The 72,089-nt window shown below is 39.2% G+C and overlaps 1 protein-coding gene across 2 annotated transcripts; it reads right to left on the bottom strand.

Moving 5' to 3' along the window:
• Positions 1-766: 766 nt before the first annotated feature.
• si:ch211-253b8.5 (dysbindin) lies at positions 767-51,695 on the bottom strand. 2 transcript variants are annotated; one of them, XM_028811806.2, is made up of 4 exons: positions 51,376-51,695; positions 8,463-8,612; positions 4,828-4,971; positions 767-1,285 (listed from the first exon to the last, which is right to left on the bottom strand). In XM_028811806.2, the coding sequence occupies exons 1-4, from the start codon at positions 51,416-51,418 to the stop codon at positions 1,041-1,043; spliced, it is 582 nt and encodes a 193-aa protein (XP_028667639.1). In that variant the 5' UTR covers positions 51,419-51,695; the 3' UTR covers positions 767-1,040. The 2 variants fall into 2 exon arrangements, with proteins under 2 accessions (XP_028667639.1, XP_028667640.1); XM_028811807.2 differs by lacking the exon at positions 51,376-51,695 and adding an exon at positions 50,877-50,901.
• Positions 51,696-72,089: the final 20,394 nt, after the last annotated feature.

The following is a 72,089-nucleotide window of genomic DNA, read 5'->3' on the forward strand; positions in this document are numbered from 1 at the left end:
TGATGCAGGGGTGCACAGTAACATAAGCAAGCACCACAGGAGCCACTGCACTTATCTTTGTAGCTCATGGTTGCCACCTAGTGTCCATTTGGAGGTGCAGCCGCACACACTTGACATTTCTTCTATATCTTCACTCTATGCACTAAGAGGTTTTAAAGTTTGTCAGGAAGCACATGCAGTAGTTCCAGTAAGCCTAATAATATAAGATGGCTCAGGCTTACGTCAGCCATTTGACATTCAAAAAACAGATACCTAAAGCAGAGAAACCCACTTTTAGATCAGCACATCCACTCCAGCCTTTAATATTGCAAGTTTTCTGTCAGTAGGCTTTTCTTCAATACCCAATCTTAGCAAATAATAAAAGGTGAGAAGCCATTTCATGACACTTTTTTTCAACCTGAACTGTTTAATATTACACATTTTGTCCCAGTTTCACTTAGCAGTGTGAGTAATTTTCCTATAAAGGACAACTTTAATAAAATTATGTGCTATCAAAAGAAATATTCTTATGATCAGTTACATTATGTTTCATCTTATTTTCTAAAATGTCATCTTTTATATAAGTAAGGCTGCTTTAATTCTGCATGTGTACTTTTGTCCACTTTTAAAATTTTAAACCCATATATGGTATTTTGCCCTGTTTCGGGATTGTATTTCAGTGTGTTTTTTATTTAGTTTATTCAGAATAATAAGAAAATGAGAGAAAAAACACCAGTCAAACGAGTTTTACCATTGGAGGACATGAAAATTTGCATCATAGGAAGCGTTATTAATGATCACAGGCATTTAATGATTTACTGCTGCACAGGCGCAAGAGTGGGGTATAATTCCATAAGGTAGAAAGATAAACATATGAAATACTTTCATCTTGTATGAACTGCCCAGGACTGAATCCAGCAAAGCTCTCCGCAGTGCAGCCAAGCCAGCATTACTGCTCAAATTGCAGCCCAATTCCAAGTACAACAATAATATTCTTGCATATAAAGGCTGTTGGACAATGTGGCTAGCATACTGATGCCGCAGGATTTCGGGAGATCCTGCTATGTTTCATTTGCTGGTGAACTGTTCTCCTGAGCTTTTGCTTGACCACTCTGCAGGTCAGTGTCCTCCTGTGCATCCTCTTCATCTGACTGGACAGTAGGAGTCTCTACCCCATCCTCATTTGTTTCCAGGCTATATGGGTCTGTGGAGGCTGATGAAGTGGAAGACATGCGTGACTTGATCTCATGGGGGCTTGGGACCTGCAGTGTGAGTTCATCTTTGTACACATCATCATCTTCATCATCTGGAAGGGAGACATAACATGCGTGAAAAAAAGAAATACATGCAAAATTTGACAAAATACAGGCCCATTCAGGAGTAATATGTTCTCATAGTTATAATTTATTGATGGGCTGCTATATTTGTCACACTACAGTTATTACAATTACTTGAAGTATTGAAGTATTCTAGCCAGTTGTTATGCTGGTGAAGGGAGGTAGAAGGAACACATCTGAAGAGAATGGCACAATAAAGGGACATGATGCATATAAAGAGCTAAATACTAGAGAAAGGAAAACCAATTCTGAAAAATAAATATTTGATAGGGTGATAGTGGTGAGCTGAAATTCCAATGTGTATAGTTTGGTCCCATAAGGAGATTCTATGCAGCAGCAGACTAAGGGAATTACCTAAGGAGCCTGACCTGGTGCCAGCTATTCTGCTGCAAGCCCCTAGATGGTCAGTTGGTGAAGCACTAAGATGCTCTTCTCTGTGGTGAAAAACAAACCTCCCTTAGACATGAATGGCAAGTTGAATGTTTAAATACAAAACCATTCTCTGTGGTGCATTAGAACCAGGGTCAAAAAGAGAGCAGTATGTTCTGATAGCTCAAGATCTTCACAGAACTTCTCCCAATCCGCAGACTGGCTCCAAAGTTGCTTTACTCGTTATCGCAAGATAGGAAATGTATGGATGCCTCCTGCCAGGACTCTCTGAATAAGGGGGTGAGAAGGAGTGAAGGCAAAAATGGAAGCACGATGAAGTGGTCAGAGAGTTCACAAGGTGAATATGCAGACCCATCATTTTAAATGAAAAACTAAGCTGTATCAAGGCCACAGGTGAACTAGGCTTTGTTTAAACATTTATTTTAGAGCAGAGCAGAGCAGAATCTTCCACAATTAACAAATTGCTTTTGCTCTCACACGGAAATGAGTGTAAAATAGGTTCTTCTCTTAATTCTTGGGAACAGAATAACATCTGCTGGTAAATTTGGATGTTCACATAACAGTTTTAGTAAGGTGAGGAGATCTAGTTCCTGTCTCCCTGACTGGAAAGTCAAGTATTGGGTTGTCAAGGCAGGCAGCACCATCAATGACAACCAGGATGTGCATCAAATTCCTGGTATTTGTTGTTCACTGTAACTCTTGTATAGGCCACTGAGCAATAAGCACCCCAGAAAAGATGCCTATTATATCACTTTCATAAGCTACAGAGACATTTTATTCTCTAGACCAATGGCTTTCAAAGATAGTGATGCCAGGAGGCACTTGGATGTCCACAGCATTCCAGACAAGGTTGACTTCCTTAAAAAAATCAAATAAAATGTTCAAGTTTCTCTTCAAATTACCTCATGCAGTTATTAAATAAACATAACACAAAATGTTATTCAATTGTTGCATAAAAGTAGATGTATATTAATGTAATTACATCCTTGATCAGTGTATACAACATAAGCAGCTGCCATTTGGTACATATGTGGTACATGCTCTACTCTTTATGTCCCCACCCATGCCAATTTGAAGTCTCCCACTACTCACATACTGTAGGGTCCGAGGCAACAGCTCCCTTCCAACCTCTTTAATCCAAGCCATGTGGGGATTGTGACTTACGGATTTTTGCAAAAGAGAGCAAAAATGAAGTTCTACTTTCTTCACCCTATACACCTCCCAATAGTAAGTGGGCTGCACATCGTGCATCTCTCTCTCTGTCTACTAGGAGACTTATAAGACTGGAGATACAACGGGTTACATTTCTTTTGTTTTTCCAATTGAAGCACAGGCAGGTGAAGTGACTTGCTCATGGTCACACAGTGTCAATAGTGGGATTTGAACACTCACCCTCAGGGTTTGAATTCTTAGGTGCAAAGCCCTGACCACTATACACCACATGTGACTGAAAATAATTATAAAATGGCAGCAAAATCCCTACGTCACTAAAGATAAAGCTACAGCAAGAGCACCAAACTTCTCGTTTTAAAGCAGATAACACTTTACAAGCATTTGATAAGGTGCCACATGAGACGTTGGCGCCAAACTAAATGAAGTGCGAGTTCAGGGTGATGTTTTTAGATGGGTGCAGAATTGGCTCAGACACAGGAAGCAGAAGGTGATGGTGCAAGGAACCTCATCAGAACTGGCTGATGTTAAGAGTGGTGTTCCACAGGGGTTAGCGCTAGAGTTGCTGCTATTTTTAATATACAGTGTATAAATGATTTAGATAGGAATGTAAGTAACAAGCTGGATAAGTTTGAAGATGATACTAAGATAGGTGGATTAGCAGATAATTTGGAATCCGTTATATAATTACAGAAGGACTTGGATAGCATACAGACTTGGGCAAATTTGTGGCAGATGAAATTGAATGTCAGTAGATGTAAAGTATTACACATAGGAAGTAAAAATGTTAGGTTTGAATACACAATGGGTGGTCGGAAAATCGAGAGTACACCTTATGTGAAAGATTTAGGAGTCATAGTGGACAATAAGCTATCAACTTCCAGCCATTAAGAAGGCAAACAGAATATTAGGTTATATAGGTCTCTTGATATGTACAGTACAAATCCAAAAAGCTGAGCCTATACAGTTTAAGCAAAAGAAGATTAAGAGGTGACATGACTGAAGTGTAAAGGAAATTAGTCCAGTGGATCGAGACTGTTATTTTAAAATGAGTTCATCAAGAACAAGTGGACACAAACTTGTTACAGGTAAGTTTCACACAAACATTAGGAAGTTTTCCTTTACACAAAGAATGATAGACACTTGGAATAAGCTACCAAGTAGTGTGGTAGACAGTAAGACTTTAGGGACTTTCAAAACTTGACTTGATGTTTTTTTTGGAAGAAATAAGTGGATAGGACTGGCGAGCTTTGTTGGGCTGAATGGCCTGTTCTCCTCTAGAGTGTTCTAATGTTCTTATGTTCCTTAAAAAATGCTAACTTGTTTTACATCATGATTAAGAAATTCAAGCACTACTAAAATATTTTTACTTCACAAAAACATACAATGCTGTTTTTAAAATGGCATCTTAATGTTATGTTATGCTTTAAAAAATACCAGCAGTGTAAAGCTCTGGCAGCAAAAATTATTTCTTTAATAATTAAGTTAAAAAACAAGCACCTCTGTCAAGACTGCAGAAAATGTACAGGAGGGTAAAGAACATGGACTGTGGAGGGGTTCCTTTATATATTCACATAGTGGGAAACCTTTCCCCTAGAGATATCACATGACATTTGATCACATACTGTATATGTTAATAGTCTGCCATAGTTAAGCATTTGCTTGGATTAATGAGTCTACTACTATCCAAAATCATGCTATGTGACAGAAATTAGCAATAACCAAGATCCAAGTTCATGCTCTGGTTTGCAGCATTGTGTTTATACAAATGATGCATCTTCACCAGATGATACAACATTTTTGAGGAGGACTTACCTTAAACTTTTGAAACCCCTTTTCTAGACTCGAGCCACAAATTAGTTTAAAATGTGTATCTGGACAACACCAGATTTTCTTTTTTTACCACGATTTTCATATTGTGAGGTGTTATATTTTTGACAGTCTGAGTTACCTGTAAGTAGAGAACCGATGCCTCCTTCATCTGCACTGGAGCTGAGGAACACATCTAGAGCCTCCTGGTCTGAAATGTCCATCAGCTCCATCTGCTCGAGCATGTCCACGTTGACTTCCATGGAGGATATACTGCCAATAGGAGCTACAAAAAAGACCAAACAAGTGTTCTACAGGGAAAAGGTAGTTCTGTTTTTTTTTCCACACTCTGTTGGACAAACTTAAGAAACCCCCTGTCAGACTGACACTGAACAAGTTAAAATACAATCTGTACATTTAAAAGTCATTTTAGCCCTTTATATTGGTCTTTGTATTTTTCTTCCACTTCCCAAAGATCTGCAGATTAGGATAATTGGGAACTCTAAACTGGCCACCGTGTGTGTGTGTGTGTGTGTGTGTGTGTGTGTGACTGTGGGTGTGTGTGTGTGTGTGTGACTGTGGGTGTATCCATGAGTGGGTCTTGCAATGGACTGGCATCTTATTCAGAGGTGGTCATTATCTTCTGCCCAGTGCTGCCATAGTAAGTAAGCTCCAACCCTATGACCCTGAACTGGATTTTACAAAACAAGAAGCAGGCTAGATGTGTTTGCACCTGTCCAGCAAAAGAAAGTACAGCCACTGCATGGCAGCAGATTACCACTGGTGACAAGAAAAAAGAGTGCACAGGCAGACTTGTGACTGTGTAAAGAAGCTTAGCAGGCTTGGAATAGAGATAAACCCTCTTGTATGGCATGACGCAAACTGAAAAAGCAAAAAAGCTGTGGGATGAGATCACTTCATTTGTAAAGCCACACGATGTGAATGTTAAACTTCAGTTTTGTTCAAAGTTTATTGCAGAAGTTTGTTTTCACCGATCACTGTCAGCAAATGGGGGTGTTTTTCTGAATATGTCTGGACAACAACTGACAAGTGTTTGTTTTAAAATTGGGATACAATCTGCCAGCTTATGGCATTGTGTTTTTATTAATTACTTAAAAAATGACTCCCTATAAAAGGGTGCAAGTTCAAGTTTTAAAACAAGGTTGTGTAATAAAGCAAGGCAGCCTGATTTGCAACAGTGCTAGACAGTGGCTACTTGATATAGTAATATTTCAGGTTTTGCTCCTTTATTGTTATAACAACCTCACCACTTTCCTGCCTAACTTGATACAATTAACCAGCACTAGGTCTGATTACACAGTAAGCACACTATCAGGATTTGTCTTTCCCAGCAGAACACACCCATTCTCTTCAAGCTTTTATATTGTGGGATCAAATGTCTTTGCTCATCACTCTTTCCATGTGCCTGGAGGAACTGTGAAGTCAGGAAAGACAAGGTGGTGTGTGATCATGTACTGTGAGGACTACCACCCATCAAGGGTTCATATTTGCCCTGCATCAAATGCTGCCATGACAGGCGTAAGCTCCCCACAACCCTGATTTGAAATATGAGGGCTCATGAAATAGACAGATGAATAGATTGCTAATGTATGCATCTGGTTATTGTACGTCTATTTTTCTCATTGCTTTAGATAACTACTTTTACATTTTGTGGCAAAACAGTAGCAAAAGCTGCATGGATATCAGCAGGACCAAATATGCAAATATTTCTTGACAAGATGAAACAACTGAACAATTTAGTGAGTTTAACAGGTGACTCTTCATTCATTAATCCTGGCGAACTGTCCAAGATGTTACAGCACATGTCTGTAATAATGTGACTTTGGTACAATACTGGGATCAATGATTAGGGGAAGGATCTTGTAGGCTGAGGAACAATACCCAGAAGACTGGCAGATCATGCAATAGGCCTTCAAGCCACCACCTGCAGAGATGGTGCTTTTTTCATGAACCAAAGGGAAGTAGTGGGGAGACTCCATTTGTGGCATTTGTTACAACATCTGTACTTTCTGATGTGTATCCCGTATTCTGTATGTTAGCTTTTATGAACACTTCTGTTTGCAACTAATATTTTGTTGCAGTGCACTTCATACTATTTTTAACTTAAATCTAACATACTTGTGACAGAAAGTCAAGAAAATTATATGAAATCTTGCATGGAGTTTAAATCGCATGTAAGTGTAAAAATGAAAAGACACAATTAAGGTGAGCAATATTGGAGGTGGGACTGTCCAGGTGTATCATTCTTAGAAAACAGCAAAAGTTAACTATTTATCCATTTTCTTAATCTGCTTATTCAGAGCTGTATCACAGAGAAGCTGAAGCCTATCCCAGCAAGCAATGGGTGCAAGGCAGGAACAACCTCTGGACAGGGTGCCAACAAATAACAAGGTAAAGGTGCACGTACAAACACAGTCAGGGCCAATTTAGCATTGCCAAGCCAACTAAACAGCATGTCTTTGAACTATAAGAATAAACCAGAGCAAATCCATAAAAACACGGGAAGAAACCCAAACTCCTCCCAGGAAGCACCCTTGACGTGAACCCCAGTCTCCTTTTTGTGAGGCAGCAGCCCTACCACTCTGCCGCCATGCTGCATAAAATCAAATATATTCTGTTAATATACCTAAAGTAAGTATAGGCAGAGGAAGCTGGAACAGATGAGAGTGGGTGAGAGTGATCCCTCTTGCACATTATACAATCTGAAAAATATGCACATGGGTGGTATGAAAGTGTGCAAGTGTCTAGATATAAATATAATAGCATAAAACAGATAATTGATATGTAATTTTATTTTTTATTCTTCATTGTGAATGATGCAGATACCAGTGTGCCAAGTGTTCAGCATCCGTCTGTTCCCTTCAAAATCCTATTGGCCAGCTTTTCTGTACCAAGCTCCAGTACTCCTTTATTCTGTTACTCATTGCTTTGTGCAGTGATGACGGGGGTGCAGGAAGACAGTTTTTCAAGCAATCATTCCAATTTTGACATGTTATACTTTGCATGGAAGAAACCATTTGTGTCAATCATGTCATTTTTGAGTACACTAGGCTGTTAAAAAGAGCAGTTTGGTTCAGTAACAGAATGGCCAGCAGATGGAAGTAAAGTGCTTCTAGGACCTCATGCCTTCATGTACCTGTGCCATTCACCTTTGCATGTCCTTCACTGAATCCCTTCAGGAGTTACATGCCTGCTTGGGAATTTGCCTGAACAATGACAGACGGGTGTCCAATTCATAATGAAGCTTTACCGTGTTTTATACATTTTCTGGGACATCCAGAGGCTCTCAGGTAACTTAGCAAATGATAAATGGTTGACAAATAGAGTGTATGTGATCTTTTTTTAATGCAAGGACACTTATTTGAAACAATTTACTTTTTTGTGCATTAGAGATCACAATGGCACTGTATTTAATAATGAATGTGTAGAAGAGAAGGACACTACCTTGTAAAAAATGTTTATTTAATCAGGCCAAAAATATATTTCACACATCAGTGCAGCCTTATGGCAAAGGCAGTTGCTCCAGAAATTGTCAAGGCTGAAATTTAAGTTTACTGCCCTGACTCAATGTGAGTCACTTAACCTCTCCATCAAGTGTGTATGTAACTATGTGCCCCTGTCAATGTGTGCTGTATTGCACCATGTAAAGCCGCAAAAAGTATCATAGAAAAATAAAACTTGACCAACCTGTCACCACAGGATCTGAATATATAACTGATGCTGGGACATGTATGAAGAAATGCATTCATTACTCACGTCTCCTGTGCTCAATCTGCAAATGCGCGGCTGACAAGTAGATATCCATATCATGCTGGAAAACCTCCTCGAAGAATCGTTGCCTCTCACGGAACTTCAGTGGCTGTGTGGTCTCAATGTCTAGTGCCCGCTGCCCATGCTCATTTTCAGCTGGAGATCAATATATGAAAAGGAACAGTCAGATTGAGAATGCTGGGAGACATCTGTAACTCTGCTAGGCTACATATTGGAATTCAAATGATGCACTGCAACTTTCAGTCACCACCACCACCTGACTGTACAGTTAGCATTCTGGTTAAGGAGCTCGGCAGAAATCCAAAAGATTACCGGTTTCAGTCCCTGCTAGCTTGTCACCACATGCAGGGACTGAAACTGGTAATCTGTAGTCTGTAGTCTGACCATGTTTCATACTGTAGAATCATAAGATAAACCCATGTGCAAAGTGTATATAAAATAAAAGTCTTATTGAATTGTGCAAAATGCCATAAGGACAGTGGAAAGTAGGCCCTACCAATACATGAATGAGGTAAACCTCAAATCATCAATATTTCAGTACTTCCAGTTTAATAATTGGGCAGTTACTTTGTTCCAAAAGAGGATCAAGGACCCCGTCTTGTGCCAGCAAATGGTTTTCAGCTCCTTCTCCAACTTCAGCAGTACACAGTGTTTCATCCCAGAGGAATGTGTGTACATTCATTGGCCAAATTAGGACATTTTCCCAGAAAGCCCAGCTGCTTAGCAGCGGAGGAGGATTTGGCACAGTAGGCAGGAAAGAGAAGCTGCCACACACTCACACATTCACACTCAATTTATGGACACACTCACATGAACACACAGACACAGGTACTCCTATACTAACACTCAAAGGCTAGCAGACTCTCACACTTAGGGGCAGTCTTCCTCACACACACACACATGCATTTTCACTCCCACTTACTCTCCACTCCATAGTCACACCCTTTGGTCCGTTTCTCACACTGACACACACAGTCATTCAGCATAGCTTCTTGCACACTGCCTCTTTTTATACTTTTAACTCATGCATTTACTCGTGACTTAATATTAGTACCCCTCAAATGTCACCCAGCTCATCTTTTCTCTTTTCATTGCACAAAAACACTGACTGTGATCACTCCTCCACTGTTTTCTTTTATCTACTCCTTCACTCCATCACACTTGTTGATTCCTACAGTATATTCATACTTTCCTTCATGTGTACTAACACAAGTACTGCTCCCACCAACATTCGTATGCACTTCATTCACACAGGCACCTCAGCTTATTGTCGGCAGCGTCCACCACATCCAATAAACAGACAGAATGCATGTTGGGATGTAGCTACATTGGATAGAGAAGAGCTCATGTTTCTGCAAGGAGAGCTTATTCGAAACAGATTAGGGCCTTATGATGGGCTAAATTAGGAAAGATTACCTGAGGGAGTATTGACTTATGATCATGTACACAACTAATATTTCCTCTAACATAATCAGTCTCTTTATTGTACTGTGGTAAAAAAAAATATATTTTGTCTGTGCAAAAGAAGAACTTCTTTCTCCTGAAATACAAAAAGTAATTGAATGCTCAAAGTGACATGACAGCTCTGATATCTACTCAGAACTCACAACCCTTACACCAATCTGGGACAGAAGAACAAAATACAGTATGGGAAGTGTAATTGATGCCCTCCAGTTAAGGCAAATAACATTATCTAGCAGTGTGTCATTGACATTCCCTTAAGGACCTACACCTTTTTCAAAGGGGTGTGAAGGTTCAATGGCTTTCACATTATGCTCTTCTATTTTTAGCCAGTACAATTGTATGTGCCCTGTTGCCCAAGCTCCTGTCAAAGAATAAATGTGCAAGGATAGCAAAAACTGGGAGGCTAGCTTCCAATTAAATTAAGGTACTGAGATGAAACTGTACCTTCAGGGAAGAGACAGCAGGAAGAATGGAACTTATGTAAGAGCCTCCGGCCGATATGATGCTGTGACTAATGGCAGTTGTCTGCTTACGTTATAGTCAGGGTAACTTAAAAGCCACTTACTGTTCTGTGTCCAAAAAAGAAATAAGAACGGTACCTATTCCTTATCTACAGTTTCCAAATAAAATAAAAATAGTATCTTTATACTAATGATAAATCCAAATAAACTCTATAGTCTTAATAATAAACTCTAAAAATGATTCCTAAAGCAAACAAAACAAGATTTTGACCAAAAATAGTCTGGTGTTGGTTGTTTACACTGTGGAAGGGAAATTTAATCTGTATTTGGTTGAACAACTAACCTCTTGACAATGTCTGCATCCCATATCTTGTATATAATGAGTTTGGAAGAGTAGTTTACTGGCATTAAGAAGCATACGCATTTCATAAAATGTTCACTGTGTGCATACAATGTATACCACAACTCTTAACTGGATTACGTACTGTAGGCATGGCAAATGATGGATATACATACAGTGAACATGATGTGCACTTGATTATATTGTATATGTGTATGTATGCACATTTGACACTGTATAAATATTGGCTGGTCCCTGACTCAAAGTAAGCAGGTTGGAGATTATATATACACATGTACAGTTTCTCTAAAACAACTCAATTGCTAATATCTAAATTTGCCCTTACTATGTTAGAATTCTGTACCCCTCTCTCATACTTTCTACAAATTAAGTTCACAACTGCCACCTGCAGCCTACTCTCCATATCACTACATCATTCATTGGATTTCTACAAATACTTCTACTCTATATACCTCATGGCCATGCATCCACTTCTTCTATGCTCTCTGCCTCTTTACTCCCATCCACTTGATCTTTCCTGGATTTACATTGAGTCTTCAGTTTCACGTTTTGTCATCATTATCTGCATGCATGAGTTCCCATGGTAATACAATTATTTGGTATCCACCTCCACCACTAGTACAAAAAGCTAAGAATGGATCCCCAGTGCAGCCCCACAAAAACCTGCAGTATCCCCAACTACTGTTCTGGCTTCCCTGTACACTGACAACACAACAGACACTAACAATCCACACATATCTTCCCTACCGTACACCCACTTCCTCATGTTGCACCATGTTAAATGCCTTCTCAAGATGAACAAATGCACCATATTTCCTATCAAATTATACCTATTCAACATTTGCCTGACAACAAAGATTACATCTGTTATTTCCGTCCTATCCACGAAAAAGAAAACTGCACTCTCACCCACCAATGGCATCATTAGTAGACTAAAATCAAAATGTGGACATCACCGGCCACTGAATGACTTTTTGCAGATAAAACAATGAAAGGACTGTATTTATATACTGAAAAATTCAAAGTTGGGAGTCATTACAACCTAAGTTTATTGGCTGAATGGCTTGGTGTTGTGATTTAAGAAATACCTACAAACGCCTTCTCATAAATGTATAATGCATGCAATTTCAATAGACATGCAAATGCAAATAGAAGTTATCCATCCATCTGTATCCTTAACCTTTTTTTTTCCATTTCAGAGATGTTGGCTACAAGAGTATATTCAGGGTGCCTTGGGGGAAATCAGCCTGAAAACCAAGCCTGGATGGGTGCCACTATTTCACAGGGCATGCTTGCATACACACATTCATTTCACCATGACAAGCATTTACTGTCAGGAGAGTGGGGGGTCTCAGCAGGTCTCGAGAGGTAGGGGAAGGCTTGGCTCACAACTCTGTATTACAGGAGACAGCAGAAGAGCGGGATTGGGTAATGTTATAAATATGGCTCAAAGCTGATTTAAAATTGCTCCATGTAGACATCATAGCCTAAAATTACAACTCCTTCATCAAAAAACTGAGATGAATAAATGTCTACCAGCAACAAAAAGTAAAGTTACTAATTACGTCATTTGCTTTAACAAATAAATGTATTGTAATAAGTTCATTTCAGACTTTTCATCACGGTGTACACACTACAGTGAAGTAACTTTTTGCACGCTTGACCCGTACACACCACACCGACACCTAAAGTGGCCAGAATCACATTCCATAGGTTATGTGCAATGTAACATCACAAAATATAATAATTTGTAATGAGTGAAACAGCCAAGTTTTCTTTTGCATTAAAGTTTTGCAAAATTGTTTAGTGTGTGATTTCACAATAGTGAAAATCACTAAAAAGGTTTTGTGGAATGTAACGCTTTTTGAAATATCGAAAGAAATAAACATTGCTCCTTAAAGGATTGGCAGCACTCTACTTTCCTACCAAACCCCTGTATTTTTCAGGAAAGGGTCCTTATGAAAATACATAACAGAAATATTTCTTTTGGAAATGGAACATGTCTAAACACAATCACAATGAGACAGAAGGATATACTCTTAGGGAAAAGCTGTAACTGAGGCAATGAAATTGTTATTAAAAAGTGAAAAGCTGTAACTGAGGCAATGAAATTGTTATTAAAAAGTGAAAAGCTGTAACTGAGGCAATGAAATTGTTATTAAAAAGTGATTGAGAAAAAAAACACTGCAGCTAGACTCTTTTGGCAGTCTTACGTAAGATCTTGATTTACTGGGGCTACTATTTAAATACTGTGTGCACTCTTTCTGTCTTCACCTAATGGGAATTGTGTCCTCACCCTGGTACTGTCACAAGAGATGAAGATATAGGTCCGGGGGTTAGGGAAGATTTTTATGAATACTAATCACCTTTCTTACACTGCTCATGAAACGGCATGGCAGCACTTTTCATTTTGTGAAGTGAAAAACTAAGTTTCACTGGAATCATCACCAACAATTGGCTAAAAGCAGCCCAAGCCCAGGTGATCCCCAGGTTTTGCAGTCTATGTACATTCTAATACTCACTAATGGAAGGCTAATTTAATGTCTTTCATTACCCCACAAAATATACACAGTCATTAAAATGTTAGCATCAGAGGGACTTGCATTTGTTGCACTGGTGTGTATTGGATATCAGTAAGATGAAAATGAAAAAGATTTGAAAACAGAATGAATAAGTAAACGAATAAAAGAATCCAGCATTCAAAAGATTGTGCTTCTTTGTATCTTTCTAGATTTATTTCTGCTTAGCCACACATGCAACAAACTGAATCAGAGCTGGATATGAGCATTTCTACAAAAGCCCAAATGTTTCTAATTTAAGGACAGCCACTGCTATCTTGATGCTCTGCTGAACATGAGAATAAGCCATATTGACATGTATTGCATTTCATTCAAGCCCATTCAGATAAGTGTTATCAGGAGCACCAAGGCAAGATCACTAGGGATTAAGATGGTTTAGCAGGAGCCCCTGCCTTCATCTATTTCAATGACTTTTCTTTAAAATATGAGTATTTAAGAGGTAACACACTGAATAAAAATTAAAAGAAAGCATACACATATTAATTCCATCTGATATCTAAAATGAGTCATGCAGGATTTTAACACTTACATCTTCATTTTTTGTAGTTTGTCTGCTGTTGGCAGACAAGCAGGTGTTAATTTCATTTTGATGCTGTTTTTATAGATTTCATGGATTTGTTTGCCTAGTTTTATCTCCATTCCAATTCATGTTAAAAATCCATCATTTCACATATGCATCATAAGATGGCTTTTGTTAACTTTGTGCTGCTGTTCATGAGATAATTCCACCTTAATAAATGGATAAAGGTCTATGTTGATTACGTAGAGTTCAACCCCTCTTAGATGGGTAGCACTGCTAGTTGTTAAAGGAAAGTACAATCCAAGATGGGAGTCCTTCAACTACCTGGCCAAATCTCCACCTTTATTATAACAAACAGATTTGGAAAATGAATGAATAAGCAATTATTGTAAGATGTTTTAATCTGAAGTTGAGGCTAAACAGTTTTTCTGCAGTTTTGAGAGTTAAAATGCTAGTATCAATTCCAGTATGTACAGAAATGTGCCGACAGTACTCCATCATTAGAGACAGAACTGAAATATGGTGTCCCGCAGAGCTCAGTATTGGGATCTTTACTGTTTTCACTTTACATTAGAAAACATAACCTTAATTTTCACTCGTATGCAGATGACACCCAGTTATACCTTTCTTTTAGACCAAATGAAGTTTCTCCAGTGTTGTCTTTAATTAGTTGTGTTAGTGAATTAAAGGAGTGGATGGATAAGAATTACTTGTCTTTAAACACAGATAAAACAGAGATGTTAATTGTTGGAGGGAATGACACTGATCACAACAATATTTTGTCATCATTTAACTCAGTTAGAATCATCATACATTTTACTGAATCAGCCCACAATCTAAGAGTTATCTTTGACTGTTGAATTTCATTTAAAGTGCACATTACAAAGTTGTCTAAATCATATTTATTCCATTTAAAAAATCTTGGGAAATTAAGGCGTTTTCTAAATAAGCAGGATTCCGAGAAATGAATTCATGCATTTATTTCTAGTAGGATTGACTACTGCAATTCAGTGTTCACTGGATGTTCAAACTGTTCTCTATACAGCCTCCAGTTAATCCAAAATGCTGCTTCAAGAATTATTATAAGAACAAGAAAATACAAACACATAACTCCAGTTGTTAAATACTCACACTGGATACCAGTTAAGTTTAGGGCAGATTTCAAAATCATCCTTTTAACATATAACGCCTTAAATGGCCACAGTCAGGCTTACTTATCTGAAACATATCATGACTTACAAACCAGAGTGCACATTAAGATCTCAAGATGCCAGTTGGCTTATGATTCTAAGGATTGATAAAATAACAGTGGGAGGTCAAGTTTTTAGTTACAGGGTCCCTAAACTGTGGAATGGTCTGCCTGCTACTATAAGAGATGCCCCTTCGGTCTCAGCCTTCAAATCCATAGCTGAAGACTCACTACTTCAGTTTAGCATATCCTGACTAGAGCTGCTGATTAACTGTAGAGATTGCATCTCTGTTGTTAGTCATTAGCACTAAAACATAAGTAATATGATATTTATAATTTGTTACTAACTCTCACCTATTCTGTTTCTCTTCTCGGTACTCAAATGTGGCACTTGGTGCCACAGCCCACCTGCCAAGTTGTTTTGCCTGCCTAAGGTAAAGTCATCTCTGATGGAAGATCACAGGAATCGTTGGGTAGAGGGGTCCTTTCATCGGATTGGCTGGCCCAGCGCTGTCTCAGCTGTGAAATGGCCAATTGGGGGAGGCAGCTTGATGGCCGAGGTCTCCAGGACTCTGAACAAATCCAAATCGTATTATGTAATATCATCTACTGTTGAATTCCGTTCTGTACTTGTAATATTTCATCATATTCTATTGAGGATTACTCGTGTTCTGTTCTGTGTATTGTATTGTATTTACCCCCCTTTGTTTTGACACACACTGCACACCCAGCCTACCTGGAAAGAGGTCTCTCTTTGAACTGCCTTTCCCAAGGTTTCTTCCATTAATTCTCTACAAGGGTTTTTTAGGAAGTTTTTCCTTCTCTTCTTAGAGAGTCAAGGCTGGGGGGCTGTCAAAATGAATGGCCTGTGAAAGCCCATTGCAGCACTCCTTGTGTGATTTTGGGATATACAAAAATAAATTGCATTGTATTGTATTGTATAGTATGAGTCATAAATATTACAAGTAGTGCACAGTACATTGGCTTGAATGATCATTACAAATAGACAAAAAGTCAATGTTTATCAATAGATTAAACATTATTTTGAGTAGTAAGGGGTAGCACCTTAACACGTTTCCAACCATGTCCCAGTATTGTGGTTGAAGAGATTACATCAAAGTAACACCTAAGATACACTGTACTAACTCTTTCTTGAATTTTAAACACTTCAATCATGTCACTTCCATTTATTTAAACTGAAAAAGCTCAATTTTTTCAATCTGTCGTAGGTCATACTGTACCTTTCAGTTCTGAAATCTGTCTAGCCGCTCTTCTCTGAACTTTCCCTAGCACAGTTATGTATTTTATGCAATAAATATGGCTTTGACTCCAGATACTCTAGTTCCTCCTACATTCCAAAGATGTGCATTGTCAGGTTAACTGCGGACCCGAAATATGCCCAGTTTAAATTAATATGGGTGTACCATGCAAACAACTGACATCCCACTCAGAGCTGGTTTAGGCCTTATAACTGATAGTGATAGAATAGGCTTCAACAACCCCCAATCCTGCAATGAAGTATTTTTGAAAAATAATGGCTGGATGAATATTTTATGAATATACAGTATTCAAAATAATAATTAGCATGGTAATTTAATAATTTCCTCCATTTTTCATTAAATTGCTTACTGTACAGAACAATGATAATTCCCTGAAATTCCTTGCAAAGTAGCAGAGCAAATGGATTTTCTTTTCACTTCATTGCATATCCGCAAACCCTGTGCAGTCTTTTGAAGAGCTCTTTCAAAACAAATGACCTTTGCAATGCTTCAGGCTTCTTGAAACACACAGAGGGACAGACTAAATTACAATTCATTTCCACAGTTGACGCTTAAACTGCACACTGCCAACAGTGGAAAAAAATTACCCTCTCTGTTCTGTTCAAAATTGTTTTATCTCTTACTACTGAATGCTGAACAGACACTGTGGCCAGCTCTGTCAGGTATGCTGAAGCAGACAAACTCCGAGAGCAGTCGTTTAAGTGCTGCGATGATTAGATCAGAACAATTCTATCCCCTCTTTGTTTATGTGAACACTATGAAACAGATAGCACACCATTTCTGCCTGGCCTTGGGCTTGTGGATGAAACAGAAGTGGACAATGTATGAACTAGCACAATATAATTTTATATTTTATGGTTTGCTTTGAAAACCAAACAAAAATAAACTGACGCAGGCAAGAATGTGGAAATTTGCATAAAGATCATCATAGTGCTACTGGATAAAGGCTTCTGCCTGACATTTCAATGGCCAAAGACAGTTACGTCTATGGCCAAATAATTTTTTTTTATCTTTTGGTAGTCCTACCAGAACTTCATGGTCTGCTTTTTTTTTTTTTTTTTTTAACCCAGCTCTATATTTTCCCTTTTGTATTCTTCTAGTGCAGGGCTCTCCAACTCCAGTCCTGGAGAGCTACCGTGGCTGCAGGTTTTCATTGTAACCTTTTTCTTAATTAGTGACCAGATTTTGCTGCTAATTAACGCTTTGTCTTAATTTTAATTGATGCACAACTTAAGACTCAGGCCCCTTAATTATTTCTTTTTTCTTTAATTAGCAACCAAACAATATTAAGACACAAAATAAACTAACACATAAACAACAACCTGCGTCCATCACACAATAACTGAAAATAAAGAACGGTGAAGGCATCAGTAATGTTGATCTGCTCAGGTCCACAAAACATTTTGACAGCGCCCTTAAAAAAGAAAATCAACACTTTTGGAAATGTCTGCCATGGCAGAATGAGCGCCATGGAATTAAATATCGGGTTTAAATAGCAATGAGAATTGGCTTCTAGTTAAGAAACTGAATGAAATGAAGTTGGTTGGAGTTTGAGGCCCCAACTTAGTTGGTCATCTGTTGGCTCACTTCACATCAAATTTATGTTTAGGTGCCGTTTAAGAAAAAAAAGAATCAATTCAGCGGTCAGAGTCTCAAGAAATGTCAATTAAAATAAAGGGAAATAGTTAATTAGCACTAAAAACTGGTCACTAATTAAGAAAAGAGTTAGAATGAAACCTTGCAGCCACTGTAGCTCTCCAGGACTGGAGTTGGAGATCCCTGTCTAGTGTATATTGTGAGCAGCATGGAGGTATAGTGGTTAGCTTAAGCAATAATGTTTCAATCCTGTGTGGAACTTGTATGCTCTATTTCCACATGGGATTTCTCCTGGTACTTACATTAGATGTCCTCACACATTCGAGATGTGTGCAGGTTAGGTGCACTGGTAGAACTGGCCCAGGGTGTGTAAAGCACTAATTCTTGCAAAGAACTAATATTCTAGCAGATGATCCCAGTCTTGTGCCAGATGCTACTGTGATCCAGCCCTGCAGCCAATGTATAATGGAGTAAGTAAGGTTCAGAGAATGACCTAGTGGATAAGATGTGGCTGGCTCTGCTGTCTAACATCTCCATGAAACGAGAAAGCCCATCCACTTTCACATTTGCTCTGTGACCATATTTCACAAATGTGCATGTTAGATTATTTGTAACATTAAATTGGTCCAGTGGAAGTGTGTCCTTTAATGGACTGGTATACTGTCCTTACAAAACAGACTGGATTCCACAGCACAATAGTGGAAATTGTGGGTTGGATTGCATATGCTATATGGTTTACTATATAACTTTATTTACTTCATTAAAATTGTTGGACTTTTTAAATCTATTTTTGATAATGTTTAGTAGAAAAAGCAGGATATAGAGTTAACCATTATCCCACACACCATTTTCTTAACTCTTACCTCCACATGGTGGAGCCCGACTAGCTTCACCTTCTCTAAGCTAAGGTTATGCCACACTACTACGCGTTTTCACATCATTTATGAAACTATCTCTGCCCACACTAAAAGACCCAAAGCTACATACATCTGACATAGATGTTCACCTGGGTGTGCACACATCAGTGGGAAAAATCCATGAAGGTATGGTAACACTGCCAGCCATGGGATTCATCATCAAACTTTAGCGACAAGTAAATTATTTGTCTTTTGCTCATGTATGCAACATTCAAACTATGCAAAACACAATTTATAGGTAAGCAGCAAAACAAATGCCATGCAAAACAACTCCGTTAGGTACATCATGTTGGAATATGTTCTTCTTCCATGTAGGGTGACCAACCAGGGAATAATATGCTGTAATGAGCTGGAATCAATTAGGGAATGATTATGTAATAAGCACAAGTAAATCAGAGCAAAAGTAAAGTCTACGTTTTCAAAACTGTCTATTTTCACCTGTCCACAAGGCAATTCTGAGTCGGCGTATTCAGATCTGGAGTGCATTTCAAGTGTTTCTATTTTTGGGGGTCAAAACACCAGGCTTGTGCGGATGAAAGGCAGAAACAAAAATTAATGTCTGTGTTTTTAAATTCAAACGAGTAGTATGGATGTAGCCTGATAGAACCAACTCATAACTAAATTACATTTAGGCTTATATACAATAACACACAACTGATTATGGGAGGCATGGTGGCACAGTAAGGAGACTAGGGTTCATGTCTGCATGGGTTTTCTCCAGGTACTCCAGTTTCCTAACTCTGTCAAAAGATGCAGGTTAGATGAACTGGTGACTCTAAATTGGCCCTAGTGTGTGTGTGTGTGCGTGTGCGTGTGTGTGTGTTCACCCTGTGACAGACTGGTGTGCTGCCCTGAGTATGTTCCTACCTTGCACCCTATGCTAGCTGGGAGAGGCTCCAACACCCCCTGCAAACCTGGTCTGGGATAAATGGTTTAGAAAATGACAAAACATGACAACTGATTATCTCCAAGCACTGCATAGATTTCACCTGGAATTTAAACAGAAAGGGAACATGAAATCTTAAATATCAAGGGACAGTTATTAATGGGCCTAAAAGTATCCCTCCAAAATTATCAAAATTGTGAAGTGACTCAATCATTCTAACATCTTTAATAATGAATGAGAGTACATAGATAAGATGGACCAACATAAAGACCAGCTGGTAGAAAACAAATGAGCTGGCTAGAAAGAAAGAAAGAAAGAAAGAAAGAAAGAAAGAAAGATAGATAGATAGATAGATAGATAGATAGATAGATAGATAGATAGATAGATAGATAGATAGATAGATAGATAGATAGATAGATAGATAGATAGTGTGGAATATGGCGGGCAGTTTCTCCCGGCCAATACCCCCAAGCCACCAGATGGAGCCCTCCCTGCAATATGGCGGTGCCCTGAATGCCAGCAGGGCATCATGGACATTGGAGTCTTTATTCACAGCCCTGCTGGATACCATGGGGGCCACCTGAGAACGCCGCAGGGAGGCCCAAAGACTTGTATTTTCCCTATAATCTGGAAGTACGTCCTAGTCACAGCGACAGAGGAAATGACGTACTTCCGGGATGAAGAAAAAGAGTTTTCACCTGACCCGGAAGTGTTAAGAGTCACATGGACTAAGGGACAGAAACACTTCTGGGTCAAGAAGTATAAAAGGACGATGGGAAACCCCAGCAGATTGAGCCGAGTTGGGAGGAAGGGTGACTGAGCTGCTGGCAGTGGAGGATTGTGTATTGTGATTATTGATTATTGGAGTATTGTGGAGTAGAGGGTGCTTTGTGCACTTTATTATTAAAATAAATAATATTTGGACTTTTACCTGGTGTCTGACGCATTGTCTGAGGGTTCAAGGGGACGACAGCCCCCCTATCTGTCACAATAGATAGATATTTGCATTGTTCATCTCCAAGGTTGTAGGTGCCTATCTATCTATCTCATCATCACTAGGAACAAGGTAGGAGTACAAGGTGTAGTACCTGTCCATTACTGCTCTTACCTATGTTAAGACAATGTCAGTAACATGCATCTTTGGAATGTGACAAAAATACTCAAAGATAAAGCAAAAACAGACACAAAGAGAATGTGCAAATTCCGAAGAGATAAAAATTTGGGAGTGCACTGTAGCACTACCTGTTGCCCCAATATTACCATAAAAATAAGCTTAAATATTCAAATACATTTTCTCACATACGAATTTATTAAAAATAACAGTGGTAAAATATTGTGTTATGGACAAATGAGTAATGATATATCAGTGTCTACTGGAGACTGATTACTTTAAGACAGTTTTTTACTGCAGAGATGAAAAAAATAAAAAAAGGTTAATCAATAGTAATCAGAATCATAACAGCAGGGAACACTATGCTCAAAATAAATAAATTTGAAAGAAATGGAAAAATGTTATAGTGGGCTTTTTGATCTTACACAGTAGGTGGGAGAAAAGGAAGAGCTTTGATGAGAACTGTTTGTCTATACAGTCCAAAGAAAGAAAGAAAGGACGTCATTCACTGAAGGCCACATCAATTAGCAGGTTTAGTGCCCGGTGGATTAGCGTTCTCTAAATTCCCACCGCTGACTATGGGGAGCTGATTCAGGAGGAGGCCGCTTGGTTTGAGTGGGGGGATGGGGTGTTGCCAAGAAAAATAGGACAGGCCTGCTCCAGGCTGAGTGTATGGGGCAGCCCAGTGCTTTCATGGGAGTATAAAGACAGAGGTTAGGAGGTTTACACAGTCCTTGGGAGAGCGGTTGTATAGGAAACATGTTTGGAAGTTTTTTGTTCAGCAGGCCCGGCTCACAGTTTCTCATGCTGTTTGAATATAAAGGGAGTGCTTGTCTGCTTTTTTTTGTTCCTTTTTAACAAAGCAGGAGGTCCTCATAAAAGGGAGAGTTACACACATTCAGAACTACGAATTTCTACATCCTAACTAAAGTGGCTAAGATTTAATGTAACCTATCTAAAGGACTCAATAGCTTTCACAAAGGCGGCTTCTTGATATTTAACAGTGGGAAAGCTGAATGGAGCCTCTCTAAAATAAATCTTTCCTTAAAGGTTAATGCTAAAAGTTTCTTTTTTCACAATTTTAGAATTTGCAATGAGAGAATTCGGTGGGGCAGTGGGTAGCGCTGCTGCCTCACAGTTAGGAGACCTGGGTTCGCTTAAGTGTGCATGTTCTCCTCGTGTCTGTGTGGGTTTCCTCCAAGTACTCCAGTTTCCTCCCATAGTCCAAAGACATGCAGGTTAGGTGCATTGGCGATTCTAAATTGTCCCTAGTGTGTGCTTGGTGTGTGTGTGCCCTGCGGTGGGCTGGTGCCCTGACCAGAGATTTATTCTTGCCTTGCGCCCTGTGTTGGCTGGGATTGGCTCCAGCAGAACCCCGTGACCCTGTAGTTAGGATATAGCGGGTTGGATAATGGATGGATGGATGAATGATGGAATTGGAAGTTCTAGTGCAGCCCAAGATAAGGTTGGCAGTTTGAAGTTTCACAAGGGGCTCTGCTCTGTCCACCAAAAGTGAATGGCCATGCAATACTCTTGAAGCAAATACTAAACCTTTCATTAAACAAGAGTTAATCAAATAAATTAGCTTTACTTTGACCATTTATTAAGATCAATTGCTATTTCTACAAATGTAGGTGTTGATTGAATTAAAAGGGCAAACACTATCTTAATTAAGAGACACTGCATTTCTTATGACATTAGAGAAAATGAGAGTGTGTACAGTTGATCTATTAAGCACTTTGAGCTACTTTTTGTATGAAAATGTGCTATATAAATAAATGTTGTTGTTGTTGTTGTTAAAAAAAACACCAATCTGTAATGTATGCATCTTGGTTGGTAAATTACTGAGAAAGATAAGAGAAAGGATCTCGCTGTACACCTAAGAAGCCTCTGCAAGTCATCAGTAAATAGCAGGGAGTTCATATCTCATCCTTTTGATTAACAACATCTGAACTGTGACTTGCTTTTAAATCTGTCCTTCATATCTGTCATATAAATGAGGGTCACGTGAATGATGGGCCCATTCAGACTTAAAAAAAGCCCCTAGGCAGTCAAACAGTGAACACAAAGTGAATAAAAGGTAAAGCCCTATTCTTCAGATAGAACAGCCTCCATGATGAAGTACAATTTAATTTATAGGCATTATTTCATGAGTATAGACATGGTATTCATCATGACAGAGTGGTAAGTGCTGCTGGCTCACAGTTTCACAGATCAAGGTTTGCTTCTCAGCCAGGTTTTTTGCACACTGATGTGCATGTAAGGTTACTCAGAAACTCTAAATTGACTTGTGTGTGAGCATCCCATTCAATGGACTGGTTACCTGTTCAGGGGTGTTTTATGTCAGGATAGGCCCTTGCTCTGATCACCCTGAACTGGATTAAGTGGATTCAATGAAGGACGTGTAACGTAAAAGTGTGCCCTATTCTGGATTAGTCCCTGCACTGCACTCACTTCCTCCAAACTAGACAGTCTGTGAATATGAAAATGGAAACACTGGGCTTGGCAAGTGAAGGGATGGATGGTGTTAAGTCACCTCATCATTTACAAGGCCAAGTGTCTTAAATGGCACCATGTTTGCTATAGTGAAGCTACATGAATAAGGCAAAACATGGAGTTAAAATGACTGTTATTTTATTTATTTGTTATTATAATTTAGCAGCTTTATCAGAAATATTGAGAAGGTGTAAAACAACTCTACCATAAGAGCTGATGATACCTTATCCATTTAGAACATTTCCCAGCCAATCTTCAGAAACAGCAGAGATGCCAGAAGTAAGAAGTTAGAAATGAGACCATGACAAGTTTGCTTTGACTACATATTTCACCTGGAATTTAAACAGAAAGGGAACATGAAATCTTAAATATCAAGTGACAGTTATTAATGGGCCTAAAAGTATCCCTACAAAATTATCAAAATTGTGAAGTGACTCAATCATTCTAACATCTTTAATAATGAATGAGAGGATAGATAGATAGATAGATAGATAGATAGATAGATAGATAGATAGATAGATAGATAGATAGATAGATAGATAGATAGATAGATAGATAGATAGATAGATAGATAGATAGATAGTGTGGAATCTGGCGGGCAGTTTCTCCCGGCCAATACCCCCAAGCCATCAGATGGAGCCCTCCCTGCAATATGGCGGTGCCCTGAATGCCAGCAGGGCATCATGGACATTGGAGTCTTTATTCACAGCCCTGCTGGATACCATGGGGGCCACCAGAGAACGCCGCAGGGAGGCCCAAAGACTTGTATTTTCCCTATAACCCAGAAGTACGTCCTAGTCACAGCGACAGAGGAAATGACGTACTTCCGGGATGAAGAAAAAAAGAGTTTTCACCTGACCTGGAAGTGTTAAGAGTCACATGGACTAAGGAACAGAAACACTTCTGGGTCAAGAAGTATAAAAGGATGATGGGAAACCAAAGCAGATTGAGCCGAGTTGGGAAGAAGGGTGACTGAGCTGCTGGGAGTGGAGGATTGTCTATTGTGATTATTGATTATTGGAGTATTGTGGAGTAGAGGGTGCTTTGTGCACTTTATTAATAAAATAAATAATATTTGTACTTTTACCTTGTGTCTGACGGATTGTCTGAGGGTTCAAGGGGACGACAGCCCCCCTATCTGTCACAATAGATAGATATTTGCATTGTTCATCTCCAAGGTTGTAGGTGCCTGCTATCTATCTCATCATCACTAGGAACAAGGTAGGAGTACAAGGTGTAGTACCTGTCCATTACTGCTCTTACCTATGTTAAGACAATGTCAGTAACATGCATCTTTGGAATGTGACAAAAATACTCAAAGATAAAGCAAAAACAGACACAAAGAGAATGTGCGAATTCCAAAGAGATAAAAATTTGGGAGTGCACTGTAGCACTACCTGTTGCACTAATATTACCATATAATTTAGCAGCTTTATCAGAAATATTGAGAAGGTGTAAAACAACTCTACCATAAGAGCTGATGATACCTTATCCATTTAGAACATTTCCCAGCCAATCTTCAGAAACAGCAGAGATGCCAGAAGTAAGAAGTTAGAAATGAGACCATGACAAGTTTGCTTTGACTACATATCTTCTGGCTATAGGATGAATTGTATTAGGTTTGTAACAGACTGTTTCACCTTTTTTATGTAATGTTTTCACTATGTGTTGCTACATTTTTTTCTGCATTCTACTTTTTCCTTGTCAACCAGGCATATTGACCAGCAGCTGTGGCTTGGTCTGGGTGTGAATTTTAAACATTCTTCCCATGTTTGTATGGGTTTTCTACCAACTTCCCAAAAAACTGCAGGTTAGGGAAATTGGTGATTTTAAATGACCTCAGTGTTACTGCATATGGGCATGTGAAGGAGTTTATATGATGGGCCGATGCCTAATTCAAAGCTGACTCCTGCCTGGTGCCTGATGTTGCCAGGATAGGCTCTTTTCTCACATAGTGTGAAAAACAGATGAATGGATCTTTCTATGTCTTGCAGAGGAGCATTCATATATCATGATGTTACCAGCACTGTTATTTCGGGTAGGATTATCATTCTCAGGATGAAGTGCAACATTAATTGTACTTGAAATACAGTACTTAGAAGTTAAACCACTCTATAGATGCTAAGCCACAGATCCTCCCTTTGGGATTGTTTGATACTGTACTTTTATTTTCTACTTTCTTTTTTAAAACTCGGTTTTGTAAAGCAGATGTTCTGTGCTCGTCAAAATTTTGATTACCGTCAATGAAAATTTTAATAACCTTACCCAAGGTGTGCATGAAGAAATACACCCAACATTTACCTTAAAACAACTTCCATTTATGCTACTGTGTTCTTGTAGAGTAACTGATTAAAAGTAAGAACTCATGTCTAACCTACCTGCTGCAATTATTTCATAATTTAAAGATTAAAAATTACTGCCTCCAGTCTTTATTCTCACAGCCTATACTCTTTATTTCTGGAATTAGCATCAATTCTCTGAACTTTTATTCAGGGCTGTTATGTTCTTTTCATGATAAGGAGCCCAAATGCAGTGTACCAAATTTGGCATTAGCTTCTTGACTTGTACTCAACACAGTGCAACATATCTTTTTTGAATAATTCTGTACAATGGCTATTTATGGAAAGAAATTAGTCCACTAGTTCTTCTTATCTTAAGTCATCTTATTTATCCAGATCTCTACATTTGTACTTATTTTGAATGTTATTACTTCTTAAGTGTTAGGCATTATCAATATTTATTTAGATTTCATTTACCGAAAAGTAAACAGTAAATCCTCGCTATTGGCAGATTCTATTCCCATTGATTCACTTATCCTCTATCATAAAAACATAACCTATTTCACAACATCCAATTATGCCTATTTGCTGCGTGCTGCAGGGTGGTGCAGGACAGACATCAGGGGTTCTATTCCTGAGGCCTACTGCGCATGAGAGATTTAGGAATGATAGGTCTGTGATACACTTAGCTGTCTGTGGCTGCTCACACTGTACACTAAATGGATTAACATGTGTTACCACAGGGAGCTGTCGGTAGGCCGTTGAACCCCAATCATGATGGGGACCAGGGATTGCAACTGTTCCACATGACCAAGGAATTCCCAGTAAATGCGGGTCATAAGCAGGCAATTTTGACGTCCTTGCCTTTTATACACACTGGCCATTGCTACTACTGATTGGATGATTTAGTGAAGTCCTCAGATCAGTCTCGCTGTGGTCACCCATGGCCACTGGCAGAGCACCTAGAATACAATCAAATTTGACTATACAGGAAGAAAAAGTTGTAATGTAGTTTCTGTAAGTGAAACAGTGAAAACATCATTACCAAGCCTCGACTGGAGAAAGCAAAGAGCCAGCAGGTGGATCTGTCTGTCCCCAGCTGGTCCCCCTACTGAGCATCCTTTCTGAGTCTAACCTCATTTTTCCCATTGGATCAAGTCTTCAGTATGCACATTTTCCATATCTGAAGGGTTTTTCAGGAATATGACACTCACAGAGAACGAGAATGGACTGCATTACACACACACACTAGTTTACTCCTGAGGGTGAGTCCTGATAGGAGTTGAAAGCTTAAGAATAAAAAAATTATTTTAACATACGCGATTCATTTTCTCCCTTTGTGGATTTCCAGCTACAAATATGCAAACCGTATCACAAACCTTCGCATCTATTCATATGACCTTTGTACAAGAAGCCCTCCAATGCGTTAGATGACGGGAAACTTTGGCTATCTGAGAAGCTCACAGGTAGGAAAAACTTTTCTTCCTCCACAATTGCATCAGACAAGATACAACTCCAAGAGGTCTACCATTTAAACCACTAACGAACACTCCAAAGATGGTGATCATCATTCAACAATTCACAAGACATGTTCTATATGAACTTATTACCAAAACAAAGCACAAACTAACCACATACAAATCTGAAACAATGAGGCAACGATCCAGGTTTCCCGCGACATGTGGACTGATGGTTACAGGGTAATCGGCTAAACGCATCCAAATGGAATAAACTCACTGGGAATATGCATACTAATGAACCACAATCCAGAGTATACAACTTCTCCAGAAGACAGTTTTCCACCACGGAACAAAATGTTCTCGCCAGAGGTTTGAAGTTCAATCATAAAGACGCATCTGACATGAACTTCTTTGGTTCCTTGGAACACAACATACAAAACAAAAAGATACCCGCTGACAATACACAAGAAATAAAGTGTGCCATGGCCAGCAAGTTACATGTAAGACGTCTGACATGCAAGATGCATTTCTATAAAAGAACAGAAGGTTTTAAGATTGCTACAAAATGACAACAGCATTGTTATTACATTATCCGACAAAGGAGGCGTGACAGTTATATTAGACAAAGAATGATATGTCACAGCAATAGAAGAAATGCTCCCTTGACACCACCACTTCTGAACAACTATCCTGCGACCCAACTAAAACCACCTGTCAACACCACTATGAATAAGCTCTGTAATAAAGACCATCTAAACATACAGGATTATTACAAAATGAAATCCAATGATGCAAATTGCCCTGAATTCTATGTCCTCCCTAAAATTCATAAAATCCCTCTAAAATTCAGACCTATGGTCAGCTTAACAGGTGGTTCAACATATAACTTATCTAAAATACTTTTTCAAATACTCAAACATTTAACATAAGATTCAGAATATTCTGTTAATAGTGCCGAGATGGCATTGCAGCATCTGAAAAAATGTATCCATCGCTGAGGATATAAGATGTTGATATTGTTTGATAATGTGTCACTGTACACCATGACTCCAATTCATCTGGATACAGAAACTCTACAAACAAAGCTAAACAACTACCCTGCCATAACGTCACAAATGAAGCTGGCCATGAAGGACATAATGCATCTAACAGTACTTTTCCAGAAAATTCACTTTTATTGTAATGGAAAATACTACAGACAGAAAGAATGCATGCCAATGCGATCCCCATTATCAGGACTCTTAGCTGAACTGGTAAAGCTGTGATTCGAAAGTGTGGCTCTAACTCAATTCACACCTAAATTTTGGATATGCTACATTGATGATACATTCATCATACTAAAAAGTGAACAGCTGAATGATTTCCACAACCACATAAATGCAATATTCCCTGCAATCCTGTTCACTGTGGAAAAGGAAAACTGACGCATCATTTTCCTGGATATCTCCATTGAAAGAGGTAACAACACCACCCTGATTACAGGTGTTCATCACAAGGGATGTTATACAGACTAAATATTATACTTTGCTAGCAATCACCCATCATTGCGTAAACGGAGCTGTGTTAAGACACTATGCAGAAGAGTTCACACCCATTGTAATAGCAAGGAGACTAAAAAGAATGAAAGACTCTATCTTTTCCAACTGTTCACATCAAATGGCTACCCAAAAAAATTAATCAAACAGTGGTTACATAAGAGATGCCAGAGACTCCAGCAAATAATCGACTCTAACCTGACCCCCCATCCCACCTGATACACACTTCTTTAGCACCACAGGGTATCAGAAGGCGCAGCACGCATCCTTTCCAGATCAGGCATCAAAATAATGCACAAGCCTACAAACACTCTGCATAGTCCTTTTTAATGCTAAAAGAAAGAAATTGGCAACAGAGACACAGAACATTGGTTTACAGCATACCACGTGGTTCATGCTCAGCTGTATACATAGGACAAAAAAAAAACTCACAACACATATACAGGAACATTGCAATGCAGTCTGAAAGAAGGACCCACGGTTTCTGATTTATGCACATACAAGTTCAACCGAACATACATTTCAATGGGACTCAGTGTAAGTAAAATTCAAGTCTAATACAAAAAGTGCCAGAGAGCTGGCTGAATCATGGCTATATAATGAAAACACCATTAACAGACATTTGGACATGAACCCATCATATGCAGGTGTGAAAAGAAGAATATCCACATAATAAATAAAACTTTATGAGCAACAATCTCCGAACCCCACCTGATTAATTCCCCCTACTTACATCCACCTATTCTCTCCTCCTTATTTGCTATATATTGCCTTTGATTTCTGTATCTCTGATTATTTTCTACTGATGATGACTCCTGATGCTGGGCCTTAAAAATGAAACTGCTGGCAATATGGCCAGTAGGCATGGGCTCGGGAGGTTTAGTGGCGCAAAAGGCTTAACAGGCTAGACGAAAAAAGGTGAGAGGTGGGAAGAAGAAGACTGGTGGTGCTGTTGGTGGCAGTGGGTGTTTGGTACTCCATAGGAGCAGTTAGAGAATAAACTGTAGAGGTGGGCCCCTGAAGGGCTATCACTATTCATTTTTTATGTTTTTTATTATTCTCAGCTCTTAAAGTTTTACTTTCTTCATGTGTTTATTTTTTATAATAAAACCATGTTTTCATTTGGATATTTTTTTGTTTTGGTCTTGCAGTTCTCCTACTGGCCACTACACTTTACATGTATTATATACAGGTTAAATCCAGTTATGGTGAATACCAAAGTAACAAAAGTTTCACAATAACGAATACTTTTTGTGGGCCTGGACAAACATTTAAAGAACATCATGATAACCGCATTTTGTTTTAACAAAATGTAAATCTCAGTCTAACCAATGTTTTTTCGACCAAAAATATTTAATGTCGCTCCTACACTTTCCATGCCAAGTGTCGGGAAAACTGCAACAGGTTGTCTCAAAGAGAGAAACAGTCTTTTGTGAAATTTCCATTCTTGGGCAGGCTTGGCAAGAGTGTAGGTGCCACATCATACAGGTATAGCCGAACTCTGTGTTAGTGCTGCACCAAGCATCCGCGTGGGTAGTTGTGTTGTGTGCAGAAACTGTACTGTTTAAGTTTCATAGCACTTCTCAAAGTTTTCTCAAAGAATCAGTGTCAAATTTACTCTGAAAGAAAATTAACAATGCTGGAAAATGCTGCTTACAGAATGAAGAAAAATGATGTGGCGAAAGCATTGTGGAATCACTTCTTCTATCTAACAACTCATTTTCATTCTGTATTTTCATACCTGTATTTCTATAAAAAATACATCTAACATTTTGCTTTCATTCTATATTCATAGCTGTATTTCCATTTTTAAAAAAATTACATCTAGCGTTTTGTTTTCATTCTGTGTTTGTACCTGTATTTATATAAAAAAATACATCTATCATCTCATTTTCAGTTTGTATTCATACCTTTATTTTTATTTATTCATTTATTTTAAATTTTATTGATTTAATTGTAATCATTCCATACAAATAGATCAATTTTTACAAAAATAGGATTGAAAAAAAAATTACATATAACGTCTCACTTTCATTCTGTGTTAATACCTGCATTTTTATTAAATAAAATTACATCTAACATCTCATTTTTATTCTGTATTTTCATACCCATATTTTTATAACAAAAAAAGCAACATCTGATGTCTCATTTTCGAATAAAACATATTTTGCAGTTTAAGAAGTACTGTTTTTTTTTATACATGTATTGTCAAGCTTGGGTCACTGAGTTGCACGAGAGACAGGAAGGTGAGTTCAGGTTTTCAAGGTAAATACAGGTACTTTATTACTGTATAGAGAAGGCAAGTATACAGTCTCAAGATTTCATTCAAAGTAAGAGATGTTCAAAGCCAAGGCACAGGCGATCATCCTGCTTTTAGCTCCTATCTTCAGATCAGATGAAGACCAGCGGCTCAGAATCACAGCTGTGTCTGCCACAGTCTGGAGAAGACAAATCAGGACAGAAGAGGAAGAGAAGACCAAAGCTCTGTGTTAAATGTTAAACATTGTGCGTCAAGCACAGTACACGGTAACTGATCCTGTAGAGGACAATCAATTGCTTTGCCCTTGGTTTACTGTTTACCAGGTGCAGCAGAGCAGAGTTGCCGCTGCCGTTAGACATGGCAAATCAAGAGTCTGAAATCTCTTCCCTTTCAAAGATGATTTTAGTTTTGAGAAAAGCCAGAAGTAGCAGGGCACCAAATCTGGGCTGCAGGGGTGTTCAGTAATTTTGAATGTGACGGCCACACAGTACACATACTCCCTCAATGACGTCTAGGCGTCCAGTGAGGTCATCATTGTTCACACATGAGCATTCCAGTCCACTCTCCTTGGCTGCCAGGTTACATTGATGCCAGGCAAACCGTTCTCATTATATTAACAGTGGCTGAACTTTTTCCAGACAGACCTTGTGTTGTGTGTGTATTACATACATATATATATATATATATATATATATATATATATATATATATATATATATATATATATATATATTATATATGGTGACCCTGTCAAGGTCCTGCAGAGGTACGCTGTGAAGAACGGACCTTCCTATTTTGGGAAGTTTCCGTTTGACATGAAAATGCTTCTGGCATACAATGCCATGAGACCGGAAGTGCTCCTCACTCCAACATAAAAGGAGACATCTCACTTCATACAGTGATTACGAGTTATGAGGAAGCTGGACGATGCTCACTGAGGAGACAAAAGGCAGAGGGAGGTGCTTTATTGGCTATTGGTATGATGCTGGACTGATTTGTTATTGTGGTAATGTACTGTTAATGATTTTATTTTATCATGAACTGGTGTTGACTGAGTTGTATCTGGTGTTTGGGCTCTGGGTGCCTCCTAGTGGTGCCCTATATACAAACATACACTGTATAAAAATATGTTAAGTACTGTATGAAAAAGTGAAAGACTAAGGGTCATGATCTAGTGGTTTCACAAAATATTCAGTCTTCGGTGATTCTAGAAGGTTCACAAATGTGAATAAGCATAAACAATCAATATCATTTACATTTTACATATTTAGTTACTTTAAGGTGACATCAAAATATTGAAGTAGACTGATAAGGTGACGATCCTGAACATTTTCAGAAGCCATTACGGGACTTAAAATCTGCAGCACCTCATTAACACACCTTATCAGGAGGCTGTAATTACAGTAAATATTCAATACTGACATATACTTTGAACTTCATAATCTTGCACTTTCCACTGTTTTGTTGTATGTTGCTTATACCGTGTCAGTGAGTGGTGATGTTCATTTGATATCATTCATGTTAAAATGTTATTTGTGCTACCATAAGCAAGTACAGTACACTGTTTTTTATTTTGTGTCCCTTTGAATAAAAAATAATTAGATCCTGCATGAAAAGAAGAATAGGTTATATATTTTCTTTTGGATGGGTCTGTTTAATTGTAAATTTAATTCCAAAAAGCTCTGACTCCTTTTCTGTTGTGATTTTATGCTATTCTATGTGCAAGTCTGAAATGACATTGTGAATATCCACAAGGTTTTGGAAGTGGGGCCATACTTTAAAAATGTTTGAGAGCCACTGCATCTGAATCATATAAATTTTATAAAAAACTCCTTTAACCTTAATTAAGCAGTACAGTATTAGCTCTGACTTCTTCTTTCGGCTGCTCCCATTAGGGGTTTCCAAAGTGGATTATCTTCTTCCATATCTTTCTGTCTTGCTTTGTCACACCCATCACCTGCATATTCTCTCTCACCACATCCATAAACCTTCTCTTAGGCCTTCCTTTTTGCCTCTTTTCTGGCAGCTCTATCCTTAGCTTCCTTCTCCCAATATACCCAGTATCTCTCCTCTGCACATGTCCAAACCAACACAATCTCGCCTCTCTGACTTTGTCTCCCCAAAGTCCAACCTGAGCTGACCCTCTAAAGTACTCATTTCTAATCCTATCCATCCTCATCACACCCAATGCAAATCTTAACATCTTTAACTCTGCAACCTCCAGCTCTGTCTCCTGCTTTCTGGTCAGTGCCACCATCTCCAACCCATGTAACAAATCTGGACTCATTACCGTCCTGTAGACCTTCCCTTTTCTCTTCTCCACCCAGTCCACCCTGCCTGCACTATCTTTTTCACCTCTCTTCCACAATCCCCATTACTCTGTACTGTTTATTCCAAGTATCTATACTCATCCACCTCCTTGCATCCTCACCATTGTATTGCGTCTTGTTCCTACTGACCTTCATTCCTCTCCTCTCTAGAGCATATTTCCACCACTCCAGGGTCTCCTCAACCTGATCCCCACTCTCACTACAGATCACAATGTCATCAGCAAACATCATAGCCCATGGGGACTCCTGTCTAATCTCGCCTATCAACCTGTCCATCACCATTACAAATAAGAAAGGGCTTAGAGCCAATCCCTGATGTAATTCCACCTCCATTTTGAATGCATCCGTCACTCCTACCGCAGACCTCACCACAGTCACACTTCCCTCGTACATATCCTGTACAACTCTTCCATACTTCTCTGCCACTCCCGACGTCCTCATACAATACCATAACTCCTCTCGAGGCACCCTGTCATATGCTTTCTCCAGGTCCACAAAGGCGCAATGCAGCTCCTTCTGGTCTTCTCTATACTTCTCCATCAACACCCTCAGAGCAAACATTGTATCTGTTGTGCTCTTTCTTGGCATGAAACCATAATGCTGCTGACTAATCATCATCTCACTTCTTAACCTAGCTTCCACTACTCTTTCCCATAACTTCATACTGTGGCTCATCAATTTTATCCCCCTGTAGTCAATGCAGTCCTGCACATCCCCCTTATTCTTAAATATCGGCACCAGTACACTTCTTCTCCACTCCTCAGGCATCCTCTCACTTTCCAAGGTTCCATTAAAGAACCTGGTTAAAAACTCCACTGCCATCTGTCCTAAACACCTCCATGCTTCCACAGGTATGTCATCAGGACACAATATTAGCAACAATATTAGCTCTGACTATCAGTTATTAATTCAGTGCAGAATATTTGTCTTACAAAGCACAGGAGGCAAGTTAATTACAAAGAAACAGTAAATCCAACGTCGGGAGATGGTGTGAACTTAACAGACTCTTTCCATTCTCCATTTGTTTCTCTCTCCTACAACACATACTGTAGCTGCTGGTTCTGAATCAACTAAATGTTGATTTCTTAGTCATACCATACATTAAAGAAATGTTTGGGCAATTTTGTTTACACTGACATGGTTTATTCTTGAGCTATGTACTGTATATTAAAACAGACAGACCAAGTGCACACATTGAGCTGTTGAGTTGAGTTGTTGAATAGACCAAGTGGGAAATGCTTCTTGTAGCACCTATTAAGATTTCATATTCTTGCTTATGAGAAAATCCAATATAAATAGACAAAAACTATAGAACAGTTTTAGTGGGGGAAAAGAAACATCAGTCATTTTGAACAGGGTTAAACCTAGTAGAATGCCTTAAGCTATTCTACCACCAGCACAAAGTCAAAAAAGGAAGGTCTGTTCTATATAATGTGTAAGTCAATCACCATCATTATCTGTAGGTAATAGTTGAAAGAATGAGATTGTGTGACCACAGAATTTCTAAGCTCATTTTTGTTATATTTCAAGAAGTTAAATATTCTGGAAGGATTACTGTTCCATTTGAACTGGATCTATGTGAGGTGGCTAGAGAGAGATGTTCACTGATTGACCATGCCCTCAGAAACTTGGTCTGTTGTCTGCTTACAACAGCCTTTCTCAAATTAGCCTTGAGAGACAAAGAAAAGAGCAGTGGCACACTGTAGCTTGTAGAGCTAGCACTGAGAAACACCAGTACTATATTCAATATATCTCACCCCTAGCAATACATGGCAGCTGCATGAAGTGTGTGAAGAGGAGCCATGGGAACAGCGCTACCTGACACTTTGAGTAACTGATAAGGAGTCCTGAATGCCTAGAACATGAGGTGGACCAGATATAGCCCACTGCTGGAGAGCCAAAGTGCAGAACATTGGGGTAGGGTTTTCTTTCTCATTTTCCCTTAGAAGGCTTGAGAGTTCCATAAGCAAATATGGAACATGTTATTGAGGGTAAGAATACCTGGAAGGCATAACCAGCAAGTCAACATCAAAACTGCCACTGGCAGAAGTGAAAAGATAATGACGTAAAAGTACATGTTGATGCTTTGTTTAATCTGTCACCATTTTGTTCTTTTCCCAAAAGTACCAAGGTACTGATTATCCACTGCATGTATATGAGGCAATTTGTTTTTGTTCTTCTTGTCAGACAGAATTTGTTCTTGTATGGAAATAAAAGCAGAATGTATTCATTTTAATGAAATATACACACATGATTCATGGACATGTTGCACTGTCCAATTACCTTGAATAAAAAATAAAAATAGAACTTTTACAAAGGCACATGATGTCACTGGGTTAGTAAGGAACCATGCATGGGCCATTTCATCACAGTGTACAGAGCCACACTCATTCATGCGGGGCTGATTCAGAAATCAGTTACTCATGTACAAAGAAGATAATAACACAAAGTCCACAGGATCTGAGTGCAGAAGCATGAATCGCTATGCTAATTAACAGAATGACCATCTCTTTTTATGATAAATCATTTTATCACCATCTGACTCGAATGACCATTTCTTTTTATGATAAATCATTTTATCACCATCTGACTCTTACTTAACATCATTACTGCATTTATCTGCCAGCTACGAGTATGCCACATTCCTTTACCTGCCCTCTGCCACCTGGGTTTGACACTCTGTTCGTCTGTGCTATCAGACCACAATGTCCTCAAAGTAAGAAAAAATTTTATGTCAGACAAAAATATACCATAATGTTTGGGGCAAAGACATATTTTTCCTTGATTTACAGTACCCCTCTGCTTCACAGTTTAAAATTACAAATCAAATAATTCAGATGTGATTAAAGTACACATTACAGACTTTTCAGTCACACCATGTAGAAATTACAACACTTTTTATATGTGGTCCCCCCATTTCAGGGCAAAACTGTATATAAATGTATCAGATATACTTAACAAAAATGTATGCTTGAAGATATGTTCACAGACACATACAATCATTTTATGTTTTTTAGGAATTCACTAAAAGAATACAATTTTAACTGAAATAACCACATTGTGTAGAATACTGTAGGCCCCATTCCTGTATCTAATTTTGCAGCTCAGTTTTGACAGTTGTCTCTCCAATGATCCTCACTCTGTCTCTCGCTCAGCCTTTGGCCTTGTTCATTCCTAGCTAAGTCCTCATCTACTTAAAGGAAGTTTGGCATGCTCTGAACCCATTATTTATTATGCCTTGTGCTTCTGTTTACTTAAGGTTGCATTTATTTTTTCATTTAATTTGCAGCCCTATAGCGAAAGGAATTAAATAAATAAAAATCTTCAGAGTGTAAGCAGATGTTGACTCCCAGCCTTGGTGCCAAATAAAGAATTCTTTGGTCAGGTTTTGCTCTGGAGATTTCAAGTAATGAGAACAGATCCAGATGTTTCCAGTCTGGTCACACCCGTCTGAAATAAGACTCCAGACTGAGAGATGGTTTGGATTCTATCAACACTTTCACATTCCTCTGTTTTTACGGATGTGATGGCTATGAAACAACCAAGACTGAAATGTAAAACGTTAACATGGAAGTGCCCCACCCTTTCGAACTGAGCCCTGAAATGCATTGCATTGTACTGATCCTTTACATCAGTGGTGCTGCTACTTAATCTCTTTCAAAACAATCAGACTCAATAGAGAGAATGTGAATCAGCATTATACCAACACTTTTACATAAGGCGACCAAAAGCACTGTCTGCCACTTTAATAGGCGCAGTGTGCAGACGGGTTTTAACAGGCCGGGCTTTCACATTTTTTTTTTTCCCTCTGAGGCTTCATTGGAGTTCAAATGCATCGTCAACCCTTTCATTTTGAAAAACGACTGAGGAGAATTTCCTTCCATATATTAAAATGTTTGAAGTCTAATTCCAAAAGCTAAATTGATTTCACCATCTTTAATACTATGTACAGCCTCATTCTCTCACAAGAAACTGTACAGTTGGCTGTTTTTTGTTTTTTTTTTGTTAATGCATTTGTTGTGTCATGGATGATGTTCAATAATACTCCTGGATTTATTGCATGATTTTCTTTGTCAGCCTATTTTCCAAGAGATCATAGGGTATTACATCTCTGTGGCTGACAGAAAGACCTCAAATTCAAGATTAAGAAATCGGCTCACTAACAAGGTAGGGCCTTGTCTTTAACTGAAGATGGTGTGTAAACAAGGCAAAGGCAATCTAACAGCCTGAGTGTTATTTTAACACCACTGAGATCATTTATACTGAAAACCTTCAGAGATCAACTCCACTGATGCTAAAGGTTGAGGGAGAGATGATCAAAGAAAAGGAAGCATTCAATGCTCACTAGAAAAAGCTCTTTAAATGAGGAGTATACATGTCTGACACAATCAATCACTCCTACACTTAGCGAGAGACAATCTTGTAACTCCCTATACTGCTAACAAGCCATTGTATAGGTGAAGAACAATATAGCACCAGGAGATAGTTATGTCCCGTATTCAAGTATTTAAGCAAGGATGAGAAGTACAGACAGGACAGAAAAAACATGACCTCCACATTAACAAAGCATCATACACACGTTGCCACTTTTCAGTCCAGACACCAAATAAGATCCTAAACAATGTGAAACACGATTTCCCCCTTGGAAGTCATTGCACCAAAATGTACATGGTAGATGAAGAAATCCATTATTGGCTAATTATATCAATTCACCCTTTGGTTGGTTCTGATGTTCCTAAAACAGAGCTTATGCTTGAGTTGAAGATGGGTTCCCATGTCTACTCTACAGAGCTGATTTTTGGACCATGTACTGAAGACATAATACAAAAATTACACATGATTAGAAGGTGGAAATCATCTTTCTTGAGCTACACTGTAATAAAAACATTACCTATATGTGAAAAACCTGTCTCCCAAAGCAAGTGTTTTCTTCCAATTCAATCAAATTAAATACAAAAGAAAATACTCAAAGTTAAAACGACTAAAATGAACAATGGTTATCATGTCTTGAGACACCATTGGTCTGAATTCTTGCTCTACAAATGGCTATTTAAATGTAGGTTAAATAAGGGAACTAAGATATGAGAATGCCACAAAGACTATAAAGATTTCCATAGGTCCCACCTAACTTGCCGAAATGTGAATGGGTATGAAAAAAAGAATAAGTAAGAATAAGTTTAGAATCAGGGTATCACGGTAGTGGAGTGGTTAATGCTGCCTCTTTACATATCCAGTGTCCTGGGTCTGAATCCCTTGCCTAGTTTGCATATTGTCCTGTGTCTGTGTGTGTCATCATATTCTTTCTGCTTCACCAAATGCTTGGGGGTTAAGTGATGATTCAAAGCTGGCCCCATGCAAGTCTAAGTGAGGGTGTGTGTATGAGTGGGCCAGAAAGTAAACTGGACCCTGGTCTGACATTGCTTCCTACCTTGCACCTAGTGATGTTGAGACAGCCTCCAGCCACCATGGCTCTGAAATTGATGAGGTGAGTTTGAGAATGTTATGTTATGTCCACTAAACTTTCATGGAAGATAATCATGTCGGTACAAGTTAGTGGTGATTTATACATGTTGACAAATATTTGTCAAGACTCTGCATGTTCAATCGAATTCAAAATGGATCTTCATCTACTGCTAATCACTCACAGTTTAACCCTACTTTCAGACTGGGGATAATATTAGCTGAAGATATTATCTGATGATGGATTCATATGAATAAGAACAGCAGGACAAGGAAAAGGAAACATGATCAAAATAGGTATAAAAGGTCAAAAAAGGTTCAGTAAATGTAAACAGAAGCTAAAAGGCAGGTAAGGGAGTATGTAAGGTACAGCCACCATGCTTGAAATCTCAATAAACTGAACACAGCCAAAAATGTTACCTGTTTTTCAAATGCAGCTATACTGGGAATAGAAAATTATCTGAAGTTGAAAATATAAAAGACTCCTAAACTGAAAAGGAACTAAAGGCCACAAGACTGTTAAAATTCACCAACAGATAAGGAAAATTGATACAAACGACCTCAAGTTAATCAGAGTGAAAATGTTGATGCTAGAGTAAGACATATGAGGTAGCAATAGCTATTTAAAAAAGAAGGATGTTCATTTGCTTTTCTGAAGATCATTCCATTTGCCATACTACTGTAAGCAGGTAAAATATGTGTCTATTAATCCATTGGTGATAGAATGAAGTCTACACCTATGAAAATGTACACCATATACCACTGTCGTCCAGGACTGGTCTTATACTTATGTTACTCATACTATATAGAATTAAAAGGAATGGCATTTCAGTCCCAACTTCTTATTCACACAAATCATTTCATTATAACAAAACATAGAAAGAAACACATTAATATGTAATCATTAATAATGCTCTCTGCTGCAAAAATAGCTCTCCATTTTCAAACTTGTTTAATCCAGATCAGGATCATTGGGACCCAAGCCTGTCCTGGTAGCTACCAATCCTGGATCAAGCACAGTTACTCTTACAAAGTTAATTTAATACCTTTAATGTGTTAAAATAGAACAGAACTTTCTCAGACTGGTTTATTCCAGTTCAGTTTACAGGATTTGGGGTGTCAGAGTTTGTTATACCACCACAAGGTGCAATCTAGGAACTATGCTTGAACAGAGCATCAGTCTACTTCAGTGCATTCTCCCACAGGGCCATTTTGGAATTAACCTCACCTCATATATCTTTGGGGGGTGTGGGAAGAAAACCAGCATACCTGGAGGAAAATCCCTGCAGACATGGGGGTAATGTGACAACTCTACATAGACAATGATTAAATTTGAACCCTGTACACTGGATCCATGAGGTGGCAGAAGAAACCACTGCACCACCACATGTAAAGATATAGAACACTGTACATTTGAAAGTCGTGTGAAAGACATTGAGAAAGCTTAAATGGAATGGGCACCCTCAGCCCAAAAGTGCCTCTGTGATTACAGGCTCTTCCTCAGGTCAATCTGACAATCCAGCTTTGGAGTACACTGATATATTTGTCTTATTTGGCATTTCCTTTTGTTTCACTCTTTTAATAAATATCAGCAAAGATGTTTTAAAATCACAGATCTGTTTTTAGCCTCATTAGCTAGAGTCGTAACGTTTATTTTAAGCAGGCTTGTGTAAAGCGGCATTCTCCTTGACAATGCATCAAAATTTACTTGCCTATTTTAAAAATAAGTAATCTGAAAGCTAATATTCCTGTAATCTCAAACCCACAGATCCAAATTTCATCTGACGATTTCTGTCTAATGCAGGCGTAGCTTAATCTGGTGTAGAAGTACGCAGGCAGTACAGCATAAGCCCAAGCATCAAAGTCTCAGGCCCAGACCACATTGTAAGCAGTGTCCTTAACACTGTCACTATCTCCACACACAGGTTTAATGCTTTTTACACTCTCTAGCCAAATATTTTAGGTGTGCAAACTACTGAAGGCTGGTGCCCCAATTAAGGACTCTCCCTCATTAAATTCTTGAGCACTTTGAAATTCTAACTGTGATCCCTTAGTTAGCATTCCATCTACATTACAGGCTTCCCAGGAGACAAAGTGTAACGTTCAAGTATCCAGCATTGTGAAGAGAGGAAAGTAGTTCAGATCTAAAAGCAAATAAAAGAAACTAAGCTCCCAGACATAGCGGCAGCAATATTATTCATGGATCAGGGCCTTCACTGATCTGTTTTAGGTTGGCAAATAAAATTTGTAAAGCCAAGAAGATACTGTCAATCAAACTCTGGTTTCACACTGCAGACGTTAGTCAGTCTTTCTCCTGAAAGATTGAAGCCTGATTCAAATTTCTTTTCTAGTTTCCTCACCCTGGGAACTGCAAAGTACCCAGCTGGGAAGTGTTCCAAAAAATCCCACTATTTTTAATCACCAGTGGTTGGGGTAATAAGGCAGTCATTTGTGCCAGTCTCTGTAACACTTCTGTTGACAATGACCTCATTATGAAATGGCACTAAGCTGCTCAACAATGGTCATTTACTGGAATCCATTTGCTTCTAGTCACCATTACCTCTCATTATTCCCCTTTGGATAGTTTGCTGCCCTTGTGAAACCACAAACATCTCAGTTTGGTTAAGTTAACCCCCTTATTTGTGGCACTGACTAACATCATAGGTAACTGGAAAGCTTTCAAAAAAAGTCTTTTTAAGAATTTTTTAAAAGAACCGAAACATTATAGATAGATAGATAGATAGATAGATAGATAGATAGATAGATAGATAGATAGATAGATAGATAGATAGATAGATAGATAGATAGATAGATAGATAGATACTTTATTAATCCCAATGCATTGAGGAAAAGCTGTGACTTGGCAGGGAAAGACACTTTCTGATAATATTGAAAATAATTAAATGAAAGAAAAGAGCTAAAGATTAACCAAATACAGGTTGTTTGCTTCAAGGGTAGAGCAGTACGATGGTAACATCTCTACCTCACAAACCAATAGTCATGGCTTCAGATAATGTGGGGAGTTTCCACATTATTCCTCCTACAGCTTAAAGATATAAATGCAGGATTAATTCTGCTGTTATGAAGTGTACTGTAGTTGTACCCTGCAGTGCCCCGGCATCCAGGTTTGGGTCCATCTTCATATCTGAATCTGCCAGAGTAGGCTTTGCTTTTACTTACTTTGTAACTAAATAAGCAGGTTGAGATATTTGCTATTATTTCATATTTCTCTGCCACCTACGCCCAAGAAGAAATGCAAGTTTAGGATGCAAGATTTCTGTACTCATACATACTGTTCATATTCACAGTAGAGGTGAGGACCAAACCTGCGAACGTAGTCTATGACATTTCATCTCACTGCCTGCATTATAAATGGGTGGTCATAATGAATGGATCATTCCAGATTTGTGGATTATTTTGTTCAATTATGAGTTGTTAGGTGACAGCACAGCTTACCACCATCTGATAAGGACAATTGGTTTTCCTTTTTAGGGTTATGGTGGGGAAAACACAGCCAAAGTGTGACAAACAACTTCTGTTGCACTTACACTGCCAGGTTTTGTTTTGCTTCAGATGCCTCACAGATTAAAGACTAGATATACAAATTAGAAACAAAATTTTACAAGTGTACTGGAATATTTTCTCAAAGACAACTGTTGATAAAAAACAGATCTCAAAATGCTTTGAGAAACCAGTCAAGGCCCACTTAACATCTAGACTCTGCCCCATATTGGATCCATTCCAGTTTCCTTAACATCCTGATTGTTCCATCAATGACCATATACTGTAGTCACTACACTTCACTTGAGCCTAGCACACCTGGAGGGTAGAAACATGTATAAGTGGATGCTATTCTTAGAATTCAGTTCAGCATTCAATACAATTAACCCTCAGCACCTTTTGGACAAGATTACTCTCCTCGGCTGGGAATCCCTCCTCTCCTTTTGGATATTAGACTGGAAATAAGTTGAGTTGGAAACAATACATTAAACACAATGACAATTGTGCCAGGTACAGTATGAACCGCTTCATTAAGCTTGCAGACAACACATCAGTGACAGACCTCATAAATGTTGATAACGAAATAGCTTACAGAAAGAAGGTCAAACAACTTGTGGGCTGGCGTAAAAACAATAACCTGACCCTGAGTCTTGACAAAACTAAAAACATCACTGTTGACTTCAGGAAGATCTGTTCCACCCACCTTCCCCTCTTTATCAACAGCTCCACTGTGGAGTCAGTCAGGAGTACAAAGTTCCTGAGAATGGAGATAACAAATGATCTCTCCTGGTCTCCACACACCTCCTCCCTACTCAAGAGAGGATAGAAGCGACTGCACTTCCTGTGGCACATGAGAAGACCTTGCCTCCCCAATACCATCCTCATTTATTTTTACAGTGGCAGTACAGAGAGGGAATTGACCGCCTGCATTTCTGTCTATACTCCCTCAGACCAGATTTCCAAGCAGAGAATAGTGACAGCACCTGAAAAAGAATCACTGGGACATCTCTCCCTCCCATATGGATACAATACAGCAAACACTGCCAAAACAGTGACACCAACATGATCAGAGACCACATTCATCTCCACAATGGACTCTTTGACATTCTGCCCCCTGGAAAGCAGTATTGAACTATACAGTGCTGAGCTGCCAGATTTCATAAACGTATTGTCCTACAAGCCATTAGACTCATTAAGAATGATGAGTCTGACTATACAGTACTAATCTGTTAATAGAATACAATACATACAGTAACTCATCTTGGAAATTCTCTGTTTAATCATATTACAGTATTCTAGTTGTTACTCAGCCTATTCTTGCATGTAATATGTTCAGGTAACATAGTTTCCTTCAGCTGTGCACTGCTGTGAGCGGTTTCGAATAATGAATAAAGTTAACATTGATCTTGGAATTGGGCTTATTCAATATGAATGTGGTGATTTTCATCCAAAAGGCAAGGTTAGGACTACTGTGGAACTAATGTCAGGTCTTGGATTTAAGTCCCAGTCTGGTCTCCATCGATGTTGTGTTTACACTGTGCCCTTTTGTGAAGTAATCTTTGTTCTTCATGGTTTCCTTTATCTACTGATGGTTGCCCTCAACACCCCAAAACATGCAGTAGACTGCATTCTCCAAATTGGCCTTGGCATAAGTAACTGGGTGTGGGCATGTGCACAAGTGTGCTCCACCAGAGACTGGCATACACTAGATGTGTGAACTGGGGTTCCCTTTGAGGGACTGTTGTCTTGTCTAGATTAAACTGAAGCAATGTGCACCCCAATGCTTTATGAGGGTTTATAAGCATTTACATTGGGTAATTATTGTAACATGCCAGCTTTCTGGCCCTGTATACTCTTAAAAATAATGGTTCTAAAAATGGCATTTTGCTGGGTTGTGTAATTTCTTGTAGAAAACTTTAAATTCAAAGAAGGGTTCTTTGTGTATGAAATTTGATCTTTAGAGGGTTGAAAAGGTTCCTAAAACAGGGTACATGGACAATTTAGAAATGTTTAAAATATAATAGGCCACATACAGTAGCTGGATAATACAGATCAAAAATGATTCTCCAATGGCATCACTCTAAAGATCCACTTTGGCACCTTTATGAGTGCAATATAAAAAGGATACTTAGAAAAATAAAGGATATGCAGATGGATGTATGGTATGTTTCTGTGCAGTTAATAAAACTTCAACTCATGACACAGTGATGGCAGCAATAGTAAAACAATATGCAGTCAGCATTAACAATTCCCCAAATGCCACATTTTCAGGTAAAGTCTTACAGCTCTGTAAGTTGTCTCCAACTTACATTTGAAGAGGACTTCTAAAATCTTCCTTTTCACATATAAATTTATAAATTGCTTAGCCCCGCCTCCCACTTTACAGAATTTACTACAGAGCATACACTGCGAATACAAGAAGCCAGACTTCTTAAAATTCCAAGCATTGCATACAGCTAAAGTAAAACAGCAGAGCTTTTACCGACAGGAGTTCTAGTTTCTGGAATAATGTGCATCTCAATACTACAGAGACTCTGTTGGTCTCACTATTTCTTTAAGACAACACAACCTTGTTAGAATTGCTGCTGAAGTTGTTCATATTACCTTTAATCCACTTAAATCAACTTACTTCACATCCTTCCCATTTTCTTTCTTTTCTAAATGTCCCTCATTTCCCTTGGCATCAACCCTTAAAAGTAGACAAGAGACATCGCCAGTGCCAGAACCACAGTCAGTACAGATTAAGATTTTCTTTTTTTCCTTTGTTTTTGCTTATTTTGCTTACCATTTATTTTCTTCATACTGTATATGGTACCTGGGAACTTCATTTAAAAATGACAAATGATGCCTTTAGTTATAGTTTTATTATGTAGAGTTTTACATCTTATTAAATTTTACTTTGTTTTAAACTTTATTTCTCAGCTCCCCACAACTCTGAATAAGGATTAAAAAGAGTTTTAAAATGGGATGGATATCTATAAATATATTCAGGGCTTTGAGCTGTCACTAGTGAGCACACAGCATAAAAAAACATTTGAAAGGAACAAAAAGTAAAGATTTTTATTTCAAACAATTAACTTTCCTTTTATGTGTTTTTTTACTAAGATTTAATTGCTAAATTAATTGGTAGGAAATTACAAAAACAATGAAAGGAGGATACATTTTTCCATAGCTGACTATTAGGATATTCCTTTACCAATATAGTTACAGTGTAATAGCATGTGCTCTTATTAAGTGCTGTGAAGGAGCGTTCAAAATCAATGATTCTGGAGGTGATAAATACGGCTGTGTCATGACATTTCATTGATTACTCAAAGAGTCAATTTGAACATATAAACCTCTGATTGTGGTGAAGGGCTGCATCAGGAGTGGGCAGGAGGAGGAGTATAAGAACCTCATCAAGGACTTTGTTAAATGGTGCGACTCAAACTACCAACACCTGAACGCCAGCAAAGCCAAGGAGCTGGTGGTGGATTTTAGGAGGCCCAGGCCCCTCATGGACCCCGTGATCATCAGAGGTGACTGTGTGCAAAGGGTACAGACCTATAAATACCTGGGAGTGCAGCTGGATGAATAATTGGACTGGACTGCCAATACTGATTCTCTGTGCAAGAGAGGACAGAGCCAGCTATACTTCCTTAGAAGATTGACGTCCTTCAACGTCTGCAATAAGATGCTGCAGATGTTCTATCAGACGGTTGTGGCGAGTGCCCTTTTCTATGCAGTGGTGTGCTGGGGAGGCAACATAAAGAAGAAGGACGCCTCACGCCTGGACAAACTGGTGAGGAAGGCAGGCTCTATTGTAGGCATGGAGCTGGACAGTTTGACATCCATGGCAGAGCGACGGGAGCTCAGCAGGCTCCTATCAATTATGGAGAATCCACTGCATCCACTAAACAGTGTCATCTCCAGACAGAGGAGCAGCTTCAGCGACCGACTGCTGTCACTGTCCTGCTCCACTGACAGACTGAGGAGATCGTTCCTCCCCCACACTATGCGACTCTTCAATTCCACCCGGGGGGGCGGGGGGGGGGGGGGGGTAAACGTTAAAATTATACAAAGTTATTGTCTGTTTTTACCTGCATTTTTATTGCTCTTTAATTTGATATTGTTTTTTTGTATCAGTATGCTGCTGCTGAAGTATGTGAATTTCCCCTTGGGATTAATAAAGTATCTATCTATCTATCTATCTATCTATCTATCTATCTATCTATCTATCTATCTATCTATCTATCTATCTATCTATCTATCTATCTATCTATCTATCTATCTATCTATCTATCTATCTATCTATCTTGTGCCCCATTAACAATTTGGTGGTTTTGGTCTTATGTAATACCATCCTCCCTCAGGTGTTTTATTGTTATTAAGTCTTGCTAAATTTAAGATACAATCGCATACAATTTTCAGACCTCCATTTTTCTTATATGACTAATTTCATAGAAATTACTGTATTTAAAAAGCAAGGTGACTTCCTATGAAGTCAGTAAACGGATTGGGAGAGCATGGGAGGTCATGAGACTGCTGGAAAGGGGTGATAGCTCCTGCTATCCATGCAAAAGGACGAAGGTCCAAGTCTTTACAGTCCTGGTGCTTCCTGTATTGCTATATGGTTGCGAGACATGGACGCTACCCAGTAACCTGAGACGAAGACCGGACTCCTTTGGTACTGTGTCTCTCCGGAAAATCCTTGGGTACCATTGGTTTGACTTTGTGTCGAATGAGCGGTTGCTCATGGAGTCCTGAATGAGGCACATTGCCTGCATTGTGAGGGAGTGTCAGTTACCACACTACGGCCAGGTGGCATGTTTCCCCGAGGGTGATCTGGCTTGTAAGAATATCATTGTTGAGGACCAGAGAGGCTGGACCAGGCCAAAGGGTTGCCCACGTAACACCTGGCTGAGGCAGACAGAGGGTCATTTCCGGAGGGCGGGACTGGACTGCATGTCTGCCTGGGGGGTTGCCAACCAGGATCCTGAGTTGTTTCTTTGTGTAGTGGGTGCGGCAACGCACTGTACCAGTGCATGCTCCTGACTTGACTTGACTACTACTGACATCTGTCACTGTTAACTTTGACTTTTCACTCTTACATTTATACATCATATTTCAATTGTTCAATCTGGCATTAAAGGAAGTAAATCAGTTTTGTCCTTTTAAAAGCTATTCTTCTGCTGCCATTTTTGCCATGTCATACTTTCTAGTTAGAATGAAACAGCTTTGGGTTAAGAAATCCCAACACCATGTGACCTTCCATTCGCATAACTGCTAGCTTCACATGGCTGACAGGCCCACGTGACTCAACCAGAGAGCTTGATGACCAGTAGCCACCCACTATGAGAAGGCACTGAGGTAAAACTTAACTATTAAGGGGTCCAGTATCCATTTGACCAATCTGAGATTCAGTCTGAATAGTCAGCTATTTGAAATTACAAAGTTTCAGAGACATTTTTTCTAGGCAGAAAATGAAATCAAATAACTCTGTAAGGATTGTTGTCACCAAGATTTGTGGGAATATTTTTTCTTTTTCTATCTAAAGGCAGAGTTTATCTGCTAGAAGATGTGTTCCTCATAGACCAGCACTGAACCATCTGGGAGCAGGTGTGGTCCTAAAGGCTTCTCAAATTTCATTATACTACATCATGAGGTGTACATCAAACTCCACTCCTTAAGAATTTAAAGTACTTTACAAGTAACCCAAATGCCCTGACAATTCACAGAATTCAGGGAAGACACAAAGGAGGGTTTGTGTTTCTTCACTTTTCCAACTGTAATGCCTAGTTAGATAATTTTAAATAGTATCCAACCATTCAATTTATTTATGCTACCAATCTTCAAATTGCCCAAAATAGCCATTCGTATTTGAGGTTTTTAGCCATTCACTTATGTTCAGTTAGAGTTATGGGATAAGTGCTGACACTTATTCATTGCTGAAGAGATGAAAAACAGTCTCAAAGCATGATGTCATACCATTGAAGAAGAAGAAGAAAAGAGTGGCTTTGAAGGATGACTTCTGCCCTGGCAGTTTGGTTACTTTTTTTGTGCTAGGGTGCCGTAATTACTGAACAATTAGTTCAGTTCTTTACTGTCCTTTTGCTGTCAGTTTCAGGTTTGGTTGAAGACAATATATGTGAGTATTCTAATGGATGAGACTTTGAAGAATAAAAGAACAGCACCTATGAAAAGAAAAAGGGTAGAAACGGCTTACAAAATCCCAGAAGAATGGTTCCTAGCAAATGTTAATACTTAGGTTCTACAAATAAGTCCTTGCAAAATATGCATCAGTTTCAAAAGTAGGTAAGGTTAGAACTCAGTTAGGAATAGTCCACAGAGTTTATAATGTTTCAGTGGTAAGGGCAAATTTTAACTGAAATATAATTTGCATACAATGTCAACATAACTTTGTAGTATGTTTTGGTAGTATGTCACCAAAAATACTTACTACTTTTAAATCTCCAAAAGCCATTTCTTGCTGTCTTATTTTTTTATTGTCTCTTGTACTAACATATATTGCCAACCTGAAGTCACCTTGCATGCCATCTCAAGTGAAGAATGCACTGACTTCTGCTTCACAGCTTTTCTTTGTCAGAACTGTAAGCTGAGGCACTATCAAACTAAAAACAAAAAATCATCGTATAATAAAATATGCTAATAACTGTTCTGGCGGCAGCTCTGCATGCAACTCTTACAAATCAAAGTGGTAGAAACAGGTGAAAGGCAGGAATTTATCCACATGAGAAACCAGGCTATCAAGGGTATGCAGCATATTCTTGCTTTCAATATAGTGCTGTTTCGAACATCTTCAGACTACAACGAGAAACTCTTGTCTGATACACAGAAAGAACAAGCAAACTCCACATAGCAGGCAATTTCAGTCTGAGAAATACCTACAAGGCCAGAAGACTCAAATAAATATTCAGTGTAAGAACACTCCTACCCCTCAAAAACAATAAAACGTCCCCATTTGCACTATACTGGATAAAGCCTAATCAGAAACCAGATGGCTGGGCGTTCTGATAAAAAGTGCTACATTTTTTTCACCTAGAATAATTTTTTTAAATTAGGTTCAAAATCTGTCCATCTATTTCTAAATCAAATCTTTATCCATGATCAGTTTCAACAAAAAGTTTGAATAATGAGCAAAACAAGACTCTAGAGAGCAAATTTGAGTAAGAGATACATAATTTAAGGTGACCAGGAAGCTTCAATACATTGTAATAAATGTAATACAGATTAAACCTAATACATATTAAACTACATATTTACTTAGCATTTAAGTGAATATGATTCAAGTACAAAAAACAGTCTTCCAATATATACATTTATTTGTAAGACATAATTGAACAATGTACTACTGAACAATTTACTAATAAAATATTTTGGCGGAAAATAAAACACTTTATAAATCCTTGTCATCATCCAATCCAGCTGAGATCATAACACCACACAACATAATGTTTTAATTCCAGCTGCCTGTGTAATATTTTAAGCTTTTCAGAAATATATATCATGTCTACTTCCTTTTACACTGACAATTACGTGTTACACAGGATTACGTGTAAAAAAGTGGAAGTTTTAAAGTTTTGCTTCTAAAAAAAAAATCAAACACTTAATGTTTTATTTAAATCTTTCTTCATGCAATTACTTTGCAACTCCTGCCCTTCTAGAAACAAAAAATGAAAGCATCACGTGTCAAAAAAAAAAAAGCTCAGTCGATTAACTCAAATAGACCATAAGCAAATGCGAGTTGAAAAAATGAATTCACAAAGGGGTGCAGTTCACGCACACTTTAGGCTGGGTAGATAGAGTAGAGCGGCAAATTTCCAGAGACATCCTCATAATGTTAAGGCAGCACCTTTGTTTTTATACAAAGACAGCAGGACTAACAAAAAAAACCATATTACTCACTAGTAAAGTATGGCGTGTGAACTGACAAGTGACTGAACTGCAAAGTGAGTATAAAGTTATTACATATTAACTCTAGAGAGAAAAAAAAGATTAACCATTGTAAGCCATGAAAAGTCACAATACATTTAATTTTTCTTGCAAATTTCAGGCATCACTGTTCTTCTGTGTGACAGAGTTATGAGTTAAATACCACTGAAAAAGGTAAAGCAAAACATTACTAAAGCAATAAGAATCTTCATCGTTACTGGATGGCCCCTAATTAGGGTGCAGGTTTTCACATACATCTAAACAGCAGAACAGTGTGCCTTGTATAAGTGAGTTCCCTAAAAAAGACCGGCAGCCTACATGTGTTTTCTTTAGTCCAACCTGGATAACTCAATTTATTAAAATGATCCATCAATGGATGTAACTTGTGTGAGTCAGAAAAGAATATAGCCAGCAGCATATTCCCTTCTTCTAAAAGACCACACAGAATGTAGCCCTACTGCTGGGCAGAGTTATTAATCAAATGTATTTTATTCCAAGTTTTATTTTTAGTCACCATTTTCTGCTTCTATATTGTAGTTGTTGTTTATCAGAGTTCAGTAAAAGAGAATGAAAAAATATCAATTCTGTGTTGTTATTACAAATTTAAAGTATAAAGCTGAACAAAGATTTGGCAAATTATAATGTCCTTTCTTGCTGATTGCTGGCTTGGCTTTTCATAATAGTCGATTCTGTTTAGTTTTACTTAGCATCAGTGAATGAATGATAAGCTGGCCTACCAGTTTCAGAAAGTGTTCATGCCTTGTCCTGACTTTTCCACCTACCTCCAGTCATTGGTTTTATGGTGTGATTTCCATTCACCCCTCTTTGTAATTTTCCCAGTCTCAAGTTGTTGCTTTCTAACAATACTTGTTTTATTAAAAGAAACTATTAAACCCAGAAAGAGGGCCAAGTCAATCTGTTAAACCAATCAACAAGGATCCCAAAACACTCATCAGAAGAAGGTAAATCAGAGTACTGCAACTCCCTGGCCTCTAGTTCACCTTTTCTTTTAAATGAACCCTGTAAAACGATTCACTGAGGAGCTTTACAATTTAAAATCTGGCTCAGGCATCAACAGCCAAACATCTCACTCTCAGCTGACTGAGAGATTCTCTTTTCAGCTTCCTGGAAAGGCTTCACAGCACTGCAAAAACTCTGGGTTTCTTACATTAAACAGGCCATCATTTAGGAGGTGATAGGTCATCCTCCTTGTGACTGATGCCCTCTGGGCCAGCCTGAGATCTCCTCTGTAAATATCAAATCGGACATGGCAGTACTTACAAGGCATCCGCTTGCTGTGGCTGTTCGATCCTGGAGAGGACATGACTTCTCCGAGTCGTTGCTCTCCACTGAACTCAGAAGAAAGACACCAGCAGGTCAATTCAAGGAAGTCAGAGTTTCAGGACCAGTGCATCTTCTGAAGCATGTGATAGGGTGAGCTAACCTGATCCTCTGGCCGCTGACTTTTCCCTTGCTCAGGTCTGGGAGAATTAGCAGTAAGCGGCTCGGCTACGAAAAGCCTCCCTTCTGAGAGCGCAGCTCGAGCCAAGTGGACACACGCAAGGGAAGGGCTGCTCTGTGTGTGCATGCGTGTGTGTGTGTTGGGGGGGGGGGCGGAGGAAGATTTTTTACATAAGGCTGCGCAAGATCAAAAGCTGCCAGAGAATGATGATGGGAGAGAGAAGGAAAAGGAAAAGAGAAAGAGAGTGATGGATATGTGCTACTCGGGTCAGACCATTAATGCTGCTGGGAAAAAAATGCAATAGTCAGGGGAGGAGTATGCAGTTCCTGAACCAAATAAATGCAGCCCATTCATCATTTTGTCATCCTTATTAAGACCCAGCATTCTCGTAAGCATTCACTTCTTGTCAAGTGCATAGGTTGAATTAATAAAAATGAAAACTGCAGCAACAGCTGAAGACAACAAAGTACAACAATGTTCTGATTCAAGTTGGGTTTCCTCAGTACCCTGCCAAAAATGCATTCCTCCTAACTAATTTAGGATATGCAGTTAGATTTTTTTCTGCAGCATTCTGATTTAAAAGAGGAAGCGTTTAGTATTATTAGATGTTGATTTTAGTAAACACTGCTAGCAGGCACCAACATTATATAATTTTCTGGTGAAAGCAGGAGGAGTCTGACTCAAATGAGGCAGCAGTTCAACCCTTTCAGTCACTCATACCAACTTAAAGCTGATAGTTAACCAAGCACACGCATATTTGCAAAGCAAAAGGTACCCAGAGTTCTTGATAACATCCACACAAACATGGGGAGAGCATGCTAACTCCACATAGACAGTGACCTGAGTAGTAATTACACCTAGGTCTATGAAGTGTGTAGTGTCACAGTGCCATCCTTTGGCCGCCATCACTTGTTTCAATTACAGTTAGGTGTTGTGCTGATTACCAGTAGGAACTGTTTTCAGTGTTTACTTTGGCCACTTATTTATTAATCAATAATCCTTCATCATGCCCAGCTAATATGTAGCTGGGATCATTGAGTACTGATTTGTATATTAAGTTTATATGTCTGCTATTTTGATTCACCAGTTTCATTGTTCCATGAAGAACAAACCCTGGTGCATGGGTCCAATATCATTAATTATTGTTTCCTGGGTCTGAATTAAAGTTCACTGTTTAGTGATCTTTGCTTTATGTTTTCAGAGACAAGTTTTTTCATTCAGGGTAACTAAAATCAATAATTACTGGTTACGTGTACACTGACATGCTTGTCTAGTAAGCATTAGCTGTCAATTAACCGTAAACACAGTTTTTGTATGTCTGATTAACGTCAGACACGGATCTGAGAGTTTAATGACTTTAGGCACTGATTAACCTGTCCATTATCATTACACATTTAGGTACAATTTGCTTGTGAATGAGTTTCAGGATCAGGACTTCAGACAATCAGACACAAATTCTTGTCTTTTGTGGAAATGTACTTATTACAACCAGGCATTCTTTAATCATTTTTCATTGTGAACAATACTATAACATAGACACTGTTAATTAAACTAGGGCCCAGGGATTCAGTAAAAGACACTAAGCCTGTGACCTAACATTTGCATTCCAGCAGGGGAAAATAAAAGAATAGATCATAGTTGCTTAAACCTTTAAAATCTCTGCACAAAAGACCTCATTAAAGGACAGGAGCTGTGCCTGGGCTATTATCTTTCTGGTTTAATGTATATTACTGACAAAAATGTAGAGAGAGAAAAAAATATGAGAAATTTCAAGATGAAATAAAAGTGAATGGAGAGAAAAAACTTAATAGGGCAGAAAAAAACAATTTAGAACTATTTATAAAGTGTTCAACACCTATACTCCCAGCTAGGAATATCACTTCACGGTTGAAAATGAATGACGTCATGATTTTATGACACACTGAGCCACAAAACGGCTCTCATGAAGGTGTTCTGTAGGTTCCAGGAAATCATGATGAAGCTTAAATTTTTCTGATACTAATGCAACAGCTTCAATACTAGGATCATGATAATAATTACAATATTTAAAGTACTTGGAGCAGAAGAAGAAGAAGAAGAAAAACATAAGGTAGGATATTGCGCTAAGCTGAATGTAACTGGGGCGGCATGGTGGTGCAGTGGTAGCGCTGCTGCCTCGCAGTTAGGAGACCCGGGTTCGCTTCCCGGGTCCTCCCTGCGTGGAGTTTGCATGTTCTCCCTGTGTCTGCATGGGTTTCCTCCGGGTGCTCTGGTTTCCTCCCACAGTCCAAAGACATGCAGGTTAGGTGGACTGGCGATTCTAAATTGTCCCTAGTGTGTGCTTGGTGTGTGGGTGTGTTTGTGTGTGTCCTGCGGTGGGTTGGCATCCTGCCCGGGATTGGTTCCTGCCTTGTGCCCTGTGTTGGCTGGGATTGGCTCCAGCAGACCCCCGTGACCCTGTGTTTGGATTCAGTAGGTTGGAAAATGGATGGATGGCTGAATGTAACTGTTGCCAATTCGCAACATAATCAAAAATAATATTGTAATGACTGCCAAGATCGAAAGACCAAGGCAGACACACCAAATGAGAGTAAAGCGTGGAATCAGGCACATTTCTCTTCTTCTTCTTTCGGCTGCTCCCGTTAGGGGTTGCCACAGCGGATCATCTTCTTCCATATCTTTCTGTCCTCTGCATCTTGCTCTGTTACATCACCATCACCTGCATACCATCTCCTGCATAGATAGATAGATAGATAGATAGATAGATAGATAGATAGATAGATAGATAGATAGATAGATAGATAGATAGATAGATAGATAGATAGATAGATAGATAGATAGATAGATAGATAGATAGATAGATAGATAGATACTTTATTAATCCCAAGGGGAAATTCACATACTCCAGCAGCAGCATACTGATATAAAAAAACAATATTAAATTAAAGAGTAATAAAAATGTAGGTAAAAACAGACAAAAATTTTGAATAATGTTAATGTTTACCTCCAACAAACCCCCAACCCACCCACACCCCCACCCCCCCACCCCCCTCAAGGGTGTAATTGAGGAGTCGCATAGTTTGGGGGAGGAACGATCTCCTCAGTCTGTCAGTGGAGCAGGACAGTGACAGCAGTCTGTCACTGAAGCTGCTCCTCCGTCTGGAGATGACACTGTTTAGTGGATGCAGTGGATTCTCCATAATTGATAGGAGCCTGCTGAGCGCCTTCTCATGTCCTCTCTCACCACATCCATAAACCTTCTCTTAGGCCTTCCTCTTTATCTCTTGCCTGAAAGCTCTATCCTTAGTATCCTTCTCCCAATATACTCAGCATCTCTCCTCTGCACATGTCCAAACCAATGCAATTTCACCTCTCTGACTTTGTCTCCCAAACTTCCAACTTGAACTGACCCTCTAATGTACTCATTTCTAATCCTGTCCATCCTCGTCACACCCAGTGCAAATCTTAGCATCTTTAAGTCTGCTACCTCCAGCTCTGTCTCCTGCTTTCTGGTAAGTCCACTGTCTACAACCCATATAACATAGTTGGTCTCACTACCGTCCTATAGACCTTCCCTTTCACTCTTGCTGATACCTGTCTGTCACAAATTACTCCTGACACTCTTCTCCACCCATTCCACCCTGCCTGCACTCTTTTCACCTCTCTTCCACAATCCCCATTACTCTGTACTGTTGATCCCAAGTATTTAAACTCATCCACCTTCGCCAACTCTACTCCCTGCATCCTCACCATTCCATTGACCTCCCTCTCATTTTCACAAGTGTATTCTGTCTTGTTCCTACTGACCTTCATTCCTCTCCTCTCTAGAGCATATCTCCACCTCTCCAGGGTCTCCTCAACCTTGTCCCTACTCTCACTACAGATCACAATGTCATCAGCAAACATCATAGTCCATGGGGACAACTGTCTAATCTGTCAAACTGACCATCACCATTGCAAATAAGAAAAGGCTCAGAGCCGATCCCTGATGTAATCCCACCTCCAACTTGAATGCATCTGTCACTCCTACTGCAGACCTCACCACAGTCACACTTCCATCGTACATATCCTGTACAATTCTTACATACTTCTCTGCCAGTCCCGACTTCTTCAAACAATACCACAACTCCTCTCAAGGCACCCTGTCATATGCTTTCTCCAGGTCCACAAAGACGCAATGCAATTCCTTCTGGCCTTCTCTAAACTTCTCCATTAACACCCTCAGAGCAAACATCACATCTGTGGTGCTCTTTCTTGGCATGAAACCATACTGCTGCTCATTAATCATCACCTCACTTCTTAACCTAGCTTCCACTACTCTTTCCCATAACTTCATGCTGTGGCTCATCAATTTATCCCCCTGTAATTACCACAGTCCTGCACATTCCCCTCATTTTTAAATATCGGCACCAGTACACTTCTTCTCCACTCCTCAGGCATCCTCTCACTTTCCAAGATTCTATTAAACAATATGGTTAAAAAACTCCACTGCCATCTCTCCTAAACACCTCCATGCTTCCACAGGTATGTCATCTGGACCAATGGCTTTTCCATTCTTCATCCTCTTCATAGTTGTCCTTACTTCCTCCTTGCTAATTCATTTCACTTCCTTATTCACTATCTCCACACCACCCAACCTATTCTCTCTCTCGTTCTTTTCACTCATATGTCTCTCAAAGTACTCTTTCCATCTGCACAACACACTCTCCTCGCTTGTGAATACGTTTCCATCTTTATCCTTTTTACCCTAACCTGCTGCACATCTTTCCCAGCTTGGCCCCTCTGTCTAGCCAATTTGTACAGGTCCTTTTCTCCCTCTTTAGTGTCCAACCTCTCATACAACTCATCATACACTTTTTCTTTAGCATTTGCCACCTCTCTCTTCACCTTGCGCCTTATCTCCTTGTACTTTTGTCTACTTTCTGCATCTCTCTGACTGTCCCACTTCTTCTTTGCCATCCTCTTCCTCTGTATACCCTCCTGTATTTCCTCATTCCACCACCAGGTTACCTTTTCCTCCTTCCTCTGTTCAGATGTCACGCCAAGCACCCTTCTTGCTGTCACCCTTACTACATCTGCTGTAGTTTCCCAGCTGTCTGGTAACTCTTCACTGCCACCCAGTGCCTGTCTCATCTCCTCCCTAAACTCAACCTTGCAGTCTTCCTTTTTCAACTTCCACCATTTGATCCTTGGCTCTGCCCTTACTCTCTTATTCTTCTTGATCTCCAACGTCATTCTACAGACCACCATCCTATGCTGGTTAACTACACTTTCCCCTGCCACCACTTTGCAGTCTTCAATCTCTTTCAGATTGACTCTACTGTATAGGATGTAATCTACCTGTGTGCATCTTCCTCCACTCTTGTACATCACCCTATGTTCCTCCCTCTTCTTAAAATACGCATTCACCACAGCCATGTCCATCCTTTTTGCAAAATCCACTATCCGCTGACCTTCTTCATTCCTCTCCTTGACACCATTACCTACCCATCACCTCCTCGTCTCCTCTGTTCCCTTCACCAACATGTCCATTGAAATCCGCTCCAATCACCACTTTCTGTCCCTTTGGTACACTGTTCATCACTTCATCCAACTCACTCCAAAAATCTTCTTTCTCATCCATTGCACACCCAACTTGCGGGTCATATGCACTAACAACATTCATCATCACAACTCCAATTTCCAACTTCATAATCATTGCTCTGTCTGACACTCTTTTCACCTCCAAAACACTCTTGACATACTGTTCCTTCAGAATAACTCCTACCCCGTTTCTCCTCCCATCCACACCATGATAGAACAATTTGAATTCACCTCCGATCCACCTGGCCTTACTCCCCTTCCACTTAGTCTCTTGCACACACAATATATCATCCTTCCTTCTCTCCATCATATCAGCTATCTCTCTCCCCTTACCAGTCATACTGCCAACATTCAAAGTTCCTGCCCTCAGTTCCACTCTCTTTACTTTCCTCCTCTCCTCCTGCCTCCGGACATGCCTCACCCCCCTTCTTCTCCTTCTTCTTCTTCTTCGGCCAAAAGTAGCCCAATTTCTGCCAGCACCCTGTTGACTAACAGTACTGGTGGTGGTCGTTGTTAACCCGGGGCTCGACCGGTCCGGTATGGAAATTTGTTTTGTTGTCCGCATATTGATTTGGCAGAATCTTATACCAGATGCCCTTCCTGATGTAACCCTTCCCATTTATCTGGGCTTGGGACAGGCATGAAGAAACACACTGGTTTGTGCATCCCCTGTGGCTGGGTTGGTATAAGTCACATTTATTAAACAAATGATCCACAGTTGTACTTTCAGAAGAATCATCTTCCTGCCGTTATGACCACGGGAAATACCTTGTAAAGTAAGAGTTCTTTATTATTATGTATTCTTGCATAGTTTGTGAAGTCACACTTATTCTTCCAGTGTTCCCAATCATTTTTCAGAGTGACAGGACATGTCTGTTTCCATGATCTCCCCTTAATTTCTGCAATGCTCTATTTATCCAATGAAGCAGGAATCTCCGCCTGCTTTCTTGAACCTTGAGGAGCTTGGAAAGTGTAACCTGAATATTTCAGGCCTCAGTGGACCTCTGTGACATTTAGCTGTCAATCACCTATCCAGCCCATTCTATCTTCAGAGTAATATTCTGGCTACAACAAAACAAGGTGTGTGTTGATACTGGGATATCACTTGTGATTAACATTTGCATGCTCATCCACACTTGGGGCAATGATCATTACATTGATTTACCTGAATGCTGCTGGATTTAACATTACCTCAGTCACACAGAGTCATAAGGAAATATATAAATGTGTATTATCTCATGCATTGTAAGGGCATCCAAAGTTTGGTGAAACATTTGAGAAATGCTTGGTTGTGACACAACTAAAATCTTCACTGTTGCAAAGCTGTACTTTTAACATAAGGTTACCAACATTTTTATTTTGGATGATAGTGCGTGGCTTCTTCACGTAGATGGAGCAATCACATAATGTACACAATTTGTTGCAAATGTTGCACCATCGCTGTCCAATCTACAGTATGTCTTTTTACCAGTTCATTGTTGTCCAGAATTTCCAAAATATTCAGCCTTTCCAGGGATGAATGTGCTAATCTCTGCTTGAATGCCATCTTCTAGCATCTCCTAGCCAGTTAGGACAGCTCACAAGCTCTCCTACAGTACATTCTGATGAAGTTAGGAGTAATTTCCTAAATTAGGAACATTGGCAAAATGCTTTTATGCAGCGGGGAAAATAAGCATTGAACACGTCAACATTTTTCTCAATAAATATATTTCTAATTGGGTTACTGACATGAAATTTACACCAGATTTCAGTAACAACACAAGTAATCCATCCATTTTCCAACCCGCTGAATCCGAACACAGGGTCACGGGGGTCTGCTGGAGCCAATCCCAGCCAACACAGGGCACAAGGCAGGAACCAATCCTGGGCAGGGTGCCAACCCACCGCAGACACAAGTAATCCACAAATACAAAGAAATCACAACAAATAAATCCATAAATTAAGTTATGTGTAATATATTGGAATGACACAGGGAAAAAGTATTGAACACATGAAGAAAATGAGGTGCAAGAAGGCATGGAAAGCCAAGAAACCAGCTGAAATCTTCCAGTATTTAGAAAGCAATCTTACCCCTATCAGTGCAAATTAATATCAGCTGGTTTAGTCCTAATTGATGGCCTATGAAAAGGTTTCTCATTACCAAGGTGTCACACAAGAAGCATCTCATGGAGGGTAAAAGCACAGAGCTCTCTCAAGACCTTCACAACCTTATTGTTGCAAAACATACTGATGGCATTGGTGACAGACGTATTTCTAAACTTCTGAATGTTCCAGTGAGCACCATTGGGGCCATCATCCAGAACTGTAAAGAACATCATTTCGCCATACACCGGTCATGACCAAGTGCTCCTCACAAGATTTCTGATAAAGGAGTCAAAAGATTAATCAGAAGAGTTGTCCAAGAGCCACGGACCACTCACGGAGAACTACAGAAAGACCTGGAATTAGCAGGTACAGTTGTTTCAAAGAAAACAATAATTAATGCACTCAACTGCCATGGCCTCTATGTACGCTCACCATGCAAGACTCCACTGCTGAAGAAAAAGCATGTTGAAGCTCGTTTAAAGTTTGCTGTACAACATTTGGACAAGCCAATGAAATACTGGGAGAATAGAGTCTGTTCAGATGAGACCAAAATTGAACTCTTTGGATGTCATTGCATACACCATGTTTGGAAGAGAAATGGTACTGCACATCACCCCAAAAACACCCCAAAATACTGGCAGACTTCATATAATTGAAGGAAGGATAAATGGAGAAATGTACTGGGATATTCTTGATAAGAATCTGCTGCCATCTACCAGAATGCTGTAGAAGAAATGAGGGTGGACATTTCAGCAAGACAATGATCCCAAACACACAGCCAAGGAAACTCTCAATTGGTTTCAGAGAAAGAAAACAAAGCTGCTAGAATGGCCCAGTCAGTCACCTGACTTGAATACAGTTGAAAATCTATGGAAAGAACTGAAACTCAGAGTTCATAGTAGAGGCCCCCAGAACCTTCAAGATTTGAAGACAGTTTATTTGGAAGAATGGGCCAAAATCACACCTGAGCAATGCATGCAACTAGGCATCTTGAAGCTGTCATTACCAACAAAGGCTTTTCTACTAAGTATTGTGATGTCCTACACATATTGTAATGTCCTACACAACACACAGTGCCCCCAGCGCCAATCACTCACTCCACTGGTCTCTCTTCCAAATGTCTGTGGGCCGCCTTTCCTCTCCTCCCAGGAGCTTCGTCCTGCTCCTGCTCCCGCTCTAGCTCCCTGATTGTGGGGAGGCGGCTCCTTTTATTCCCACCCGGATGTGCTCCAGGTACTTGATGACACTCTTCTGGAGTCGCTAGAAGGATCTTTCTCCACCTAGTCAGGTGTGGCAGAAGAAATGTTTCCCAGGCTCCATGAGGCTTGGGGCGCCCCCTAGCGGTGGCCATGGGCCCCAATGGGCTTGAGCCTCCTTGCTCCTTTCCCGTGTTCCCCTGAACATCCAGGGTGGTTGCCCCCTTGTGGCCTGGGGGATGTATATGCTGCCTCCCGGTCCTTCCAGGCGTCCCGGCTGGGGCTGTCCCCCAGCCTCTTGTGAAAGTATTAAATAAATTTCAGTAAGCATGTTCAATACTTATTCCCTGTGTCATTCCACTTTATTACATATAACTTAATTTATGGACTTATTTGTATGTGTGGATTACCATTACCGACATCTGGTGTAAATTTCATTTCAATAGCCCCATTAGAAATATACTGTATTTCCTGTGAAAAATGTTGATGCGTTCAATACTTATTTTCCCCACTGTATATCAACTCTGCTAGCTGTGCAGAGAAGTAGTGCTTCCTGACAGTCTTGACAGTGTCCTACTGTGACAAGCTTAGAAAACTGAATCTCTCTAGTCTCACACAGTGGAGGTCTTCATCCTGGTTTACAAAATTCTGAAAGATATTAATAAAGCTGATCTAGTAGAATTCACATACTAAATAGGGAATCAAAGACTAAAGAATAACCAGGAAATTTACAATAAATGAAATAAAGTCGGAACAGGGGACTTGCATTTTTAACATGCCATTTGGCTGCCTTCACTGCTTTCTGGCTATGTGAAGCTTATTGAAACCAATCCCCACAGTGCCTCTTACTGTATAAATAGTCACAAGCATGTTTATGCTTAGAAAATCTGCTTAAGAAAAGCTTAAGAAAACACTGTTGAAATAACATGTGCTGAGTTCTGCTCACTTTGAGCTGGTGCTGGTCATCCAAAAATGGAGGGCAATGAATGAGGACTGACCAGAGAGTCATGTTTTTGACACCTATTTTTGACAATTTTTAAAAAATATTACTAGTGTGTCCTTCAGAACTCACTGCTGGACATCCAATACCAGGAAACGAGCTGTGGTCAGCCACCCCTCTGGTGTCAGAAAAGAGTTACAAAATCAAAGGACTGTTAAATAATCTTCTTGTTTGTTAAGAAGCTAGCTAAGTGAGTCTTTTGACAGACAGGCAAGTAGAATTAATTTTATGTAATTAATTGCACAAAAACATACCTTTAATGTTATGGACTTCCACAGCTTTTAAGGAAAGCAAGTCATGTTTTTTTGTTTCATGGAGACAGAACTGCCTCTCTTGAACAACTCTTCTTTAATAATTTATGCTCCTTCATCTCTAGTATAAATTTTACGCTCAGGGTGGCTGGAGCTCTTTTTGGTGTGGTAATGAGATAAAAACAAACAAATAAGATGAAAAGCAGTCCTCTCTCTTGACATAAGTGAAGAAATCAAAGCACAGAGGTTGATTCTGCAAGTACTGTATCTGAGACCTCCCAGACACACTTTCCCTTTAAAAACAGGCTTCATTTCTTTGAATTGTATCTAATTTTCTTGAATAAAGGGGACAAAAACTTAAAAGTATAAATTTCCATATGTTTTTGGCATTAAGATGCGCTGGCTCTTCAGGAGCCTTCATGAGCCTTGCATTTTAAACACTCTAACCAACTTGCACTCAGCTCTTATTTACTGTTGTCTATTGAAATATTCAGTATATGGATAACACCATGATCATAGGATGCATATCTGGGGAGGATGAAAGCCACTATCTAAATCAAGTGGACTGTATGGTAAACTGGTGCAATAAAAACTCTCTCACTCTGAATGTAAAAAAGACCAAAGAAATGATATTTGATTTTAAGAGACATAAATCTGTATGTTCACCTATTGTAGTTCTGGGAGAGGAGGTAGAAATAGTGAATGAATATAAATACTTACGAACTTACCTAGATAACAATCTTAACTGGAATACAAATACAAAAAAAATATTTTCTAAATGCAACCAGCGCTTATTTCTCCTCCATAAACTCAAACTATTTAAAGTAGACAAGGACCTCATGTTGTCCTTCTATCGCAGTATGATCCAGTCTGTGATCACTTTCAGTTTCATTGCCTGGTTTAATAGTGTGACAAACCAAAACTTAAAAAAGCTCCAGCAGATTACGAAGTATGCAGCTAAAGTTATTGGGGCTGATGTAGATGATTTGACTAGTGTGTGTGTGTCAGAGGGCAATGCTAAAGAAACTGGAAATCATCTCAACTGATGACAGACATCCATTACATGTAGAACTAAACTTCAGTAAATCAGGAAGGATAGTTGCTTTGAAAACCCACATAAATCTCTCCAGAAACTCCTTTCTTCCTAGTGCCATATGACTTTTCAATAAGAAATATCAGAGATAATGTTTAAGATTTTGATATATATCCTGTTACCTTTTTTTTTTTTTGGTGTAAATATGTTTTATCTAACTGCCTTACCTTAACCTTTCTTATTTCTATTTGTCTGTTTTATTTCATTCTGTCTGTTACCTGTTATTAGATGCAACTGAGAAGGCAAATTTCATGTTTTCCTTGTGTAAACATGACTAAATAAAGAAACCTAAACCTAAACCTAAACCTAAACTAGTGTGAAAGCGAATGCCAATTGTCTGCTGTATTCTAATGTGCAACTGAACAATAGCCTGAGTGCAATGCATCTGGAAGAATAGCTAAGCACTGTCTAAAATCTAGGCCATTGCCTTTTGGTAGCCTGATATTTAGTCCGGTAGATGCAAAAGCAAATGAACTATTGTAGGATCTAATGCAGTTCATAAAGTTTTGTACTTTTAGGTACATCGTTAGTTAGAAGCTTTAGTTGAGCTTTGCGTTTTTGGAGTCGAGACATTTTTTCTTTTAGAAAATATGGATAAGTAATAAGGAGTATTGCACTCACTGTTAATATGGAGCCTTTTCTGCGGTTGAAACGGTTAATAGTGCCTTATTGTAATGAGATCCACCTATGCTGCATAGCCATCTATTTTGTTGTTTCTTTCGTGTTCGTGTGTTTGTTCCTGTTATCCTTTCCTTTTCGTTTTGTACCCGTGGACCGTGTATTCATGACTTGTTTCTTTCTCAGCATGCGAAATATGGATAAGTAATAAGGAGGATCGCAGTCACTGTTAATATGTTTCCTTTTCTGCAGTTGAACGGTTAATAGTGCTTTATTGTAAGGAGATCCACCTATGCTGACACCTATGCTGTCTAGTGTGAAGGTGTTGACGTTCACTTTAGAATATGTGGCTTTGGGTGTCACTTCTTATGGTTGTGTGTGTGTGTGGGGGGGGGGGGTGAGGATTGTTGTTGCGCGAGCGTCTTCTTTCTTTTTGTGTTCCTGTGTCTTGTTGAATCCACCTCTTTGTGTGTGTCCCGTCCCTTGCTTGTAGGGTCTGTGGGGTGGTTTTGTGTTCTTTTTTTTGTGTTCCATGGGCTTGTTGAATCCCCCTCTTGGTGTGTGTCCCGTCCGGTGCCTGTAGGGGGGGGGGGGGGGGGGGGGTTGCCTTGCTGTCGTGCGCGAGCCTCTTTTTTTTTTTTTTTTTTTTGGGTGTAGTTTCGTGTGCAATGTGTTTCGTGCTTTGCCTGCGTTTGACTACTTTTTTTATGTGCCTTTTCCTTTTTTCGGTGCTCGTTGCGCGTCATTTCTCCTTTTTTGTCTTTTTTCTGTGCTCACTCCTTTTTTCTGTGGTCTTGTCCCCCTCTCGCGGCTCCTCATCCGCCTCTTGCGGACTCTTTTTGCGCCTGCGCAGTACGTCTTTTTGCAGCTACGGCCCATGGCCGGATGTGCCTGCGTCCATCATCCGGTTTAGCATTCTCGGTTAGTAATATGGATTTGTCTGTTTTATTTCATTCTGTCTGTTACCTGTTATTAGATGCAACTGAGAAGGCAAATTTCATGTTTTCTTGTGTAAACATGACTAAATAAAGAAACCTAAACCTAAACCTAAACCTAACCTAGTGTGGCCCTGCCTTGTGAAAATGCCTGTCAACAATATTTTGCAAAAATGGAGAAAGCAGTGTTCATATGACTGCATCCCTGAACTAATGTGACATATTTCTGTAAAACAGAATATGTAAAATTCTTAATAATGCTAATCTTCTCAGAGGATATTAAAAATGAAAATCCTTATGAATCTAAATGTACTGTATGTTGTCATTATAAAAATGGCCCTGAACCAACAGAACAAATCTTTTTCTATGCAGTACAGTGCCTGTGATTAGCTAGATTGCTGTCTGTGTGCAGTTTACATATCTCTCTTGTGTCATTGCAGGTTTTCCTCAGAGACTTCACTTTCTTCCCACTTTTCAAGGATTTGGGAGTGACTGTACATTAACTTGGAGTGTGTGATTAGAATCCTATTCAGGGTTGGTTTGTGCTCTTAGCCTAATGCTGCTGCGTGTGCAATGATATTGACTTAATTCTTTTTGTGGCCTCAGAATACTGTTGTCTCAAGGAAATAAAACATAGTATGATGTACATTAGCTTTGAGTTCATAAATGCTAAGCCATGACTACAGTATAAGTAACTTGTTGCCATAGTTGTCACATTTTGGAAGAAGCACTAATTTGCTTATCTAGATTGATCGATATCTTGTAGAGTACATGACTTGAAGTTACCTTTGTTATCAAGCAACCTAGGGTTGCATCACATTTTTACTTCAATCTAAGCAGCCATCATAAGAGAGTCTAGCCATGGATTAAAAAAATCCATCTTTCACAATGGCAGCTATCTTAAAATACTATAGTGGCTTCAAATCTGGATACATGATCTTTTTATGTCCACATAAATTTTCCTCCAATATAATACAAATCAGTATGAAACAGTCCACACAGTACTTTTATGTAAATTACACTTTAGTGATACCACAGGACCAACTGTACTATACAAAAATATACAATCAAGTACATTAACTTATACCAGGGGCATCCATCTCAGATACTGGAGGGCCAGAGGACAGGGTTTCCTCCTGCTGGTGAACTGAAACAGCCACAAATCTATCTTTGGGTTCAATTTAAAGCAGGTATGACTGGCTTCAAAATAAAACCAAACACGTCCTTCCCACTGATCAATTTCTGCTGTTAATTGACTTCTTTTCCCTTCATTTTAATTGCCTATTTCTTCAAGATTCAGTCCTCAGAACTGCTGCTTTTTTCCTTAAATGGCAGCCAAACAAAAATAAGATGTGAAGAGAGCAAACAGAGAGCCAGCTAAATCAGGGCATCAAACTACAACAAGTTTCTTAATTATTCTCTTTGTTAATCAAACCAATTATGTAATTCCATGGCTTGCTGCAGCTCACATTATGTGACACTAGACATTTCTGAAACTGTTGCTTTTCTGTTTTGTAAGACCACCTTCAACATGTTTTGTGGACCAGAGCAGCTCAAGAGTATTGAGTCCTTCACCTTTCTTTATTTTCAAAAATTGTATAATGGACACAGGTCAGATGGTCAATGTGCTAGCTCCTTCTGCATCTCATTTTTATTAAATTTTGCTAATTAAGGGGTCTGAGTGTTAAAAATCCAGTCAATTAAAAGAAGTTAATTAGCAGTAAAAACTGGTTCTAATTAAAAAAAGTGGCTAGAATGAATACCTGAAGCCACTGAGGCCCTACAGAGTCCAAGTTGAACTCCTCTTACTTATATAATACTAGGGGGTTCCCCCTTGCTCGCTTTGCTCGCCAACCCCCCCGGCCTGTACTATGCACCAGCCACTTCGCGTCTCTGCCGCTTGTGTTGTGAAAAGGGGGGCTGAAAGAACCCAAGGAGACACTGTCACTCCTCCAAAAACCCCACTTAAATAGTGATACAATAGGAAACAAATACAGTTTTTTTTACCTCCTCTTTGTTCGATCAGCTGCTGGCTTTCTGCTGCTGTCGTGCTGTGTGATCTGCATCTCGCACTGCGATTTGAACATTTAAAAGCCTGTACAGCATCTAGTTTATAAATTAAAAATGGAATAAGAATCTGAAAATCTAACAACATCACATTAAAGTTCAATAAAGAATGATACCAAACATATATACGTAGGTTTTAAAATAAGGCCAATGTAAAGCGTGACCTGCGGTGGGTTGGCACCCTGCCCGGGATTGATTCCTGCCTTGTGCCCTGTGCTGGCTGGGATTGGCTCCAGCAGACCCCCGTGACCCTGTGTTCGGATTTAGCGGGTTGGAAAATGGATGGATGGATAAAGCGTGACATAAAAACGTCACATAAAATCGTTGCACAAAAATACTATTTATATATATATAGTATTTGGTATTGCTGGTTGCCAACTTTCAGATCTCATGATTTGTTTTCATTCTTATGAAGTTTGTTAATTCTTTGATCCCGCTTGCGTTTTTGCTTTGGCTTCTGGGTTGGTGATTACAACCTCTCCCGCATAGAACACAAAGCCAGCTTTATATATTTTTATGAAAAGTCTTACTCAGTGGTAGCAACTGACATTATTATATTTTCAATAAACACCTCTTTTAATCTGCCATGCTTTTAACCTTATTACCATAATCAGCATGTGATTTTTTTTTCCTCGACTAATTTTCTGTTTTTACCAAGCACAGGATAACTTAAAATATACAGTCTAGAATAAAAAAGCATATACTGTATGTGTATATTATATATATTATTTTTGGGAGTCTTGTAAAGAAGAGTAACTCAATCGTAAAGGAAGAGTAATGGTAAAGAAAAGTAATTAAATGGTGAAGGAAAATGTTACGTTTGCTAATAGATGTATTTGGGAGCCTCACCACAGGCACACAACATTACATCTATGTGCTGATCTTACACATTTCTCCAGTACATCAGTGGCTCTCCTCCTACTTGGTCACACTTCCTGGTCAAGATAATAATTATCTTATGATCAGATTGTTTAACATCCCTTTGTGGTGACCTTCAAAACTCCATAGCTCATCTTGTTTACAATTTCAGTTGTAGTCAAATGCTACTCATCATTTATCTTCACTGAATCAAAATTTCTGCCAGACTAACTTTCAAACTTGTGTTGTTGGCTTACTGGACTGCTTCAGCATCACAATATCAGGAACCCATATGTTTCCACCTTTACCCCTGACACCTACAAATAATGCTTGTGTTAAAAGACAACAAAAATGTTTTCTGCTGCTTCTCTGCTTAGGGTCTACAGTGATCAGAATTATGGAATCACTGTAGATCTTAAAGAAACACCTGAAAACTCATATATTTATCTGTTTATATATTTAATGTACTGCGGTGGGCTGGTGCCCTGCCCGGGGTTGTTTCCTGCCGTGCACCCTGTGTTGGCTGGGATTGGCTCCAGCAGCCCCTGTGACCCTGTCATTAGGATATAGCGGGTTGGATAATGGATGGATGGATATTTAATGTAGTCTTGCAATTTTTGCAATATCCAGCCAATTGTTAACTTTTAATATTATATCTACTGTTTACAACACTAAGTTGTTTTTGTTATAAACACATACCCAAAGAGCATATTTGTTGATATCAAAAATGTTAAATATGGATTAAGCACTGATTTATGATGTGCAAGGGTAGGGAGGCTGACAAAAGTACAGAAAGAGACATGAAGAGAAATGCAGTGTTACACACACACAAAAAGTAATTCCCCTGCTGCAGTCCAAGCCAGCTCCAGTTTCTCAGAAACCTGATTCCACTGAGCAGTCAGCTCCAATTGATTTAATGTGAAAGCCAACATCCACAACCAACAGCCAAGCAGGGAATTGCTATTGTGTAAAAAAAAAAGCTTGTGGATAGGGTTTCTCTTTCAGTCTTTAAGAGCCAATTTGATTCCAATTTGACGGAGTTTAAGTTTGCCAAGAAATACCTACTGGATTCTGAAAAGCAGAATGACAATAAGTAGTCTACCACACGCATTTAGGAAACTCAACAGACCTCCAGACTCATGATCTGCTTTATAACATGACTATAAAGTAGCCTGCATCTGAGATTGAGAGTTTCACTGTAGTGATGCCAAGCTATGCTTCTTTTCAGATGCCTCAAATTTGAAATATTTCTGAAAATGACCTTCATTTCAAATAAGCATAAAACAAACAATATCTTTGTTATTCCAAGCTAATATTTACTGAAAGATTAATCAATCAGTTAAACTTTATTTATATAGAACCTTTCAAACAACTCAAAATGCAATTCAAAGTGCTTTACAAGTGATTAACACAAATTTGATTGTTTAAAAGGAATTTATAAATTAAATATATTCATAGTAAAAAAATGTTAATAAAATAAATAATAAGAAATTTTACATTTTAAAATAAGTATGAACACCAAAACCACAAAGACATTAACTCTTTCAGGGATGATGTCAATGTTTGTCGAAATTTGGCTGTAAACTGTGACAAAACTCGCCCTTATGTTTTAGTTCGACTCTTTGTTAGAAGGAAAGTTAAGTAGCTTTGTTGATTTAACTTCAATTCCCTGCTCGTTCATGAGTAGCAAAGAGCAAACAACCTCTAAAATGGCATCAACATCTGGCATGGGACTAAAGCAGATGTGCAAATTAAAATACTCCATGGACGTTTTACTTATTATCGTTGAATCAGACTCTGACTTGTCAGACTTGGAATTTGATGCAAGTGATCAGGAGATGGATATTGAAAACGAAAGTGAGGTACCAGCATCAGCTGATCAGTCCCCAGCTGATCGTGGTGTTGTGTAGCTGATACGCCTACAGCAGGATTTGCCTGGGAGGACCACCACTTATGATGACAAGAGGTACAAACCATATCGCGTCAGACTGCGACTGCCACTGAAGCCCAACTGCTGTGCGAAGACAGCCAAGCAGCCAGTCCACCATGCATTCCTGCTGGTCATTGAGACACTGCTGCCAGAGATGCCAAACATGCACCAACAGAAGCCACAGCTTGTAGCAACAGACATTTTATGTTGATTTATGTGTGAAACCATTGCTTTGTGTGCTTTTCAGAAAACTGAACTTTTTGGAAAAAAATATTCAGCCCTCAAAGAGCTAAGGCATGAGAAAGACATTGGTCTTTACCAAAATAATTATTCAGTTAACACAATACTGCAGAATGACAACAGGCTGATCACATATAGTAACAGTATTAAATCCATCAGTCCACCTAACCCTGTGTGGTATAGGGCCAACAGTTTATCCCAGCCAATACCCCCACGCCGCCAGATGGAGCCCTCCCTGCAACATGGAGGTGCCCTGAATTCCAGCAGGGCATCATGGACCTTGGAGTTTTAATTCACAGCCCTGCTGGATACCATGGGGGCCGCCAGGGGCCCCTGCAGGGAGGCTCAGGGACTTATGTTTTCAGTATAACCCAGAAGTACTTCCCAGTGACGGGGACAGAGGAAATGATGTACTTCCGAAGAAGATTTCATCTGACCCGGAAGTGAAGGACTGAAGCATTTCCAGGTCAAGAGATATAAAAGCACTGTGGGAAACCCCAGCAAGTTGAGCCGAGTTGGGAGGAAGGGTGACTGAGCTGCTGGGAGTGGAGGATAGTGTATTGTGATTATTATCTATAATAATAAAAGGCAAAGCCCTCACTGACTGACTGACTGACTGACTCACTCACTCACTGACTGACTCATCACTAATTCTCCAACTTCCCGTGTAGGTGGAAGGCTGAAATTTGGCAGGCTCATTCCTTACAGTTTACTTACAAAAGTTAGGCAGGTTTCATTTCGAAATTCAAAGCATAATGGTCATAACTGGAACATATTTTTTGTCCATACACTGTAATGGAGGAGGCGGAGTCACGTATCGCGTCATCACGCCTCCTACGTAATCACGTGAACTAAAAACAAGGAAGAGATTTACAGCACGAGTCACACGCGGGAACGAAGGTAAATGACGTTAATTTTTGACTGTCTTTTAATACTGTGTAAGCATACATATTAACACATGTGCAATTAAACGTGTGCATTTATGGGCTGATTTCTCAGGCTTAAAAGCTCACCTTTTATCAAACGTGGGAACAAAGGTAACTGACGTTGTTCACTGTCTTTTAATACTGTGTAACCATACATATTAACACATGTGCAATTAAACGTGTGCATTTACAGGGTGATTTCTCAGGCTTAAAAGCTCGCCTTTTACTAAAAAGGTACATGCAAAACTATTTTCAATCAGTTTATTGAAACGCTCCCGTTAAGGATTGCAATAACATATTCGCGAGATAAAAGAACAAAGTAGGGGGAAATGGAGGAAGAGCCGCAAACAGCTAAGAGCAAAAAATTAATTAAACAATTGAGAACGGAGCGACTTAAGCATACAAGCATGTTCATAAGGGAAACAAAGCACGGTGTAAAACGTAAGTTTAAATTAAGTTTATAGAAACGCTCCCGCTGCGGATTGCAATAACATATTCGCGAGATAAAACTTTCATGAGAAGACACGAGGTATAAACGAACCACACGCCGTGGCGCAACGTTAGGGGCAACAGTTTCAACCATTCTATGATCTGCTTCTCGCAACTGAAAGACGGCACATGGCGGATGTTAGCCGACTTGCTGACCGCAACGTTAGGGGCTTCAACTATGGCGCTGACGCCACATCTCAGTGCCAACACTTTGCAGACTGTACTTAAAAGACACGCCCTCCTCACTGGACAGTTAAAAAGACCAATCAAAGTAACGATGACATCAAGTATTACCCAATCAAAAGTAGGAAAGGAGGCATCTTCATAAAATGCGTCTGGGATGATTTGCATGAGACGCTGCTTTAAAAAAAAAATTATAAAAATAATACGGGATAAATCCCGTCCAGTATTGATTCAAAACGGGACGCGCAATTTCATTCTCAAACGCGGCACCATTCCGTATTTTAAAGGACGGGTGGCAACCGTACAGTGCCAGGTAACCACCCATACAATCACATTGTGATTCAGACTAGGAATGCAATGAATCTAATTACCCCGATCTACATACAAGGCGAAAGTCTTGCAACATTCAAAGATGATGGTTTGGGATAAGTACACCATACAACATAAAAGAGCTTATGAAGCCTTGAACCGAAAAAAGCAAGATCTCAGAGATCGCAAAAAAACAAAATAGGAGGTAATGTCATTTTACTCGCTGTACATTTTAGTCAAACATTAACAGTTATTCCACAAGGGAGACCAGCAGATCAACTCAACGCGTGTTTAAAATCCATGCTTCTCCCACGCTCGGTTATATGTCGCGTGTTCTCGGGTAGGTGCACCAAAAAATGTATACATTTAAGCATGTAATGGGCAAACAAAAAATGAGGTATACCCGAAGGCACTGCAGTAGTACTTAATGTAACTTTACTTCTTAAATGTTAATGTTTTACTATTTAATAATTTATACGCTTCTTATATGTTGTTCAAATTCTTTTATCAAAATACCACTGACAGCGCAATGCACGATAACATGGAGTGAATACACCATACGCATCCGCCCACGGCTGCCCTGCTGTGCGCAGATAGGAGTTCATTCTACAATAAAATAAAATAAAGATAAAAAGACTAAAACGATCATCACCCATAAAGCGGATAGTAGACGTGACGTACTATATGTGTACCACATTTCAAGTGTATAGGTGAAACGGTTTGCGACCTACAGGTCATTTAAAATCCTGGACAGACACACAAATTGCCACGGTAGCAAATTACAGAAGAAG

The sequence above is a fragment of the Erpetoichthys calabaricus genome, chromosome 10 (genome assembly GCF_900747795.2).
Source record: "Erpetoichthys calabaricus chromosome 10, fErpCal1.3, whole genome shotgun sequence".
NCBI lineage: Eukaryota > Metazoa > Chordata > Cladistia > Polypteriformes > Polypteridae > Erpetoichthys > Erpetoichthys calabaricus.

Coding starts and splice junctions, on each gene's coding strand:
- si:ch211-253b8.5 (XM_028811806.2), bottom strand. CDS start 51,418: ATGTCCTCTCCAGGATCGAACAGCCACAGCAAGCGGATGCCTT. Junction 4,972..8,462: donor GCAGATTGAGCACAGGAGAC/GTGAGTAATGAA, acceptor TCTTTTTTGTAG/CTCCTATTGGCAGTATATCC. Junction 1,286..4,827: donor CATCGGTTCTCTACTTACAG/GTAACTCAGACT, acceptor TCTCCCTTCCAG/ATGATGAAGATGATGATGTG.